A 72,089-nucleotide genomic window follows, 5' to 3' on the forward strand; every position below is an offset into this window, starting at 1 on the left:
CTGATTTATTTAAAACATATTAAGTTTTGACATATGGACAGTATTTTTATGATTTACTCCCCGCAAAGATGATTTCTGGTACTTTATAACTGTCAATTATCTTTAAACCGATATACAAAAAGATGTATTTAAAGTTTTTTAGATTCCAAGAAAATTTTTACAGCCTTATTTAATTTTTTAATTTTATTATCACTTTTAATAAACAAAGTCAATAAACGCTTAGTTTTTAAATTTTAATTAAAAAAAATCATCCCATTTATGAAAAAACTTGTGCTACATTTACTTTTAGCTTTAAGAGTTCGCAATAGCTCAAAAACAATAAACATTACACTAACTAGGTTAAGCGCACCGTCATAAGTTTATAAAAATTATAAAACTAATAATTAAAAATAATTACTTTCTTGTCTAACACAATTATAACTGCATAATGCATATTTAACAGTACGCTCAAAAAGAATATTATTAATAATATTAGGTTAGATAAACTGAATATTTAACCCGTAGTTAGCACTTTAGCAATACTCTGGTATTATAATAACAATTTATTTTTGCTATGAAATCCAATTAATAAATTAACTTTTGTTCTTGAGCTTATCAGCTACTGACCTTATTATTGATCTTTTGTTGTTACTTTGGAAGTGTTAATTCTCTCTTCGAATATGTAATTTTGTAATTTTGGTTTAAGGATATAGATTTATATAAAAATCACACTCAGTTTTACAACAAATAAAAGTTATGCACAGCTTTAAAACTTACAAAAAAGCAAAGTTTCATTTCATTAAATACCTATTAACTGTCCAAATTATTCAAATACCTTAGATAATTTAAATGATAAAATTCTTTAGTCTATCACTTTTAAGCAAGTTTTGAAATTTTATTAGGAGTACTTACTGCATCAATGAGTATAGTAACATTCCAATTGGTGATAAAGTTAAACTTGCTGTCATACTTTAATTACTCTGTATATCAAAAGATTAAAAGATGTTGAGATGACGTATTGTGAACTTACATGTTACACATAAGCTCAAACTTAATATGACATTACAATAAGTATTTTTTTCGGCAATAATTGGATAATTTAACTAAGATAAAAGTTGAAAGTTACAAAACAGTTACTGGTTTGTTTTTATACCCAAATTAAACATTTTGTTAAAAAAAACAGTGTTTATTTACAGTAAAAAAATATGAAAATTACCACAATATTTGTATATAAGAATCAACTAAAGTTAATTGAATGATTAATTCTAGCCTTAGTATGTTGTTATAATTTCTAAATTTATTTAATCGCTTTTAATTTTTAAAAGAAAATCATGTAGCCTTATCACTTAAGATGATACATAAACAAACGACACCTTTAATGACTTTCTTTTTTTGTGGTAACTACCTAAGTCCTAAATGCTGATTGAAACATAGACCTTAAGTACAAAGTAGTTTGCAACACAGTGTTTATTGCCGCAGAAAAAAATAACTTTATTAGAGTGTCAACTTTCTTTTGATGAAAAGTATAAATATAAAAAAGTAGCGCCTTTAATAAAAAAAAAATTCTACAAAATTATTGAAAAATGTGCTTTACAACATTTAAAATGCAAAAACTTAAAAGTTTACAAAACAACATAAGTTTAACACTTAATTTGTTGCTGACAAAGGCGTTTTACAATAAGTATTTTTTAGTAGCGTTTTAATATGATAAATAAGTATTTAATTTCATTTTAAATTTGTTCAATATATTTTAATTATGATTATCAAATAATAATTTAAGCTTTGTAAGATCAGTGTTACGCTTTAAATAGTTGTAATGTAAGAATAAAACCGTCAAAATATTCGAGATGTAAATTAGATCAATCAAGTTAAATTATCGATAAAACTTGAATTCTTAATGCGAAACTAAAATTCATTATCTGGAACGCATTTCAAACTAGGAAAAAAATTAAGAATAATTTTAAATAATTAAATGTTTTAGTTTGTTAAGTTTTCTACTTACTATTTAACAAAAGACAAATCAATTTTAGTGTAAATTTTTAATATATTCAAACTAATGTGAAAAAACATTCATATTATAGATAGTTTTCAGACTAAAAAATAATTCGATTTACTTCACTGTACCTTATGACAACATTGACTTATAGATTAATTTTTTTACATTTAACTAGGTTGTTAAATTAGGCATTTGTTTAATTTTTTATTAATGTTAAGCATCAGTTTTGAAGTTAATAGTTATTATTCTTACATTGATATTTAAATTTACAATGATAATCAGAATAAGTTTGTACTTTTTAATTAGTTTCAAAAAGTGGTTAATATTGTACAATATTAAACAAGTTCAGTAGAAACACAACAAAACTGTTTTGATATTTCTGTTTTATTTCTAAAAAAGTTGTGCTGTCAGCAAAAATATAATTTCATCAGTATAAATAAGCTGTTTTAGTTGTGTAAACATCAACTAGCATAAACCCCACAAGTAGCTACAAAAATACTGACATAAAAGATTATTGGCCGGAAGCATTTTATGGTAACAGAAATTTTCATCATGATTCTGACACAAAGTTACAAGTCTGTTTTGTAGCGAAACGAGTGAGTCTTAGTATTGTAAACGCTGTTTCTTGTAACAAAGCATTTTTCAAGTATTAAAACAAGTTTGTACCACCGATTACTTTTACTTGTAGTCTAGTTATGAATGGTAAATCTAGTTTAAATGAAACTGGTAAGTCTGACACAAAGTAGTGTAAACACGTCTTATAAAAAAGCCGGTTAGTTTTTAAATTTTTTCAACATACTTTTTTATGTGCCGGTATAAAATTAAGTCTAGCTCAAAAAAGTAGCATAAACATGTCTTAAAAAACAGGTTAGTTTCTAAATTTTATAAACACACTTCTCTGTGTGCCGGTATAAAATAAAATGTAGTTAAAAAATACTTTTGTTTATCAACACGCCGCCTCTCGAACAGCTAATGTGACATTTTAAACATTTAATAGAATATGTTTTTCTTTTCTTTGGCATCAAATTGTCATTATCATTCTTTCTCGTCTCTGTAATCTGTACTGTGAGTTTTTTTCTTAGATTTTTAAACAATATTTTTATGCAGCAAAATGAAAGCCATTATTATTTTTGAAGTTTTTGTGTTTAATTCGCTTTGCGTTGGTCGTTGTCAGAAGTATTGGCAAAACAAAAAGCTGTTACAAGTTGTAAATAACGGTTCAAAAGTACATGTGCGGTAAAATTTAGCGGCAAGCTGAACTTAAAAAATCTACTAAAAACGCTTTCATAAATAACTAAATATGAACTTTTGGATTACGCTATCAAAAGTATTTAAAACAATTTTGAAACGTTTCCAGTAGTTACAATTCAAACCGGGTAATGTTTTATTACCTGTATTGTAGAATAGATAATTCTATTTTAAAGTTCAGGTTTCAACACCTGCTACAAAATCAAAAAGTAAAACTTTTAAACTTAAAAATAATTGAATAGATAATGTCTAGGCATTGAAAACGTGCTTCGGTGATTAACCGCTTTCCTAAAAAAATACCGCCGGTAATAAAAATGGTTAATTGGAATACTTTAAAATTTTCAATCCAATCATGCCATCATAAAAAACCACAAAGTTTTTTTCAACGGCTTCAAACTAAATCATGGAAATTCCAAAATTTTTCAGAGGCATAAAAGGGATCGTAACAAAAACTTCCTTTTATTAGTCATTTTTATTACAGTAGGGAGCTTTCTATTTGCATCTGACACTGGTAAGTCAAAATTTTTACTCAAATTAAATATCACGTGACCAGCTGCTGTTCCTGCGCAAAAAATATTACCTTTTTCGTAAAACAATTTTTTTTTTAATGTATGTTTTCGAAACCTGTTTTTAGTCCAAACGTATCAACAAATTGAACGTTGAAAAATTGTTTGTTGAAGAGTACCTTTTTGAGCAGTTAGTTATATTTTCTACGTAGTAATATATAGCTGTTGATAAAAAATTTTAAATTTTTTGTTGTTTAACATCTACTTTTACTTAATTTTTGAAGTTAAGTTATAGATGATCAAATTCAGCTTTTTGCATGTTCTGAAACTTAAACAAGTTTTTTTTTCTAATTTGAAAAAGCAATACCAAACTTATTTCTTCTCAGTTGTGAACCAAAAACCGGTTATCTTAAACAAATTATTAAACAAAAAACTTGTTTAGATAAAAAACTAATAAGCAAATGCTATCAGACATAAACACAATTTAAATCCATTTTAATAAGGGATAATAATAGATATATGTACAACGATTTTGAATTTCAAAAAGAAATAAATCTTTTACCTGACAAGTGAATAAGCTTACAATGAATAAGCGACAATTTTATTTTCTAATAAAAAAAAAGATTTAAAAAATGCAAAACAATAATAATTTAATACGATTACCAATTCTTTAATCTTCAAAATAGTAAAAAATAAATGATTTTGTGTAAGTTGTTTTGAGATTTAAAATATTTCAATATTTTTATTTTTGTTTATAAATAATTATAACTTATCAAAATTAAAATAAACTAGGACAATTATAGAGCTAGATTCTTTGTAACCTGTAGAAATGTATTTTGAATGTTAATCATTACTTTGTGTGTACATTTTAACTTATAACATTTACTTTACCTTTAATTTGGTACTAGTTGTTAAGTAAGAAAAACTAAAAATATAATATCAATTTAGAATTACAAGTAAATGATTAATTAGAAATTAATTTTATAATAACACATAATTGAAGTTATAATAAATAAAGAAATCAGATTATAGTAACAAAGTTATAACAAATATATTTTCCTAAGATTTCGTGATTTATTATTGTCTACAGGGAAACAGACAATTTAAGTTGACACATACTCTATGTGAAAACAACAACTGTCTGACACCTTTGCTGTTGTATTTTACTTTGCTGAAAAATATTTCTGAATTTAATTTTATGCACGAAAATTTTTCATGAAACTCTTTTATTAAAATATCAGACACGTAGTTTTATCACAAAAACATTTTTATAGAGTAAAACATGAAATTATTATAGAATCATAGTTGTTTAGGAATGTAATAAAGTGTATTTTTTCTAATTTAATTTAAAAAACTTAATTCTTATAACTGTTGAAATCATAAAACATATTTACTTTACCCTCGTAAACAAAACTTATAATTTATAATATAACAAAAGAAAGTTTTTAAATATGGTTTAATTCTTTTTAAAAAGATTCGATTTTAACTGAACTATAATCATATTTAGGGGTTTATTATTATAATTATTTAATTAATAGTTTATGAAATGCAAACATTTAAGTTAGTTAAACCGGTAGCTTAAAAACTGATTCATCAAAAACAATGTTTATGTTTTTTTTTATGCAAAGGACTTAAAATCAAATTTTAAAAAGTAATTTCTAAAAATATTGAAAATTATAAATTGAAATTTTCAATATAAGCTTTTTTAAACTATGAAAAGTGAATTAAGTGGTGACATAAAAAAAAATTAAAACATTTTTTTTTTTAAATTAGTAGCTGAATACATATCAATCTTTCAAAATTCAATGAACAATAATTTTCAAGAACAGAGATCGCAAAATTATCCATTTTTATTACAACTTATAAGTTTATCTAATACTTTCCTGAATATAGCGTTGAAAGGTATCTGTGGTGTGCAACTTGACAACAGAAAGGTACTTCGTGCACCAGGTCCAAGACAAAATATGTTGAGCATTTTGTTTCAGAATATTTAATAATTACGCGCAATTGAAATATCTAATGATACTTAAAAACTGTTTTTATTTTAATCGCATTAAACATTTAATTTGCATAAAGCAGAGATATAAGATGAAATAAAAGTATGAGTCAAAACCCAATAGTCATAGCTATTATCATATTTTGAATATTAAATAGCATGTTTAGCGTGTAATTTGACATTTTAAGCCAGTTTAAATTACAACATACTAGTTTTTAATTCCGCTTAAAGCTGTTATAGATTTAAGAACACACGAAAATGTAAGTGCACTTTTAATTTAATAATGATTTTATGTTTATAATTATATAAAATATTTTATAAACGTTGCTAGTTTAAATATTTACAATAAAAAGGAAAATATAACAGCTTGCTGAAAATCTACAATAAAATTTATTTTTAAAGTTGTATACGAATTTTCTACAATCTCAATGCAAAGTTATATTTTTTTTAAATTAAACCTCGAAGAATACATTTGTTGGTTTTGTGTGTAGATCTAAGGCTTGCTAACTATTATCAAATATTTTAGTCATAAAACCAATAAAAGAATATGTTAGTTTTAGAATATGTCACTACTGTGATTAAAAAATAGTTTAACCTGAATCCGAATTTAACATTGCAACGAAATCTGTTTGGTATGCTATCTTGGAACTGATAGAATAAATTTTATTACTTAAACCAGCTATTGTTCTTGAAAGACAACTTTATAAGAAGTACCTTGGAAATAAAAAGAAGCAAACTTTCTAACTATTTTAGCAAATACAACTTGAAAAAAAGGAAAACAAGGTTGTCATGCTTTCTCGGAATAGAAATAAATATAAAAATAGGTCTTTTAAATTAGTTGTTAGTGTTAAATAACTAAGTATAAGTCTAAATTCATTCTCGTCCTCTAAATGACCTTCTGTTTCAACATAACAGTTATACTCTAACAAAAAAAGTAGATTACATACAAAAAGACATAAATGTTGTTTTCTTCGTTCCTATCAAATAATAGTTTTTTTTATTATTAGATGAAAAACTTATTCTACACGAAAAAAGTTAAAAATCAAACTATATGGTCTTGACATAGCTGTTCAATAAGCAAAGTTAATCTACTAAACATTCTCAACCCTAAATAAACGATTCATCATTTACTTGCTTCAAATATACATCTGTCTAATTCCTTCAAGGTTGTTGCTAAAATAAACAATGGTAATATTAAACATATCAACAAACAATAATTAACAGTATTAATAAATTCGCACATTACACAACGAGAAAATAACCCGTCACATATGAGTGATTTTATGCAACATGTGGGAATTAACAAGCGACTGAATAAATAAAGTTAATGTTTTAGCTGCTTTGGCAGCAAGTTGATAAACACTTACTTTTTTAGTACTTTATTTAAGTCTTTTAAATGAAAAAAGTTTTCCTATTTTGATAACATTGTAACTTAATGACACCTTTGTTGTAGAACATTTTTTTAAGTTCTATTAAAACCTAAATCTGACATGTTAAAGTAAAATGCTATAATTAACTAAAAACAGTTAAAGCATCAATAAATGCTTTACTGCTGTTTTTGTGGTTTTGCTAACAATTTCGAATAAGATTTTTCTCGACTTAAGAAGTATTTATAGCGTAATAAAAGTTTTAAATAAATCAGTTTTAATACAAGTGATCAAAAACTCATTTGGAAATGATTATCTTTTAACAAGTTCAAGACGAGCCTGAAACAAAAGTTTTTTTTTTTATTATACAATTTACGCATTATTTATCATTATTAAAATTTGATTTTCTGTCAGATTTTATTACTTGCTTTATTTAAAACTTATTAAGTTTTGACATTTAAAAAATATTTTCGTGATTTACTTTCCGCAAAGATGGTTTCTTGTACTTAATAACTGTCAATTAAATTTTATTCGGTTGTGTTTTACAGACAAAATTACGCAACTTCCAACGGAATGAAACCTTTTTTTTTATCTAAAGCTTAAGTTTTTTTAGAAACCCTAAAAAAAAATTTTAATCAATAGATTTATATAACTAAGAGATCAGTGTATTAATAAAAACATTAATAATAAAGTACACTATGACTAACGCTTTATAAAACAGAAAAAAAAATGTTTATGCTTTTTTATTTGTTTAAGCTTAAAATACCGTTACAGTAACCGATAGTTTACCGTTTTTTTTTGTATGCATAAGACGCACAAATGTTTATTAAAAGTAACTAATTATTGTCTTATATAACTGCAATGTATCGTTTTTAGTGCACAGAGGTTTTAGTTGATCTTTTCGGTGTTTGTGGTCGCAAGTATGGTTGCTATGGTGAACTTGTTGATAGTTTGTTGTCATAACAATTGAACAGCCGGTTAACTTTAATTGTTAGCTACTGTTTACAGTTGTAGATATTTAAGTTTTCTTGAATGAGTTACATTTTAAGTCATGTTTAAATATTTTTAATCTTTTTAATTTCTTTTTAATATTTATTTGTTTTTGTAAGTTTCAAGATTTTTATACAAAGGTTTCAAAAAATATATATTTATATTAAAATGAGAACCGCAAAATGCTTTTAATTTATATGAACCTCGTTTTGTGGTGCTTAATATTTTAAAACAATTCAAAGTAACTTTTTCGTGAACTTTAAATTATTTTTTGTCAACAAATTTGTTAAAAAAACTGACTGAAAATGGAGACTAAATATTAAAAAATAAATAAAACAATGTGTTATAAGTCAATTAAAAATACGCGATGGCTTAAAGTTACAACATTAAAAGTTACTTTATTGGTAACCTATTATTAAAGAATATATGGATAAATGGTATTTTTACCAATTTTAATCTATAATAAGACGACTAAACCTTTTTGTTTTAATGATTGTCAAATTGTCAAAAAAAGTTTTTAATCTTATAAACACTTTTTCCAAAACAAAAAATATTCACATTTTTATTGGCTTATAGATAAATAGCAACATTCAGACGGCATTTTACCAACTCTTAAACGGCAGTTTACTATTTAAGTGGTTTTGGGTGTGTTCAAGTTTATTAAGAGAAAGTACTTGCAAATTAATTGGCAATAAATTCCTTTCTGCATACCTTTCACTTTTGGAATTTAACATTGATTTACCAGTTTATTGCAATCGTAAAATGAATTTTTATTAAACTGACAGCTTTGCGTTGATGACTTATGAGCTTAATGAAAGTTTTAGCACATTGATTTTATCTCACTTTATTTGAAATATTTTCAAACATATAATTTGACATAAAGAGCTTGGTTACAACAAATATTTAAGAAACTTTTTTAAATAATAACATGGTTAACTAGCCTTAAAACATAATTTTCAACCGATTGTTTTTAATGTTTTCATACAACATCACCTAGTATACAATAAAATTAACTGCATGATATTTTCGAGCAACGCAAATTAGCTTCTAGTTTCACTTATAATGACTCATTTCTTAAAGTCTAGTCGTTAAAGCGGAGATAAATTTTAAAGGTGTGTTCTGTAAACAAAATCATCGTTAAATTTATCCGTTTGCTTCTGAGATTGTTTGTTTTTATTTATTAAAATTTAGCCGTAAAATTTAAAGGGTTGGTTCAAATTTAAACTTGATTTTTAAAATTTTGCGTGAATTTTTAAAATAAAATTATACTATTAAATAAATAATTTTAAAAAATAATAAAGCTTTGTTTTACAAACTGAAATTTATATTTTTGAGCCACTAAACAAAATAACTTAATGTTTTTGAAAACTAAATGATCAAATAAAACTTAAAAATTAATAAACTTGTAACTAAATTTTATGAACTTCAAAGTAAACTTATATCAATTTCTTTTTAAAGTATTGACGCGGGTTTTATGAACTTTTTTTAAAGCTTTTAAGTTGTAACTTTATCTATGCTGAAAAGCTCAAGTGCTTTTAGTAATCTATAAAGATAAGCTTTAATGTTAAATAAAATTATTAAAAAAAACACATAAAATATTTGAAGCTTGTTTGAATGAATAAACTTAAACAAAAAAAGTAAAGTAAACAGAATGGGAAGACTTAAAACATTACTACTAAAACTGTTAAACAGTAAAAAAAGTAAGCAAACAATAACAATTTTTATTAGAAGGGCAAAGTAATATATTTCAATTAAGACTGTAAGGATTTTTGTTATGACTTATCTTCTCAAAACTCTATATACAAAACATTAATAAAAAATATTTTTTAATCAAAACTAGACATTTTGATATCAAGTTAGTCCAAAAATTAGAAAACTTATAAAATTATTTATTTTAAAAAGAAAGTACAATAGATGTTTATAACTTTTGATTTCTTTTGATGTATTATCAAAGCACGTTTTTTCAATTTATATGCTGTTTTTTTTTAAGTAAAAATATTACGAGTTCACAATGAACAATAAAACCCACATAAAGTTTTTTCCTAAACTTTTCACAGAAACTTTTATCAAAAGAGTAAACAAACCATAGAATATTTTAGATAGTTTGCAATATTTTGTTTAAGCAATTGATTTTTTCGGTTTGTTATCTGTGCTTTTGATAAGAATACACTTAAGTGGATTCCTTTTAACAATTCAAACAAATTTGCTAACGGACTAATTGTCTTTTTGTTTGATTAAATGCTTTTAAAAAATTCTATCAGAAGTGTTAGAAGTATTTTGTTAAGTTACTTTAAACCTTGTTATATTTTAAATACTTTTGTTTTAAGGTATACAAATCAGTAGATGAAGTTTTAAAAAATAAACTTGTTTTAGAATTATCAATCTATGTCAACTTTTAATTTATTACCTAACTGAAACCAAAATTAGAGTATAATTATCATAATGATATTTAAAGTTATACCTCTACTTGTTTGATTCATATTCATTTTTTTAAGTATTCCAGTTTTCACTTCAAACACTGCAAAATAATAAAAAAGTACAAAAGATTTTAAAATTACGTTTATTATATATACAACTTATCATTACAATCACTCAATAAAACTGTGGAGCTTAATTTGATGTTTTGTTTTAACAAAAAGTAAAAAAAAACTTTAAACTATTTAAAAGCTTGACATTTAAAGCTTTTATAAGACAGCTTTCAAGAGTAATTTTAGTTTATTACTTGTATTTGAATGTTTTGTAAGGAAATTGTTCCTTAAGTATTAAAGTTTATGTTAAAACTTTTTGTCAACGTTATATAATTAATAACAAATTTATAACGTACTGAATTTTCAAATAGTGACGCTTATGATATAGTTTTTTGTGTTTTGTAAAGAACGTATTCTTTATGTTTTGAAACTTTATGGACTAATTTAATACGTTTTTTAAAATTTAGTTTCAACTTTATCTTATGGATACTTATAATATCAGTTTGTAATAAACTTATAACATAAAGCATTTAGATTTCACTAGTATATAGCGACGCTTATATTGTAGTGACGTAATTTTGTTGGCATGACAACTAATTGATAAATTAACTTTTGTTCTTGAGATTATCAGTCGCTGACCTTATCATTGATCTTTTGTTGTTAACTTTGGAAGTGCTAAGTCTTTCCTTGGACCGAACGGTTTAGTTTTACCACATAAGTTTATACAGGAGCTGTAAAGCTGATTACTGCTTAATCTCTAAAATTTGCTTTTGTAAAACTATAACGTAATGTGCTTTAGTTAAGTTTTTGAGTTTATAATGCTTAGTAGATAGTACTATAACAATCTGCAGTTTAAAGTGTTTATAGAAATAATTTTAAATTAAAAAAATTGATAATTTTTTGATTAAAGGTTGCTTTAAACTTTAGAACTAATAAACTCTCCACAGTTCTATTATATGTATTTTGACTATGTACTCAATTATGAAAAATTAAGAATTATGTTTCAAAATATTTTTCTTAAACGTTACTAGACAAAAAAATTCTTTGACAAGATTATTATTATTATGGAAAAGAAATCATATTAAAAGTATAAGTTTTTCTATTGGTTAATTGTTATTTTAGTCATAAAATGTGTACTTTACAGCGTAGATTTAACTTAGTTTTACATTACTAGTCTTATTACTATTCAATTCTATGTGAAAAACAAATAAATTATAACTAAAAAAATCTATTAAGGTTATTTTTAAGGAACTTTATTAAAATTAAATACTTGTAATTATCTCTTAAAACCCAAACTAAGACTTTTATTTGTCATAACTAAAACCTAGACTATACTATCTATTACATTTTAATAACCAGCTAGACTGTTATGTTTTTTACTATTTAATAACCTTAAAGTCAATAAAGTATTTGCAAAATATTAGTATCGAATACATATAAAAATAAAAATATATTTAGAAAATTATTTTTTATGTCTAGAACACTTTTTTTTTGTGCCAGACAAAGGTGTGTTTTATTTATTTTGAATAAAAAAATAACAACTGAAATTTAACCACTTTACAAAATTGACTAAAACAAAAAAACTTAATCATATTCAAGCAGCAATAATCGACTTAATAAACTAATAAAACGAAAAGAGGTAACGAAAAACAAACTATAAGGTATCTACATAAGTATAAATTAATTAAAAAGTATAGAAAAGGAATCTAAATAAAACATCTGAAAAGACTTAAAAAAAACGGATATAGTATTGTTTCCAAATGTTTTAGACTACTAAAAACTATACAATAAGATAAAAATGGGGCAGTTAGTTACAAATATTATAGCAACAATGTTTTAATTAACATAACAAAAAATTTTGACTTTTTACTTACAATATCATGTGTTTATAAATAGATTACTTTAATTTGAGTAAAATTAGGTTTACAAACCAATTAACTGTCAAAAGTAAATCGAAAGATTTTTACAAACAACGTAAAGTAAAACTTAATTAAATAACAAAAAAAAGTAGTTTATAACTAATCCATTATACGCAAATTTCTAGAAAATAACTCGATTTGTTTTGTATATTTAGTTTTTGTTGTAGAAAGTCACTAAAAACTTAGAATATAAAACGCAAAAATTAGAATCTTATTACTTTAGGCATTCAGTGTTTGCCTTAAGTTAGCAATATATAGACAAACAACTTGGAAATGAACAAAAAGTTACCCATCTTTAAAACCAATAGCTAGCATTTTTAAAGCAGACTTACTAATCAAATGTCAATTACTCTGTTAATGTCTAACCACCGACGATAACCCTTCCAACATTTTCATTTGTTCCTCCAAAAATAACAACATTCCTTACTTTCTCCAACTTTTACTCCTCACACGCAGTTGTAAGTAAGTGATAAATACTTGCTTAATGTCGGGCACGGGTCACCGAAGAAGTTGGTGTTGGCGTACAACAAACACGCGTTCCTGTGGTTGCACTGTAGGGAAACCACCTTCCACGAGAACGGCGACCTGCAGTAAGCTTTCTGTTGCCCTTGAGTGGTGGAGTTTTGTTTTGGTGGCGTCCGGCAACTGCGAGAGAAAACGTTATTTTATAAACGTTACACTAAAACATATAAAGATTTTAAAAAAGGTTGATAATAAAAATAAAATGAGAGAAAATATTATGTTTACGGTTAATGAAAACTATCTAATTGTTTCTTAGCCTTTAAAAAGTAACACTAAGACTAACATGGTAAGATTAAGAAATAATATTATGTTTAATTGTGCAAACTTTAGTGGTTGGTTGACAATAGCAGCATTATATTATTGCAGCTATTTTAAAAAAGGTTTTAAAGTTAAGTAAATAAGAATAAAAGAAAACTTTTAAAAGTAAAAAGTTTAAATTGGAATAACGATTTATACAAAAACAAAAAAAAAATGTCCGAAAACTTTAAGAGATTTTTTTAAAAATATAGATGTTAACGCAAACAAACATTAGTTGATCAGTTCTTCCAAACATGGTACTCAGTATCCTCAGGTTTTTGTTAATTGGACATCTGAGCCACTGACTTTGCCCTTCGCATATATTTACTGCTCCTAGAAAAATTTATAAGTTAAGTATTATGTCATAAAACGTATATTTTTTATTTCCATTATAACTATAAAACATAAAAGTGCATATATGGAATATTTGGAAATACGTAAAGAAGTATGTGGTTTCGTTTTATTTTTTTTATTTATAATTAGTTTTTGGTCCTCAGAGAAAACTATACTGTTGCTATCTATGAATCAGGTTTTTGATGACGTATCACATATATGTATTATGACGTCACACTAACTAGACTTCACGCACGAATACTCCACTGTCATGTACTTGCTGACGGAGTGACACGGGTCGAAGTGGAAGTCCGGGTAAGTCCCCACTTTCATCTGACATTCGTTGTTCCAGTTGCACTTTGTTCGCGCCAAAAAAGTGGCGCCAGACCAGCTGCAGTTCCCGCGCAGAAAATATGGTCGTTTTCCTAAAAAGCACCTGAAAAAGAGAGATTTTTATGTAAAATTGTGCAATTTTCATACTTTGTATGTTTCATTAGAAAAGCATGAATTTAATGAATTATTAAAAAAAAGTAGTTGTTGTTTTAATGAGTAAACTCTGAGAAGTCATAAGTTTAGTAATTGTTCTAAAAGCTAACTTTATCAAGTCATTTCAATAAACAGCTATCAAAACACTATAAAAATTAAAAGTATTAACCCCTGTTATTATATTAACCTATGAAAACATTAAAGTGTACGTATAGTAAAGAGATTAAAGAAAACATAAGTTAAAGTAGACAAAAACTTAACCTAGGTTATTGTATGCCTAAGGGAAGTTTAATTAAATATAAAGGTCTAATAATACCAATTCGATCATCAAACCACAACATTTTGTTGACTGAAACTTGGGTTTCGTTTTGTAAAAACTCGTCATTCAGCTGCAACTGAAAAACCTGCAGTTGTCAACCTAAAATCAATAAATGATAAACCAGTTTGAGATTGACGCCTGCAAGTTTTTCGTTTGCGGCTGACTGACGAACTTCGTCAAGAGCAAAACCAGGGTCTCAGTCTACCGAAAGTTTGTGGCCGCCTTATATTCCTATTAAGGTAAATTTAATTTTACTACATAGTTCCAACTTTTAACATTTTAGAATTTTTAATCGTAAACTAAACAAATACACGTGGTCACATTGTTTTTGTTTTATCCGTTTCAAGTTTGATAGATTAACGATATTTTATATTTACTTTTTCGAAAACCCTTAAAAAAAGTACATTTATAACTAAAGGTTTGAAGTAAACACATTAATTTTTATCTAGATGTCGAATTTCTACTATTAAGAAACTAAATAAAAACTTAATCGAACAAAAAGTTAATAAAATTGGTTATGTACAAAAGCAGTGAAATATTTTAAAACAAATTAAGTCTGACAACTAAATAAGCTTACGGCAAATAACCGGCAACTGTAATATTTTAAGTAAAACTTAGCTAGCAATATATATACAAAATATCTTAAAGGTTCGGCGATTTAAGATCAAAGGCTTTAGTGAGTTAATCCGAACAAAGCTGTGCAAATTGTTTACAATTTGATTTGAAACAGAAACTCTTTTGTTGCAAACTACTTATCAAACACTTCAAAGTAAACACAACAGCTAATCTTTTAAAGCTTCCTTAAACACTTAATATTAGATCCAATTTGTGTGTGCTTTGTTAAACAAAACTATCAATAGTACTGCAACAGATGTTTAAATCGTTGTTATTTCAATCACCGAAATTATTTCAGTTTTAAAAGTTTTTAAAGCACATTTGTTCTACTAATTTACTGTGAAACTTTATTTAAATTGTCCGAACAAAAACTTTGCAATGTCCTAAGATATATATATTATATATATATATATATATACATATATATACATGTATATGCCACTTTATAACTGTTTTTAGAATTTTTTACATTACATCTAAATGTTCCATTCATTTTTATTATTAACCAACTACTAAGAACCCGAAAAAGAAATATTTTGATTACTATAGTATGGTAAAAAAAAGTTTAAACCTAGTAGTTTAGTGTGCATAGAATCACCATTTAGTTTATTCATTTCCATATTTTTAATATTGAAACTTTTGAATTGTATTCATTTGTAGATACTAGAATACTTTTGTTCTAATTTTAACATTTTTAGAGTTATACAACAAACTTGTTTTCGTTTTTTCTTCCATAAAAAGCATTATTAACGAGAATACTTTCATATCTACTTGAACATTTTAATGTTAACAGTTGACCATCACAAGCTGTTCTTTTCCTCATTCCGTCTTAAAATTGTTTACAAAGTTTGTAAATTAGATAGTACTTTAATTACTGTTATACTAACATTTGTTTTTTTTTTCAATAATTTTAACAGTAAAAAAATAAACTTTAGAATTTTTTTATGAATATTTGAATAGTTATAATTAAAATTTACTTATATTTTTGTAAAGATTTAACAATAAAAAAAACATTTAATAGAGTACAAAAAGAGTGTCATACCTAAAACCAAAATATAAAAATACATTCCAAACATATAATTCAAATAAAAACTAACTGTAGTAGACGCACGTGTACAGCAATTCCAGTTGTTTCCGCATGAGCGGGCACGGGTCACATGACGTCAGATTTGAAACTTTCAGCTGGCACGACTTGCGCTCGTTGCAAATAAAAGCCGCGTTTTCGTAAGCGTCGTTCGCCCTGCACCTCCCATTGAGTGGTTTGTTTCTTGCTAGGGGCTTCCCTATAACGTAGTTTGCCCCTCCATGAGAGTTTCTTAGAAGGGGATTGTTGAGCGAGATTCTAGGGATGCTCTCGAATATGTCGTCATCGCAACTGAAAATGAGATCTATTTAGTTTAAGAAAGTTGGTTTTCAGTAAAGCTGTAAAATAAGTAAATACAGTTTTGCATAAGATTTGCTAACATAGTAAGAAACAATTTAAGTTCCTTTTTAAAATTGATTAGGTTATTAAAAAAACATAATTTAAGTAGAAATAATTATAAAATTAGTACTAAATACATTTCAAATTATATTGAATTAGCCTAACTTTAATGTAAGTACTTACTGGGACACGTTCAAAATCCACCCGCAATCAAAATCCACCCGCGATCAAAATCCACCCGATCAAAATCCACCCGATCAAAATCCATCCGATCAAAATCCACCCGAGTCAAAATCCACCCGATCAAAATCCACCCGGGTCAAAATCCACCCGATCAAAATCTACCTGGTTCAAAATCCACCCGATCAAAATCCACCCGGGTCAAAATCCACCCGATCAAAATCCATCTGAGTCAAAATCCACCCGAGTCAAAATCCACCCGTTCAAAATCAACCCGGTTCAAAATCCACCCGATCAAAATCAACCCGGTTCAAAATCCACCCGATTAAAATCAACCCGATCAAAATCAACCCGAGTCAAAATCCACCCGGTTCAAAATCCACCCGTTCAAAATCAGACCGGTTCAAAATCCACCCGATCAAAATCAACCCGGTTCAAAATCCACCCGATTAAAATCAACCCGATCAAAATCAACCCGATCAAAATCAACCCGAGTCAAAATCCACCCGGTTCAAAATCCACCCGGTTCAAAATCCACCCGATCAAAATCAACCCGAGTTCATTTTTTTTCGAAATAAGAATTAATTTCTAATAGAATTTTGTAATATTGAATAAAGTTATATGTTTAAACAACTATTGGTATAAAAAAGAGTAAGTATTTATAAAGAAAGAAATTTTAATTTATTTAATAAAATAATTAAAAAAATAAGTTAAACAATATAATTAAACAGCATTAAAAAAAAAATTCATAGTAGCTTTACAAGTAATTAAAATGTTTATAATTTATTAATGTTAGTAGTGTTGATGTTACTTTTATAAAAAGAAGTTAAAAAAAAAAAAAAAAGAATTACGCTCAGTTTCAATCCATTTAAACTTCCTTCTAATTTAATTTCCCAAAGTCAATCATAATCAAATAAAAATATTTACTAAGGATAACTCATAGTAAATTAAAATATCAAAACTATAGAAGTTTATAAATTAGAAGAATCTTTAATAACATTTATTAAGCTAAAGAAAATTACAAAAATCAAATACAAAATAATGTAAATTTATGGAAAATGTTAATTAAATGTTACAAAATGAAAATTAAAATATTAATCTAAAATTTTTGAGCTTTTTTTTTTGATGTAAAAAGTTTTGTGTTTTGTGCTTTACTTAATTTCAAAATAGTATTACATACAATACTTTATTATATAAAAAATTTCAACTAACAGTGTTTATAAAAAATAAAATAGAGATAAAGAATAATATAAAATTGCTACGTGATAATAAAATAAAAATCCCTTGTTAAATTTGGAAAAACTATCACCTATTAATTATATTTTAAACATTATTGTTTTCGACGTGGAAAAGACGTTACAAGATATTTTTGGTGTGCGACTCGATAACTTTAAGGTATGTTCGTGCAAGAGGACTTAGGACCAAATATTTTGTGCGCTTTTATTTTTCGTTTAGTAAACAATTTATTGACGTTTCTTTTATTAGTAACTTTTAAAAACAGAACATAAATTTTAATATAAAAATACGAAAACTAATTTACTAAAAATATAAATGAGGAATATGTAAGAAATCAATAACTGTTTTAAAACAATTTTATTGTTTTCTATCTAATTTTTGTTACAAATATTTTTTAGTTATTTTTTTTAATTTATACAATAATTTTAGCTGCTTTTATCGTTTATTCAAAGTGTTTAAGTTAATTGAATTTTATTTTATTAAATGTTTTTTTTATAAACCATCTATTTTTGAAAAAACTAAAAATTGTTTCGTCTAAAGTAACTGAAGTTATAAGTTATTTTTAATTAGATAACAACTTAATTTGCTAGTTTTTAACTAATAGAACAAATTAAAAAGCTAAACATTTTTCTATGAATTTTAAAGTCCTTTACATAAAACAAATATCGACTCTACAATTCATTGAGTTTGCTCAAATAGCTTGTAAATTGCAACTAAAAAAGTTAGTAGTTAGACTTGAGCTAAGGAAATTATATACTTTAGAATTGTAGTAGTAAACAAATAAGTTGAGTTTTTTAGAAATGACACTATATTTATAACAAATATTACGAAAAAAAAACTTATAACATTTTTAATTTATTATTAAAAAGTTCTATTTTTACATAGGTTCATTAAAAAAAGTATGTATTTCAGACAAGAGAGTTTAAATTCAAGTATAAGTTATTTTTATGAATTTTTGTACCAGACTGTATCAACTTAAACAATCGTATTATTAATTTTATTAATAGGTTAAGGCCAGTTTTGAAAGTGATTAATTGAGTGGTATTATAAAATTTAATCTCTTTTGGTTAACGTTTAAATTTTAAATTTAAAATTTTCTAATCTAAAACTTTTAATTTACATGCGATAAATTTTCTTGAATTAATTTCCGATAATTTAAGTTAAAAGCTATAACTGCATGTTTTTAATTAATTAGTTGTAAACGTTTTATGTTTTTTTATAAATATAAAGTTGCATAGAAATTGTAATTAAGTAAGATAAATTATTATTTACTGTTCAATATTATATTGTTAATTGATATTTTTTAATTCATAGAAATGGAAATGTTATTATTTACCACTATTTTTTTTAAATATAATCTTCATATAAAAAAAGTCCATTTGTTAAAACTTAAGAAATTTTAAGTAATTTAATTAAAAATGAAACAATATTAAAATTAAACAAAATTTTATCGTGGTTATAACGAATTTAAACGGTAAAGACAACTATTGTTATAACAAATTGTTTAGTAGACAAATTAACTTTAAAAGCGTGAAAATTTTGTCTAACAAATAAAACCGAAAATTATTAAATATTTTATTTAAAGTTAATATTAAAAAATCTTTAAATGGCAATACACTAAAGGTAACTATCTAAAGTAAATTAGTGACCTTTTCTTAACAAAGAGAACTTTTATAGATAAATATCTTGTTAAGACCTTTCACATAAAAAAAATTATATTAAAAAAAACACAAACTAAATGAATTTTAAACGTTTGCCTTTTACTTTTTTGTAATTAAAAGTAACGAAGATGCAGTTGGATTTAATCAGAGTCGGCAGACAATTGTTTATCTCGGGCAAAATTTCATGTTTCAATTTTTTCCGCGAGCCGTTGTTTTATTCAATTTTTGTTTTTAATCTGTTTTAGTCACGTTTATCTACTTAAAGGGATCAGGCCTGGCATATTTAAAATGTATATTTTTTTCTAAAGTCGAAAACTATTTTTTTTAAAAACTTGTGTCATATTATTATTTCTATCATTATTTACAAGTTGTAGATCATTAAAAACAGGTGTAGATCATTATGTACACTTTTTATAATCAATTTCTATTATTTTATTTGTATTTTCTTTTTAGCAGTTAAAAAAAATCTTTTTTTATTTAATGCACAGCATATCACGTATTTAAAATTTTAGTGATTTTGTTAAACTAGTTAGAATATAAACAAATATTAATACTTTCATTTTAAACAGTGTAAGTTTTTCTTTTAAAACCTTTAAATACCTTAATAATCTATCTAAAGTTTTTCGGGTTGCAACTTTTTGAAACAAAAAAAGTACAACAGTTACTTCAACCCAGTCACCGTGTTTTTAAAAGTTAAAAACATGTAAAATTGCCAATTAAAAAAACTTTGCAATATTATATAAGTAATTTATCCAAGTACGTAAGCTTTTGTTGTTTAAAAGGAAAAGTAAAGTCTAAACTTTAAAGAAAAACTTCTAGATTTAATATCTGTCTTTTTTCACATCTAAGGCTTAAGCATAATAAATGATTTTTAAATGATATTCAGAAACTTAAAAACAAACTATTATAATTTATTTTTCTTTTTTGAAAATTTCAATTTAAATTTTGTTTTGTTTAGTTGACCAAATTTACATGCTCGAGGGCCACATATTTACACTTCGAGGGCCGCAGTTTGCTGACCCCTAAATTAAATGGATTAATTTGTAGTATAAATGGTAGCTTTCACTTGTAATACTCAGTTTTTATAAAAATTATATCGTGTGACGTATTTGTTTAAAAATTACTTAAAAGTTCTAAATTATTAAATTTTATACCTAGAAACAGTAAATTATAATTGATTGTCGTGTAATTGTGATTTAGATAATACAAGATTATTTTTTCTGGCACATCCTTTAGTTTTCTAAAAGTTTTAACATAGTCATATTTGTATAGTAAAACTTTAATTTATTTATCCTGACGTTGTTAAACTTTTATTAGCTCTTATAGTTATACTTATATCAAAAACAACAGTTTCTTTAAAAGCTGCTTGCCGGCTGTAGCTATTCAAAACTATATTCAGTAATCAAAAAAACAAAAATATTTTTGTCAAAAATTCCTTATAATAAGCAAAAATACCAAATAACAACTCAAAATACCTCACAAAATAAGTTCAATCTGTAGTACAGTTTTTATATTCTTAAATCAATTTATAAGGGACAAAAATACAAGATTTTATAAGTGTTTTTTAAATAAAACTTGTTTAAGATTGGTAATTTAGAGTGGTGAGATTTGTTTAAATGATACTTGATTTAAAAAGAAATAAATAAACAAGGTGCTTGTTTCGATTCGGTTGGATTTTGACTTTGGTTGATTTTGTGTCGGTAGGATTTTGACTCGGGTTGATTTTGAACCGGGTGGATTTTAAACCGGGTGGATTTTGATCGGGTGGATTTTGATCGGGTGGATTTTGAAACGGGTGGATTTTGATCGGGTGGATTTTGAACCGGGTGGATTTTGATCGGGTGGATTTTGAACCGGGTGGATTTTGATCGGGTGGATTTTGATCGGGTGGATTTTGAAACGGATGGATTTAAAGTTGGGTTGATTTTGATCGGGTGGATTTTGAACCGGGTGGATTTTGATCGGGTGGATTTTGAACCGGATGGATTTTGATCGGGTGGATTTTGATGGGGTGGATTTTGAAACGGGTGGATTTAGAGTCGGGTTGATTTTGATCGGGTGGATTTTGAACCGGGTGGATTTTAATCGGGTGGATTTTAACTCGGGTGGATTTTGATCGGGTGGATTTTGATCGGGTGGATTTTGAACCGGGTTGATTTTGATCGGGTGGATTTTGACTCGGGTTGATTTTGATCGGGTAGATTTTGACTCGGGTGGATTTTGATCGGGTGGATTTTGACCCGGGTGGATTTTGATCGGGTGGATTTTGAACCGGGTGGATTTTGATCGGGTGGATTTTGAATGCGGGTGGATTTTGATCGGGTGGATTTTGAACGCGGGTGGATTTTGATAGTATACCGTACTTACTACATATGTGTAAAATAGTTAGATTACTAAGTATTAATTTACTGTTTAAACAGCTGAGGATTGGTAATGGAAACACAATTTACTGTTTTTCTTTTCGATTTAGGTTTTGCATAAAGTTTATATTTATATATGCGTATATAAATTATGCTTAAGACACTTGTTTTAAGTTCGTTATTTTCATATTTAACTTATATATATAATATACATGTATACGTGTATACAGTTTTCATAGGAATTAAGTTAAGATGTTTTTAATATTGTTATTATTAACTGTCATAGATAGTCAAGAAAAAATAAGAATTTGATATAAGCTAAATAAGTAATTGACAAAAAGTTGTTTTCTTAAGTTAAAATTTGTCTTTTAGACAAACAATTCATAGTAAGTTAGACAAGTTTCTAAATAATTCCGAGTAATGTTTTTCGAAAATTGTTTTTTTTGAGTTCATAGGTTCATTTAATCAAAAACAATCTTGTTGAAACTTCCCCAATTATGTCTGGAACAATTCAAACCCACTTTTTGCATTTAATCAGAAATAATACGTCAGAATGTGACGTGATTACATTAATTACATGTTTGTAGACGTGATATTTGCAGTAAATAATTTGATCTACAAGTTTAAAAACAAAATAAACTGAACTTTAAAAAAAAAACGTGAGTTAATTGATTTTTTATATAAAGTAAAAGAATGTACAATTTTATAAAAAAAGCACAGCTTAAAATTAAGTCAAGCCTGTATAAGTTGAGTAACTTGATAAAATATGATAAACAATGGTTTAAATTCTAATGCTTTAGAAAAAATCGTGCATTGTACATTTAAGATAACTATTTATTTCAATAACTAAAAAATTAAGAAACAAAACTTGTTCAAACTAACACGTTTTTATGTTTTCTGCCGAAAAATGTGTACCCGAGAAATATTTTGGTGTGCCTCGGACAATTAAGGTTTAAGGTATCTTCCTGACAACCTATTTTCCTCGTAAAATATCCTGCAATTATACAATGTATATTATGAGCAACCTGTATTAATGAAAATAAAAGTTTATAGATAATAATATAAATATACAAGGCATGAATTTAAAAGAAAATAAACACTTTAAGTTAAATATAAATTTATGTAATTATATTTTAATTTAACAATTATGTAGACGTTCTTACGATGATGAAATAATAAACTAATGTCATAAATACAAATATTTAACTCGCAAAAGTTTAAAACCGTTTAGAATTATTTTAAAAGCAAACAAAATAAAAATTTTTTTATGATAATGAAAACTATAAAGTTTTATGTACTTTTATGCTATTAAATACCTATAAACTCTAAGTACCGCTTATAAAATTTTAATTAAATTTACAGAGTTAATTTGAGACTGAGTAAACAATAAAAGTTTTACAAGTGTGTGTTTTTTCACATGCAATATAGTGTAATAAGCACTTGTAAATATGCTGAGTAAATTTTAAAATTACTTGCTAAAAAAGAGAAGTTGAAAACTTGTATATTTTAAACTAATAACCATACTATCTGAAATAAAGGTAGATAAAGATTTATGGTAAGTTCAAAAAACATATTTATAAATTTGATTTTACCAACACAATACAATGGTAAGTTGAAAATTACAAAAGTATCAACTATCAGTATTTTAATAATTTGATAAGTACTTTCGAAAGTTAATCAATTGTTATTTAGGTACTTTAAGTGTATTGATAAATATCATTATATTTAAAAAAAAGTTATAAACCCATAACCAGTGTATTTATTTTGTGTTAAGTACAAAATTATAAGCTTAACATGGAACTAAACATTGTTAGGCTGTCAAAATTACAACATGTATAAAATATCACTTACATTAGTTACATGTTAAACAGTGCATGTTAATCAGATTAATTTTTGAAAATTACGATTGTTGTAAGTAGGTATACTTAAATTTTAAAATTTACTTGAAAAGAATTTATCTCAGTTAAGTTATTAAAAGTTTTATCGAAACAAGTATACAAGTAGCTTACTTTAATTTTTATTATTAAACTTTAAAAAGATATTTGCTTATATATTTGTTCAGAATGTTTTTTTTTAAAAACATTAAACTTTTATTAGTTTAAATTATAAAATATGCATTTTTCTATTTTCAACAGTAATTATATAAAAACTCATTTTTAACAGAATCTGGTTAAAAACCATTAAATAGTTTGTTTTAACTTTTTAATAAGAACTTTAAAACGATCTTTCGTTTATTACAACATTTACATGTCTTATTCACGTTCTACTTACTTAGTTGTTATTATCGTTTTATTTATATTTTGTTAAACCCTTTAAAAACTTTTTAAAACAAACTAACTGATGTGTATGCACATGTACACCACGTGCAAGTACTTGGATGTTTGCGGGCAGCTGTCCCCGAAATACTGCCCTGACACCTTCAGCCGGCACTGGAACCTTCCGTGACAGTTCCTCGCAACTTTGTCCATCGCTTTGGAGGAGTGGCAGCCGCCAGGAGGCACCAAAGAGCTCCGTTTTCCGTCGGAACACCTTCATTAGAAATTAAGTTTAGAATTTTTATAGTATTTTTTTTCAATTTTCTTAATGTAAGATACTTTTTTTTATATATTAGTTGTGAATTAAATGCTTCCATTTTATCAGACCAACGGTATTTGAAAAACATTTAAATTTAAGCCTTAATAAATTACATAATAGGGGTTTACTACTTAAGTTTATTAAATTTTATAATATTTCGACTACACAAAATTTGTTCTTTTTAATAATATATTTCTTTATACTCCTGTGACAATTTTCAGTAGTTTCTTAGTATCTTATGTTGGCATAAAAAAACTTGTTGTCTTTTCTTAAGTTTTGAGACTGTTTTGTAATGGTTTACTCTTTCCATTAGAACACCTGTTATTATTGAGAAACAATAAGGTTTAAGCTTCGATATTTATCTCAGTTAAGGTTTTTTTTTTACTTTATTTCTAGGTATAACATATTTTGTTTATAAATAAAAATGTTTTATTTAGTTTTAAAGTTTATAATTTGTGTGAACACATGTGACCATTTTCAATAAATTATTTAATTTTTATGAAAATGAAATTGTACACCTGTTTTTTTATGAAAAAAAACAATTTCAACCTTGATAGTTTTCTCAATTAAGTTATCATGTGTGCATAATTTTAGTATATTTTTCAATATTTGTTTACATAAAAGTTGTCCACTTTAATTTTAGACTTTATAACTCATGAGAACGTATGTGGTAATTTGTTGTTGGTAAGACTGTACACCTGTTTTTATAATAAAAACATTAAACATCTATAGTGTAGTTAATTAAAAAGTTGTTTGGTTTTTTAACTAAATTTTAGTAAAAGTTTTATAACATTTTGTTTAACTATAGTTTGCCTTCTTAAATTTTACATATTTTATTCCATAAGAACATATGTGCCTATTTTGACTAAGTTTTGATTTTTTTTTACTTAACTAGAAGTTAATCTATCTAAAACAAAAACTATATATAAGAGAAAATATTTTTACATAGTGTTTTTGTCTACACACCTGTGATAAATAACTTTGTAGTTTTTGATTATTTTTTTTTAAATTAAAGTCATAAAGCCGTAAGTTTCTTTGTTTTCTTAGCTTATGAGATAGTTATTTAAGTATATGTTTATGTAGCTGTTCACTTTATACTTAGTTGTTTCAATTTTTAACTTTATGTACAACTCGATATATAAAGTTCCTTATGTCCATTTACAAAGTCTTAAAAACAAATATTAAACTTTTTTTGTTCTATAAAATAACAGTTTACAATGTCTTTGTTTTGTAATATAAAGTAAATATTGGAAATAATGTATGTGCTCATTTTCTAAAGCTTTGAAGTTTCATTGAACCAAATTATCGAAAATAGATTTGAACATGAAAGCAGTTTTGAGTAACAACAACATAAAGACATTCAAACTTAAAAGTAATTTAATGTGAATGTTACAAAGCTTCCGATAACTTTTTACACAACAAGGAAACATTAATGCTATGCCTTTTTAGAGCTGAAAACGATGCAAGCATAAAAATATAAAGTAAACATTGGAATTTTTATTAACTTTTTTTTAAATTAAGTGAATAAAATTTTGAAAAATAGATTTAAACTTGAAAGTGATTCAGAATAATGGCTAAGTAAAACCGCTTTTGTAAACTTGAAAGTAACTTTTAACGTGAATAAAATAAAAGCATCCGAAAATCACACTACAAGGAATTCTGATTGTTACGCTTTCTTAAAACTGAAAAAAGCAAAATTTCACCACTTTAACCAGCTGCTGTTGTTGAAAGACAGTTTATAAATGTGAATTAATTTGTGACCGCCATTTGACCTTATGTTGTATTCTCGTGCGAAACTTATTTACAGCACAAAAGACACAATGCAATTTTTCTTGCTCTATTTTTCTTTATGCTTAAGAATTGCTCGTAAAAAGGCAGCGTTTTGTACAAAGACCACCCACATTTTGTATTATTTTTCACAGGTACAAAAATTGTTATTAGCGTCTATTTAAGGTGCTTGACATTATTTAACAAGCGGAAATCTTCTTAAAAAGAGCTTACAAATTTTTCATGACATTTTACAATTTAAATCTTTTCGAAACCAGTTTAAGGTGACTTATAACTTGGTATCTGATGTTGATTATTTAATTACAGCATGTTTATGAAACAAATAAGCCTATATATAAATTTAATATATCTTTTTTTTTTTTTTGAAAACCTTTTAAAGTTTTTTCATTTCTTACCTCTACATTACTTAAAATAATTTTAGAATTGATGCAAAATTTATCAAATTTACGTATTTAAAAGTCACAAGATGTTAAAAAACACACACACTTCAAAAACAACACAATGTGCCATCGTTAGTCAATGTACAATGCTTAGCTATCTTATTGGATTAAAGTTTCATGATTTGCATCAAAAATAAGTATTTATCAGATAAAAATAATCTTTATGATGTTAATGCGTATGATGTTCAGATAAGGTCTTTTACACCTATTATGAAGAAAAAAGATTAGATATGTAAATAAACATTTTTGTCAAGAACTTTTTAACTTAATTATTAAAATTTTTGTTTAAACTGAATTAACTAAAATTTTGTTGCAAGTACAATTATTTTTAGCAATAAAAAGTTAAAAAAATGTATATTTTCAATGAACATTTGTAAGATGAAAAATTAATACTTAATGCAAGTAAAACTGTACAATAAACAAACTATTTGTTCAAGATTAAGATGTTATGCTTAAAAAACAAACAGCTATATCTGATAAAACTAATCTTTATGATTTCAATATACATAATATTTCGATAAAGACTTTCACACTCATTAAATCACGTTAGAAATTTTAGAAGTAAATAAAAATCTGTTTAAAACTTTTAAACTAAATTATTAAAAAAAACATTATTTACAAAAATACTTTTATCTTTACCAAAGTTATGTTTTTTTAATGTAACCTAAAGTATGAAAAGAATTCTCATGGAATTGAAACGTACAAAACAAAGTAAACAAACAACTTGTTTAAGATTAAAGTTTAATTCTTACAAATACAAACAATTGTTCATCTGATAAAGCTAATCTCTACGTATTTATTATAATTGATTTTTAGACAAGGAAGTTCACACCTACTATATCACATTTAAGGCATCAAAACAAATAAGAGTTTTATTATCAAAAGACTTTGAATTATTTGATCGGATACTACTTACTATATAGTATACTTAAACTGAGCTAACTAACGTTTTGTTTTAAGCCCAAGTATATTTTCTATCATTGCATAATTTCTGAAATACTACTTTAAGAGTAATTACTTGTGAAATGATAAACGCTTAATTAGAAAACAAAACATTTTTTTAGTTATATCCTTAAGTAAAAGACGTTTATATTGAACTAATATAAATTTAAAGCTCAAGTAAATTTTTTCAATAGCAAAGTTTTAAGTAATGTTTAAAGTGATAATTAATAAAAAAATATTTTCTGTGTGTAAAAGTCAAACAAACTTGTTAGGGTTTCTCCTTCCGTAGAACACGTTTGAGATGAACAATCTTGAAAATCTGTGGTCGTGACATCTCAACCTCATGACGTCATTGTCGCACGTCGTCTTGCTGAAAAATACGCCTCCTAGTGATAAGTGTTAGTTTAATTAGTTATGTTATTTCAGAGAAGTACTTATGTGCATATATCTATTTATATATAGTAAACATTAAGATTAGATAATTTGCTGATATAACATATTGTTTGTAATCCTCAGATGTAGCTCGAACTGTGCTTAACATTAAGATAAAAGTTACACAAAAAACATGTTTACTGTTTGTTTGAAACATATGTACTGTTATACTTTATTGTATACAAGTTAAATGACCAAACTAAAACTAAATTCACAACTTATAACTATCTAATCAATTTTACTTGGAAGTGTTAATATAGCTTAAACTACATACATTTGTGGTTTTATAGAGCTTTAAAAGCTAGCTTGTGTGAAAGTCGTTCATTTATTTAATTATTTTACAAATCATCAAGATATTTTTGTTTGTTTAATATTTAAAACAAAATACTTGTAGTAGGTATGCTCACAAATGAAGCTTTTATTTTTGTTTCAAAACTTTAAAATTGTTTATTTAAAGATTTTTGTAGAACTTAAATAGTTGTATTTTAATAACAGTTAAAGTTTCGGTAAAATATATTTACTACATTAAATTTAGATTGTCACAGATATCATCTTTAGAACTTTATATTATAAAAAGTTCGATATTGTCTAAGAATAACATGTTATTTATGATAAACTCGTTCCTTGCAAAACAATTTTTAGATAGAAATATGATAAGTATGTGTATTTCACGCTCGAATCAAGCAAAATAAGTTTTATCACCAATAAACAATATTCAGCAAGCCAACTTACAAATTCGCACATTACACAATGAGAAAGTAATTCGTCACGCATGAGTGACTTCATGTATACACGTGGGAATTAACAAGCAATTGAATAAACAAAATCGATTTTTAAGCCGTTTTGGCAGCAAATGTTTAAAACTTCACTTTTTAAGTGCTTCACTGTGGTCTTTTTTGTGGGGAAAAGAAAAACTTGGGAATAGCAAAAAACTAATAAAATATTTTAAATTTTTCAATAAATGTAATTTCTTAAAAGTGTCATAAAATTATTTTAAAGTGATTAGCACGTTTCAAAAATCTAGACAAGCTTTTATGGAATTACTACAAGTTTAATTCGCAACTTTTAAAACTGCGTTCCAATGGGTGCTAATTTTGACGCGCTGTCATCCTTAATACGTTAGTTTATTAAAAGTTCGGAAGTTTTGACACACAGACAATAAACTATATTTGCTTCGCCGCAAATGACGGCCGCAAAAAATTGTTGGGTGTACTATATGATTGTCGGCCGCATTTCAAGACCGCAACACAGTTTTTAAAACGGAAGATACATAGAGTCGTAAAACAGTAAAATTATTTTTTAATATATCATTTTTAATACCGGCGGTATAGGATTATTGGAAAGTGATTAACGCTTGGACACATTTAGATAACACGTTTTGGCAAGCTAATTTTAAAATTTACATTTAAATTTGTTGTTGAATTTTAGTTATGCATCATTAATCTAAAAGGGTGTTGATTTTCTGCTTGCTAAAGTTTTAATGACTTGGTGAAAAACTAAACTCAAAGTATTACAAAGCATTCTTTTGGTAATTTTTGACTTCTGTGGCAAACAATAATTGAGAAGATTAAAAGTATTAAACAAGCCTAAACCTAAATATCAAGTATACTGTTTTTAAAGTTAAATACATCAACTAATAATCCATAAAATATTGTACTCACGTTTTTGATTGCTTTTTTTAATTGAAGTGTACAGTAACTTGACCCAAAGACAAACTTCTTTTATATTTTAGCCTATCTATTGCATTTTATGAATTTTATTTTGCAAATTTCAACAATAATGGCCGATAATGATAATTTTAAGCAAGATAAATAATAGTTAAAAATTTATGCTTAATGTATAAACTTTGAAAAGTATACAAAGCATAGACCATGTTTGTTCAAAAACAAGTTATGTTCAAATAAACTTAACTACCTTAAAAACAACAAAGACTAAGATAGTGAAGTACCACAATAAAGGGACCGGCAAACACAATGCAGACAATACAAATTCTTTGTTGTGTTTTTCCTTTACTATCCGGTTATTGAAGAACCGATTTAGTAAACAATAATTTGTCCACTTTGCGAGATTTTTATTGAAGTACAAATATGAGTGCCGGTATCTGACAAAAGAATGCTTGTAAAACATGGCATATTATTTGCCTTTCATCAGAGGACAAATGTTTTACTCAAACTAATAATTTGTGCTTGTTTTTGGGTTTTATGGTTCAATTATGCAATTTTTATGATAATTCTGTGGTGGTTTTGTTGTCATAACAACGAAGTAGCCAATATTTCATTGTCAGATTTTGATATTTGTATTGGTTAACTTTTTTTTCCTTCTTTTTTTGCAATAAAATCTGCTTTGATCACTGTTCATTTATTTTGCTTTTTTTACAAAACGATATCAAAAGCTTCAGCTTACTGCGTTGCTTAGTAGAAGTTTAACAATATTTATAAAACGTTATAAAACTATTTCAACAATTTTTTACGTTAATAGGTGAAAATTTAATGTTCTCATAACAAGTATAAATAAAAGCCGTATATCTAAATATTTACTATATATCACAAAAAACTATTTTAGGGTACTAAAAAAACACATAGCGTTAAAAGGTGTGTACCCATAATTATAAAATTTTAAGTAAAATATGACGTCACAAAATTTTTAATCAAAACTTTTTTTCTGGACGTAGATATACTAAAAAAGTTTAAAATATCTAAACCATTAAAAAGACATTGAAGAAAAACGAAAGAAACTAAAAAAGTGTTTATTTATGTATTAACAAACAGGTTGTTGAATGACGGCCTTCTACAGTGGCACTAAAATATTTCAAAACAAACAAATCGAAAATTAACGTTTAATGTGGTAAATGGGTGTGTTTTATACTAAACAGTATAAATAGGAAATTTTGTGGATAATTATTTTCAATCAGAAACAAAATATGTCATGATGGAATGTAATCAAATTTTTACTTGTTGTAGTGAGATAACTCTATTTCATAATAATTGAAGTTGTATAATTTTGACAAGTTGGTTGTTTCTTATTCTGGTAAATGATAGCTTATATGGCTTAAATACCTTAAGTGTATTTGCACAAAGAAAATTTTTATTAGAAACTATTAATTTTATAAGTAAATTACGTTCGTGCTTGCATTTTTTTTAATTTAATTTTGTTTTTATTTTACTTGTATAATTATTTTTATTGTGTTATTGTTGCATTTGTGTTTCATTTGTTGCAAAACTTTCCTAGAAATTTACTTTGTTTTAAATAGAAACATGTTGAATTATAACCCTATTTGTACAACTAGTTGTTGTATGTAATCTTTTTAGTATATTGATGATCTGTGGCAAGGAAACTTCCATAGTGAAACTTTTAAAATTAATATTTTATAATTAAGTTCAAATTATGTATTTATACACTCTAATAACTTATTTTTACAATTGTCTTTCGCTGAAGTACACATTCTGAACACAGCAGCTACTGAATAGAAAGTTTGTAGTTAAGCATTACTAGTTTAAATAGTATTTATCTATTTTGTACTTATCCAATAAGTTTTACTTAATTGGCCATTAAGCATTTTGGAATCTTTTTGTCAATTTAGCAAACTCATTTAATTTAATCAGTTGTAATAAGAATATAATTAGTGTTGATTAGTGTTCATTAGTAGCATCTTATAGTAGTATATATAGCTTTGTCTATATACACAAACTCTTTTTTTTTCTTTTAACTTTTGTTAAAATGTTTAAACAGTTTTCTATGTTTAACAGTTTAGCTTAAATTATCAAGTTCTTCAAATAAGTTCGAACATAAAGCAGTACACTAAAGTATTAAAAAAATTTTTCCCTTTAAAATAAAACTTTTGTATAGGGTACTAAAAATAAATTTAACATCAATAGATGCATCTTAGAATAAAATTAAGTAAGTGTAAAAATGACGTCACATAAATGTTTAATCAAAACATCCTTTCATAAACTAAAAACAATAAGAAATATTTCTTAGAGTTTAAAATATCATTACTATTAAAAGCACATTAAAAAAAAAGACCAATGAAGTGTTCTCTGTGTATAACAAATGTTGTTTTATAGAATTACGTCGTACTACTGTGGAAAACAAATAAACAATTAGTAAAATTTGTGTTGTATGCTAATTGATATAAAAAAGAAACTTTGTTGATAATTAGTTTTAGTTGAAAACTAATTGTATCTGGAGTGTGATTTATTTTTAATTTGATGTAATGGATTAAGCGGCTTTAATAAAAATTTAATTTGTAACATTTTGACAATTTGGTTGTTTCTTTTTGTTAAGAACTAAAAAATTATGCTTACAAAAATCTAGGTAAGATGACTTATTATTATGTCTAGTAAATTTAATAATATAGTATAATGATTATAAGATAGTAAACACTGTATTACCAGTTAATTTATGTTAACTTTTGTTAAACCATTTCAATAGTTTTATCATGATTTTACCTATGAATAACAAGTTCTCAAAATAAACTTGAACAACAGGCCGTATAAAAAAATATTCATATGATGTCACTAAAAAGTAATATATAGGGTACTAAAATTAAACTCGTCATTATAAAAGCATGCCTCAACTAAGGAAAAATAGTAAGCACAAAAAAACGTCACAAAAAGTTTATGATCAAAACTTTTTTTTTAACGTAAAAGTGTTATGAAACAGTGCAAAGTTGTACAAATTGGAACTTTAAAAAAACATAGTAGTGTTAGTTGTGTATTAATAAACAAATTGTTCCATGAATGACGGCCTACAGTGGCATTAAAATACTTCAAAACGAAAAAAATTCAACATTGGACGTTTAATGTGGTCAATGGGTGTGTTTTACACTAAATAGTATAAATAGGAAACTTTAAGGATAATTAGTTCTAATTGGAAAGAAATTATATCACATTGGAATGTGGTTAAATTTTGGCATTTTGCTGTAGGATAAATAGTATTAATTTGGCAAATTCGTTTTTATTCGACGAAATAAGTAACTATTTGAAGTGCGTAATTGTCTTAAGTATTTTATCACATCAATTTTGGTTTTTGCATTAAGCACAGCTTCAAATTTAAACTAGCTTAAAAGAGAACTCAGATAGTTGAAAAAGAAACCATTTCTTTATTTTTTATTTGTGTCTTGTATTCAAATTATAAACAAGAGTAATTATATGCAACCATGTTTTAATTTCAGTTGTAACAACCTGTGGTTTAAACTGAACAAGAATTTTGATTTTATTAAAATGATTCAAGACATGAAAACTGTTTGAAACGTGTTTTAAGATATCAAAAAGTTATGTAAAAAGAACAACAAATAATTAATTAATTTTGTTATCAGTTTAAAAACATGTTGTGTAATTAGCCTTGAAGTTATTATTTACCATGTTTTCAGTCTTATCTTTTTCATGCAATATTATTGCAATAGTTTTTCACATGACTACAAAATCATATCACAGGTTGAAATTTGTTTATATGTATATATAACTAATATGTTTATAATATATATATATATATATATATATAAAATAAGGTTAATGTTCAAACTTAAACACCTTCTACTGAGCTCACTTGAAGGGCTTTTAAATAATTTATTGAAATGGCGATTTAAAAATTCTGGTACATATGTTTCATAAAGCTTTAATTTTTCATAAAGCTTTAATCATCAGCCAGTTAAATTCAAAATAAAAAACCTTATGAAAATTAAAGCTTTATGAAACATATGTACCAGAATTTTTAAAATCGCCATTTCAATAAATTATATATACATATATATATATATATACATAACAAAAACTAAAACAACTCACCTCTCGAGTTGGTCAAAGTGAGCCTGGCTATCAAAACGAAGGCAAACAGAAAGGTGTGTTCCATAAACATCATTATCATAAAATCTAACTGTTGACTTCTGTGTGAAAATAAAGTTTATTTTTGCAAATGCCTTTTCTAAGTGCACTTTTAGAAAAATCAGGTTGGTTTTCAAACTGAAGTGTAAACAGAAAAGGGTTTTATAACTTAAAAAATGGTTTCCGATTTAAATTGTTATTCATAAATATAAACTCTTAACTTATTTGCTTAACGTTTTTACTAAAACAAAACGTTAAACTACTGTTATGCTAATAAACACAATAATAAACTTTAATACTTTCTCATAAATAAATATATTTTATTTAAATTTAAAAAAATATTCAAAAAGTGTGTTTTTTTTATATAAGTGAACCTGCTATACTTTTATAAAACCCAGCTGCCAAGTCAGCTACCACTAGGTTAATCCCCGAACCAAAAACAAACCGACAACTTGTTTATTACGTCACAAGCTTTACTACGACTTGTGAAAATCGCTCATGCGGGACTGAACTGCCGGTTTTTACCGAGCTGTTACGTCACAGTCGTCAACCGAAGTTCGATTAGTGCCTGAGGTGATTGTAACGTCGTCTGATGATGAAGAGTAATGCAAATTTCAAAATTTATTTACTGCGGTTAATGCTTGATTGTTGTAACATTTTATTTTTTTTTAGTTTAAGCTGCTTAAACTGAGCGAACAAACATGAGCTCTATTTTATTTATATATAAAAAGAAACTTATTTCAAAAACATTCTTAAAATCAACTACAAAGTTAGTATAAAACAAACACCTTAAGCCTTGTTTAAACGCCAATAAACATCACAGTACATTTTATCAATTAAACAAAGCCAGAGTTTTGTTTAAAGTGAAGAAAATCTTCATATTAAAATATAGTGAAACTTTTTATTCTTTATTGCAAAGCTTTTACTCCCACTTGAACGCAAACTAAATAATATTAAACTTAGTACGTATTTGTTAATAACTTAAACTTAATTTAGTTTACAAATAATTAAACAATAAAAAAACTTCAAACTAGCACATACATTCACATTACAACAAAATTAAAGTCAATTTGTTGACGTTTTTACACAGTAATCCTATCTAATATCAAAGTTTATCTAAAACAAAATTTCATTTATAACGCAACTGAAAGATTTTGAAGTAATCTGACAACAAAATTAGGTTTCAACTGAAACCAAGAAGCTAAAATAAGTACGTAAGAAGTACGTAAAGATACTAGATTTACTTTTTTTCTGTTCAAAACTTTTTCTCTTTCTCTCTCGGCTGTTACGTCTAAAGCTCTCTCGAAATTAATCGAAACTAAAGTTGAACTTTACACTTGATTACTTTGTGAGTAAAAAAATTGATGATTTGCTTTTAAATTCGGAAGCATTCAGTGCAAGTGTTTATTTTGTAAATAAAAAAAGTTTAATGGAATTGCGTAAGTTTTAATTACTTTTTGAGTTGACAAATACAGTTTCTTTTGTTAAACTTAAAGTTTATTACCTGCTGTTTAAATAATTCCTTTTGAATAACATTTAAAAAAAATTAAACTTATTTTTTTTTTTACACTTTAATTAACTATTATAAGTATATTCATTTAAACAGAAAATTTAAAACTACATTAACTCAACAAAAACTGACAAAAAATATAATTTAGAATCTTATGTACAATCTCTTGGAAGAAAATATTTAAAAAAAATTTTTAAATAGCCTATAAAGTATAAATCATAGCACTACTTAAAATGAAACAACCAATTGTAATTTAACAATGTTGTAGATACATTATCAGTACCACGTACAATAATGACTACACACTTGTTTTATTAGATAATACTATGAAACACTGTAGCGAACAGCTTATAATTTATAGAATGTTTTAATACTTTTAAAACATGAAAAAGTAAATATTTTCAAGCATGAAATTTTTAAAGTATTTTTACAAAGTTTTACTTTAATCTGGTCAAAAGCATTGATTTGTTTAGTCGACTAAAAACTAAATTTGTTTTAATAAGATTAACTATTCTAATTATTAAAACCCAAATCATAATCAAGTCTCCCAGACAGTTGCCTCTTTAAAATAATCAATTCAAACTTTCTTACAGCTTAAAATTACTGTCAAAATTGAGATTTCAGACAAAAGTATTTACAAAATAATTGTGTCTGGTATCTCATATTTGACAGTAGTTTTTAAAGTGAGCTAACTTGGGTTGATAGAATTATTACTTTTTTCAACCTAAACATTGTGACAACAGCTTAGAACGTCTGGTTTTTGTTTAATCCAAACAATTTTCAAAAAGAAGTTTTAATAAAACCTAAATAAATAAATTTAAATTTATAATAACTTAAAAAGCTTATAGGTACTTAAACTTTTTAAAACTTGTTTTTGATAATCTGTTATAAAAACATACAGCTTAATACAAGTACTAAACTAAAAAAAATAAAAAAATCACTACCTAATCAGCTTAAAATGAACACAAACAAAAATTTTAAGTTTTTTTAGACTTTTTTTAAAGTTGAATCAAAAGAAATATATCTTTTAAATCAATTTATAATTTTTAGAAGGAAACAAAAATCATAGCATTCAAGGAAACTAAGTATTTATAAGCTTTACAAAAGGGTTCAAAGTATAATATTTAAGTTACGTTTGAAAAATAACCTAACTATTTTGTATGACTAGTCTATTTGAACTTAGATTAAATCTAATTACTTTAAACCCAAAATAAACACACTAATTGTTGACTTCCGAATTGTATAACAATAAACAAACTTCACTATAAAGGTAAAAGACTAAAGAATTTCTAAATGCCAAGACAATTATTGGCATGTTTACAACTTTTGAAAAATTTATCATTACCCTAAACATCTAGCAAAACATTATCAATTCAATTGAATTACACACAATTTGTTCGGTTTGTAAACACTTTTATCCTTTAATGAGTAAAAACAAATAGCAAAATGCATTTAGTTTGTGCATCAAATTTTCGTTTAAAATGTTTATCAAAAAGTAAATAAACCTTGTTTAATGTTTGCAGTTCACCAATTTATTTATTTAAGCAAATAAATCTGTTTAGTGTGGCTTTTACCTTTTAAACTTAGTTAAGCATGTTCTAAAAGTTAAGCAAACAAGCTTTACAAATAATTTAATTTATTTTATAAAAAAGCTTTTATAAGCAGAATATAAAGAATTTACATGTTAGTTTTTTTAGTTTATACTGTTGTAAATGGAACCTAGATTTACAGTGTGTTTTAAGTTTTTTAATGAACTCTTAACACTACTTTTAAATAAAAACTTAGAATATAACTGTTTATAAAGTTAGTAATTTGTTTTTTTTTAGTTTACTTTTTAAATTATGTAATTGTTTAAATAATAGTCAATATGAGTTTAAACTTGTTGATGAAAAATTTTAATGAATAACAGCTTCTATATTAAAAATGAACCTCAAACTAATCTGCTTAACTTTATATTACTTTAATAATATACTTCAAAGCTGCTGATTAAATTTTTAGAAACTTCATTCAACATTTTTAAATGATAACACATATGCCTTTATTTGACATACCAAAGCTCAACTTAAAAAACATACACTTTTCTCAACTGTTTGTAAATATAAAAAAAAACCTCACTGCTTTTTCCAAGTTCACATATTTGGCGGTATTCGGTCATACTTTTCTTAATACCGTAAAATTGAATGGATTGAAATTTCCACCGGCGGCTAGCAACGCGAATAGTATTGTGACGTCATTAATTTTGGCATGACAACCGTTTTGCAAATTAGATTATCTTATCAGCCTCTGTTTTTCCATTGATCTATTGTTAGTCAAACTGGAAGTCATAAGTCTTTTTATGTATTATTCTAGTTTTTCTGAGTTTAATTTTTCCCATCGTGTGCTTTATTTGAATTAATTAATAACTACACTCCTAACAAAAACAAATAATTTGAACTTAAGTATTTTGACTTATAAAGCTGTACAGTGTACCAAGGGCGTCGCGTGGGGTGGAACGCTAGAGCTGCAGCTCCACCTAAAAAATTGAAAATTTATTTTATTTTTTTTCTGGTTTTAGAGTTAAGCCTTTAAACACAAGCTTTAAGTGGACCCCTGCTTCAGCTGTAAAACACCAAACTACGTCAAAGTAACTTTATTTTAAAGCTGAGGAATTGAGCTCTTAAATTATATTTAAAAAAATTATTACCCAAAAAAATAAGGAAGTTATGTTATCATAAATTTGTACAAAAAATGCAGTCAAATGTGTACATGAACGTCGTTAACTTCCCTGCTAAATTAGTTTTTTTTTTCAACTTTTTATGTTTGATGTTCAAAATGTTCGTAAAATTGAAGCTGCAAGCTTAATCTGTGTCAGCTGCATCTTAAATGTTTACAATTTTTCTATTCAAAAATTGTTATAAAGTTAAATTCTGGATCTGCATGAACTTTCATCACCGTGTGAATTAAATAATGACCGTTGTTTAAGATTTACTGCCACGCGAGAACAATAAGACAAGTTAAACTCGATCAGAAGAAACTGGAGGAGGAAATACTCAAGCAGAGACAACTCGAGCAAGGGCAACTCGAGCAGGAACAACTCGAGCAAGAAAAACTCGAGCAGGAACAACTCGAGCAGGGGTAACATCATTTTTTAAGTTACTTGCATGTTTTTTTTTGTTTTTTATTACTAGTTAGACAAATCATAAAATTAAGTTAGTTAACTTATCATTTTGGAAATACAGAAACTTACATGGACATAAATGAAATAAAAGTAGCTATAGTTGTTAAGAAAGGGTGATATAATACATAGGTATGAGATATGTGTTTTTTTTTAATATTTTTTTTATCATTTAATCAAACAAATATATTTAACTGTTTTTTTGCCGAAAAATTTGCTATTTTTCTTTATTACCTTTATGATTTAAACTTAAATGTTTTCAAACTAGGGAATTTTTTAATTTGACAATGTCAATCTGCAGCACCCCCTAATAAAAAGACCACGCGACGCCACTGGTTCCCACCCTATCAAATCCGAGAACCGCTTGCCAACCAAGAGTAATTGTTAGGGGTAATAGTGAAAGTTTAAAAATATTTAAAAAAAAGGCTTAGAAACAGAAGTAAATAAAGAAACATAATACAATTTTAGGTAGCAGCTTTACGCGGGTGGGATTTGATTTAATGGGAAAATATCGCGGGTAAAAATTGTAAGTATACCTAAACAAAACGCATATTAAAGAAATTAATAAAACTTTAACAAACAACACAGCTTTAAGATTTGTTCTATTCTTTTTTTTTGAGAACTAATCTTAATATCTTAACATACTCAAAATTCTTTGAATTAGAAAACGCTTAATCACAATCAATACCCAAAAAAAAAACTAAAAGGTGTTTTTTAAGCCTAATTAAACATCATATTTTTAATTAAGTTGGCAAAAAACATCCACTGTTCAAACTGCAATGTATTATATATACTAAAATTTAATTTGATAGACTACCCAGTACCCATTTATATGATTAAGTTAAAGAAGTTTATAACACTATAGTTGTCACTCAATCAAATATCATCAAACTAAGTATCATTAAAGTTGTCAACTAAGTAAAACACAAGTATTTATTACATAACAATTAAAAATCCCTAAATATTAAATTTTCTAATAGATATAATAGAAGTCAATCATCAATCAAAATTTGTAACCTCAAAGTACACTGTGCAAGCTATTAAACACAAAACACCCAAATTTGTTATAACCACATTAGTATTGTTATAACCACATTAGTATTGGTATAACCACATTAGTAGTAAATTTATTACTAGTTGCAAATTTGTTTTGGATAACTGAAATAAAGATTTAGAGTTGTAATTTGTCTTACTACGAAAGTATTCACATTAAACAACTATCTTTAAAAATATTGAATCTTTTTTTTATTTGTTATAAAAATGTTTAAAATAACTATGTGCTTTTGTATGCAGATTCGCTTTGCTCCTTTAAAGTTAATAAATGTGATTTTTATAAATAAAATAATTTTTTTAAGATAATCTTACTAATAGCCTTTTTTAGTAAAATACCTAAGTTATGCATTGTTAGATTTTATTACTTTGGCTTATTAATACTTTAAAGTAGAATGGGCAACGTAAATAGTTAACGGGCCGGATCCATAAAAAAAGTCCTCTGCGGGCTGAAGCATTTCGATTTAGTGATCTACCGGATTCAGCTGGATTCGTTTTATAGATCCGGATCCTAATTTGAAAATATTATCCTGATCCGGCTAAATACTAGTTCTAGACAAAGATCCGGATCCGAATGGAAGCTAATTTGAAAAAGATTTGGATCAGGCTGGGTGCTAATTAATCGGGTATTTCAGAATTTTGAATTAATTTATTAATTACCAAGGTTTCAAGTATGAAATTTTGTGTTAATATTTATAAAGTATTGATTACTCTATATTTATTATAACTCTGGACCGAATTAATACTAGTTAGTATTATAGAAACAATAACTTACTTACTTAAAAATACTAGAGCCTAATATTTCAAGCTAAAAAACTAAAAAGTGTTTACTATTCGAAAATATATAATTTTAGCAATCCTTGGCTGGAATTATCATTAACAGTATTATTCAGAAATTAACTAACATCACAAAATTAAACTACTACCTTTTAATTTAAACAAACTAATAAAGATTCATTACATGTTTTTGCACGTATAAAAATAAAACAAAACGACAAATAATTCTGATATAATAAATAGTTTTACCATAAGTAGCGAAAATAAATAACATAAAAAGATCTCGATGAAACACTCAAGATTAATCATATATTACAGTTGTTTAAATCTAGTTGCATGACGGTTTAAGAAAATCTGCAAGTGAACTGAAATACCGATTAGGTTTGAGATTAGCTTATCCTTGTTAATGTTAATGGTCGGAAATGTTTGTTTTCAAATGTATAACGTCTCGATCAAAACAACTAGTTTCATGGTCATATTTTGAAGTTGACAAACTTTGCCTCGTTCAATAATACATAAAAATTTATCTAAAAATCTACTAAAAGCTATGAAAATTATATGTTTGATTTAAATTTTCATATAAACATATTTAAAAAACAGTTAAACCTAGATAAAAAACTAAATTGGCTTAAAAGTCTAGTACTTTTACTTTCAAAATATTAGATAGTAATGTTCAACTTATGAAACTTAACTAAGTTCTGTACTCTATAAATAATATTATCAAACAATTAATCTAAATTACTTTTATAAAAATACTGGCATTAAATAACGAAATAATAAAATAAAAAAGAGAATAATTTATAATTAAACATGATACCATATTAATTTAATAGACTTTTAGATTAAGATCATTTTCACTAATTAACTAACGAAAAACTAACATATAAAGCTGTCATATTATATTTTAAATGTAAAGTTTAAAGAGTTTAGCAAAAATAATTACACTAAAAAGAAGTCAATGAGACATTTGTGGATCATCAAAGTTTTTTAATAAGTTGTTTAAAATCTGGAAGTATATTAGAAGTAGATATTCTCAGTTATAACTGCAAACTGGTATCAGTAAAATTTGAACGCAGCTAAATTTTGTTTATATACAAGGTTAAGAAAGTTTTTTCGTAAACAAATGTAGACCCAAACAAAACAAGTAACTTCATTTCCATCTTTTTAAAACTAACAAACTTTGATTTGTTAAGTACGGCATAAAATCTGTCAAACTTTTAAGGTTTCAATTTTTATAGTGTACTGTCATACTGAAGTTTAGCAGTTCTAACTGTATATTACTAGGTGCGTTTTCGATGTCAAACGTCAACTATGATAACACAATATTAAATTCTTCTATTAGTTGTTGAAAGTCTGCAAAACGACGACCAAACTCATTATCAAGTTAAACTATTGTCATCAATTGGTCATCACTAAACTTCACCATATAATTACCAAAATGTCATTAATAAAAAAATCAATAGCGGAATAGAGTGAAAATTGTAGTCTCAACTTAAAATATTTTACTAAAAATTAATGTTGAGCAGTTTGACTTAAAATAATTGTCAATGTTGAAAAAGATTTTTAAATTTTATAAATAAGTATAAAAACAACTCACTAAACATTTGGGAACGACAGCAATTGTTAACACTTCCATTTTTATGAAAGTCATTGTGGTAGGTAAGATCATCAAGTTAGTTAAGCAAACATTTGTTTTGAGATAATTTCAGAAAGGATTACTTCAACTGACTCAAAACAGAAAAATATACTTCAACAAAAGAGTGTTTTTATCACCAGAAAAATAAAAAGCCAATTTTACAAACGTTTTCAGGGTCAAAGTCTAAAATTTATATTTTATTAAAACAATTCTTAAAAGGCTTTGTACATTTTTTTTTTATATTTAGATTGGTTGGCCGGATTTCATATAAATTTTGAAATGCTTACCAGGCCGGATCATATACTCGCGGGCCGGATTCCATTTAAACTTAAAAAAGGTTTGGGGACCAGTCATTTTCACTTCGCGGGCCGGATCCGGCCCGCGGGCCGTACGTTGCCCACCCCTACTTTAAAGTCTATATAAGTCATTACCTATTAACTTTAAAAAGTTAATATTCCACTGTTTAATATCTAAATTCTGTGTAAAAATAAAATTTTGAAAATAAACATCCAATTTTTGAGAAGTTTCTAGTAACAACTAAATAACAAATTATGCTGCTTTGATTAAGCCTGAATTTTTCTATAAACTAGGTTTTTCAACAAGTCTATTCATCAATTGATATAAAAACCTTATTTTCAACTCTTACAGAAATCTATAAGCAATGGCAGTTATTTTTTTAATACAAAATATTTTAATAAATGTCTAATGTTATATAAAGCCTTGGTCAACTTATAACTAACATTCATAAGATATCCGTGCAAAAAAAAAATGCTATCTGGTAGTAAAGTGAGTTAGTCTCTCATGGTATACAAACAGGTGTTTGTCTGATAATGAATATTTATGAAGTGGCTAAGTTGTTGCTACTTCAATAAGAACCAGTGAAAAAAAACAAATAATATATTGTATTATGTGTACTCTGCGTCTTGTTATTATTCTTGAAGAATGTTTACACATCTTTTACAAATATTTTTTCCAGCCTAGAAATATTTACTTTAGTGGCTTCAGAAGCACGTTTTATACTAATTTTGAAAAGGCAAAGCATAAAACTAGATATATACAAGGTCTAGCTAAAATTTTTGATAAACTTGTTAAATGCAATGGTCCCTGAACAAATGATAAATAATATGAAAAACTTACTTCTTAAGCATCATTAATTAGAAAATAATAATACAAAAAGTAACTTGTGCTCTAAAAACACTCTGTAAATTGTTTTTATACGTTAACAAACTTTTAATACATGTTGGAATATTTTGATAGCAATATGATTTTAAAACATATACTTAATCTAACAAATCAAGTATGAGTTTTACGAAAACGTGATCAAAAGTCTTTCAACAAAGATCTCATTTAGTTGCATTGTTATCAAAAGTCAACACAATTTCTTCTTTTTTATTTTAAAAACTGCAATAAATCACTTAAGAAGTGTATTTCTATTGTTTTGCTGCTAAAACGGCTTAAAAATCGATTTTGTTTATTCAGTCTCTTTTAAACTCCCACATGTATTCGTGAAGTCACTCATGCGAGACGAATTATTTTCTCATTGTGTAATGTGCGAATTTGTAAACTATTGATTGTCGTTTGTTTATTGTGTCTGATACTGGCATTGTGTTTGTTGATTTCCTACAGCTTGTACTTGACAGCCAGTACTTTTTTGATGCAATTAAGTACCGACTTACGGCTTCAATACTTGTATACTGTAAGGGTTTATATTAAATATTAGTGTAAATAAGTTTCAAACAACAAAAACTTTTTTCTAAATAATGAACAAACGAGTTTATTAAAATTAAAGTGTTTTTAATAAGATATTTCAAGCAAACCAGTTTTAGTATATTTTGCTTAATATAGTTTTTTAATAGTATTCTATTATTAAAAGTTTAGGTGATTTTATGACATATTTTATGAGTAAAATTTAAAGTAGTTTAAAAAGTTTTATAAATGTGTTTAGGTAAGCTTAAAGACTTTCACGCTATTAAAGTTTTATTTTGATTTCAATCTATAACTTACTTTAAAAAACTTAAGCAGTTATGTGTATTTGTTATGCATATATACAAAGTTTAAAAATGTTTTAACTACTTTTTTTTATTCTAAATATAAAAGTTTTTCTGGTATGAAAGAAGACTATGAAAAACTTGTTATTAGCAATAAAATATATGTTTGTTTTGATATATCTAGTGAACAATTCTTAATATTCGTTTTTAAGTTTATGCTGTTGCTTAGCGAATAGGTAGATAAAAATTTAAAGTTCTATATTTTAATTCATAATTGCTTCAAGTTATTAGACTAAAAGCGTTATATATATCGTTAATGTTTATGTTTTACACATTTATATGAAAATATTTGATACAAAATCGATTTAAAACGTTTTAGTTCGTTAAAATACTCTTTTAGAAGTAAGCTAACACTAATGAACGGAAAAAAAAACTTAAATTGTTCCTAGTTTTGAAAACGTACTAAACTAACTGTTTTTAAATACAGTTGTATAGTTGTTCAACATTTGCTCAAAACAATTTTTAGATGTGTCCTCTTTAAAAATTAATTTTAGGCTCGGAAACTACAGTAAGTCACGTGCAAATTATGTGGCGCGAAAATGATGCAATTGGAATGCTAAAAGAAATTTTTTGTTGCCAATAAATTTCTTGCACCCGAAATTTGTTACTAAAACATTAATAAATATGTTTTTATTTTTTACAATAGTTTGTATTTGTATAATGTAAAAATAAAAATGAAAGATACTTTTAAAAGTCTACTTTTACTAAATACTACAAAAATTCCAAATTAATTTTTTTTGTTACCGGCGGTAAGAAGCTTATAGTAAAGCGTTTAGGCGTAAAGCACGTTTGCCAAGCCTAGACATTACCTTTCAAGTTATTTTTAATTTTCAATTTGTTTTATGTTACAACCACAGGTGTTAAAATTTTATCTTATGTCAGATATTTTAACTACTGAAAAAGTTTAAAACTTTCAAAAATTTTTGATGGCGTAACTCAATCAGTTGTTAAATGTTTAGTTGTAAATGGAAGTTTTCAAACCGTTTCATATGTTTAAAAAAATTTGTACTTGTATTTTCAAACCGTAAATTACGTTGTATAAAATCTTGTTTGGCAAGTATTTTTCAAATGGCCAAGGCAAAGCAAATTAAATACAAAAGATCTCATTTTAAAGGCATTTAAAGCCACTGAAACTACTTACTGAACTTGTATAGTAAAAAAAACTTCATCTAAAACTAATAAAAAATGTTATAAAACAACTTTCACTAAACACAATTTGAAAATATTTAGTATATCAAATTAATTTGCAGCACTTTAAACCTAAACATATTTTTTTCTCAATTTGTTTCCCAAACACTTTTTTATGATTATTTAGTAGTCCTACTAGTCGTCCGCTTATGTCAAACATCGGTCGTTTACTAAATAGTTACCCTTGTACTTTTCGCCACACTACTAAATATTGCTCTCTGAAAGCCAAAATCGCCCCGCTTTAGACATAATCTACAAGTAAGTATCGCTTTTTGTTCTAAGAAGTAAATGTTGGAAGCAAACTAAACTTTAGTCGCTTTTTATTTTGTTTACACCCTGTGCAACATCACAAAAATAAAATGTCTCATAAGTTTTACAAAACCCCCGCTTTGTTTGAAGACATTGTTTACAATACTCTGTGTCAGAATCTTTGCATTAGTAGCCGGTAATTTGGAAGTTTTGTTGTCATAACAACTAAGCAACCATCGTAATTGTTTACTTTTCTGTAGCTACTTATAGATTTAATTATGTGTTTTTGTTAGCTTTTCTGTAGGTTTAAGCGTGAGTTTATGTTTACAAATAAATTTGAAAACAAGATTAAAAATTATTGAAATAAGGTTTGCTTTTACTACTGCAACTGAAAAATAAAGCTCTAAAAACATTATGTGAACTGTATTTGTCGTACATCTAAAAAATACGCTGTACGATCTACAATACTTTTGATTGCAATTTTTTCAAATGTTGATATAATAATAAGCAATTTAAACTTAAACTTTTTCATCGTAAAATAGTTAAAATTAAAAACCATACAATTTAAGGTACTAAAAAGTGGAAAGCACAATAAATGCATGGTCTTCACCCTAATTAATAAGAGTCATAGATTTAGATCATAACATTATAGAGTCTTGTGAAAGCAAATAAATCTTATTTAACCTAAAACTTGACAAACTACCTATTAGAACGCTACAAATATTAAAATAAACCAAAGACATTCAATTTGCAGAAACAATGCTAGGACTAGCAAAAGTTAATTCGCATTGACTTTAATCAAATTCATTAAACTAACTTTTGTGTTTTATGTTTAATAGTACGTGTTGTGGTTAGAAATATAGTTAGAAAATCCTAGTTGTTTATATAATTCTGAATATTCTAAATGTTATTTTGTATGCGTTTTGATGTTTTTTAATAGTTTATTTGTATTATTTGTATTTGTACTAATTTTATTTGTTTTGTATTCCGCCTTAAAACTGAAGATTTATTGAGCTGACAATAATAAATATATTTTAATGAATTAACTAAATAACAACTTCAATATTTAAACTCTTTGTTTATAGCTTAATTTTTTTAAATATGAAACTAATAATATATAGCTTAAAGTATGATAATCCTGGTTACAACCAATCGTTCAAATTGAAAATGTTATTTAAAATCAAGCTAACTTGTTTTGAAATAACGTTACATCATAACTTTTTTAAAAATATCTTTCAAACACGTTCAAAGCAAAATCTGTAACTTTGAAGTTTTTGAATGTATTTTTCATTATCATCTAAAGTTTCAAACAGTTTTGAGGCACTTGTTATAGAAAATTTAACACTTTTTTAAGGTGGTTTGTAATGTTGCCACTTTAAAAAAAAATAAATTTTTGCAATAACTAATATTCAATGTTTTAATATTTTCCAGATAAAGAGCACACTGGGAAATACTAGGTTTATTTAAATCAAATAATCAAAAATAGATTACCCTTTAATAGAAGTTTTTTTGAAATGACTGCTCTAAGTAAAAGTTTTTCCGAGAAAATATTCTTACACAAAATTACAAAGAAACACGTAAATTATTTTTTTGTATTTAAGTTAAGTGTTTCTATGATAAACCTTTAAAAAATTATTTAAAAACATCTGAAAAAAAAATATAATAAAAATTTTAAGTTTGTAAAGTAATAGAAAACGAAAACTTTAACTTTTTATTTCATACTTTTGCTGTACAGACTAACTAAAGAATGACATCAAAATAAACTCAACGACTTATCACAATGTTACTTAACCACTTACTGCCAGCGAACTATTTGAGCAATAAATGACGGTGATCGTTTTTTAATAAACTTTTACCATCGGCATCCAAAATAATAAAATAAAGAATTTTATCTATTCAAAACAGTTATATTCTTTAATTGTTTAAATAATTTCGATAGTGAATTTCAATTAAATAATTCTTAAACTTTTATTTTATTTCAAAAAGTTTTTTTAAGTTCAACTGATTGTATAATTAAAAGTTAGAAACGGTAAATATATCCTTAAACAAATGTGAGAAATTTTATTTTTCGAAAAAAGTCTTAGCACTATAAAATAGAGCAATAAAAGATCAAACAATAAGGTCAGTGAGTGATAAGCTAAAGAACAAAAGTTATTTTTTTAATTTTTTGTCATGCCAAAAATAAAACGTTATTTCAATACCAGAGCGTTGCTAAGGTGCTAACTACCGGTAGACATTTCAATTTATTCAAATTACAGGGTTTTAATAAAAATATGGTTAGTGCATTAAATTAATAAACATGCATTATGAAGTTATAATTGTTTAACTTTTAAAACTTTTTTTTACTCTTTTAGTTCATAAGATCAAAATGTACATACATAATTTAAATAAATTTTACTTACTATTATAAAAAGACTAAACATAAAGTTTTTATGCTGTGAGAGAAAGCTATGAAAAACTTAATATTAGCTCCAAAGTATGTATAAATGTTTCTTTATATATATTAAAAGATAGTTAATGTTCGTTTTTTAGTTTTTACTGTTGCCTAGCGAATATATGTATAAAGCTTTAAAGTTGTATACTGTAATAAATTTTCAAAGCAATAAACTACAAACATTAAATAAGTACATACATATCGAAATAACTATTCTAAACAAGTTTTGAAAACAATTTTGTGTGTCTTTGTTTGCAAACTTTATAAGATTAGGATAAAAAGTTTAATTAGTAGTCAATATGATGGATTTATAATTGTTTTTCAACACAAAGAGCTGGTGATAATCTTAAGAGTAAAAGTTGTTGGAATATTGCTTCTTTGGTATTTAAAAAAAACTTTATTTGAAGTATAATAAAATATAAAAACTACTTGAATTATTTTAATAAAATTTCTAATACGGGTTACATGACAATTTAAATTCGGACAACTCAAATTCCGTCAATTCGAATTCTTAAAAAAATATTTAAAAGACTATATCTCGTTAAGTAATATAATTTTGACAAAAACAAAAAATATGTATGCAGATCTTATTAATATCTACAAGCCACTTTTTTTCATATTTTCAAAATCGAAAATACTTTTAAAGATATTCTAAAATTACTAAAAACTACTATGTTCTTTACTTTATTTAACCTATATCTCAAAAAATATTTAATGTTTTGCGAAAAGAAAAAAGTGGCTTGTAGATATTAATACAACCTACATATATATTTTTTATATTTGACAAATATACATTACTTTTTTATTTGTTACTGTTTCTTTTTTTTTTAAAGAATTTGAATTGTCGGAGTTTGAATAGCCGTGCACCCCTAATACGTGGTTTCCGAATTTCGAAATCATGTTAGAACAATTTTTATTTTCGTTATTAGGGATACTTAACTTATTTTTAGAAGGTAAGATCAAACTACTTTATCAATGAATTATGTATTTAGTTTTGGTTAGTTTATTTTATTCAAAATTGTTTTTTTCAAGAATAAAAGTTAAATCTTATGAGAAAAACAAAAATGTGACTAATGACTAGACTTTTATAATTTTTATCGAAACAGTCGATTTTCAACGTTTTCTAAAATGTTTTCTATAATGAAAACAGGCAGATTTCTTATTTGTGGGATGCTAAAAATTTTTTCTGTATTTAAGTTAAAGTACTTTTAAGATACAATAATAAGCTGTTAGAGGAAAATGATAATGAAAGGTTTTTTATTTTTAAACCTACTTCCGAACTGTTAACAACTTTTGACGCTAAAATAACTGTAAAATAGTTTTTTTAATGTTACTTTTACAAGTATTTCGATTTTTTTCCGTAAACTTTTAGTATTAATTGTTTAAAATTTTACTCCAAACGGGTTATTATAAAATTTAAAAACACGAAAAAGCTTTCATACTCTTTCTGCGAAATTTAAAAGTCTTTAACTTGAAATTTTTTAGACCATATTAACATAAGTATTAAACTTCAATAAGATTTTTAGTACAATTTTCTCAATCTAGTTTTAAATTCTAAAGCAGCGTTACAAATATTAAATATAACTATGTTGCAATTTTAACAGGCTTATGATGTCAAGTACCCTATTAAACATGCAATTTAGTATTTAAAATATGATAATTGCAATGATTACAGGGTTATGAATTATTTTAGTTTTACAAATTTAAGTGAAACTAAAATTTAAGATTTTATAAGTGTTTTCAGATAATTCTTTAAAACGGAAATTAAAGTACTTATGACACGATTTATAAATTTTAATTAAAATTTGTGGGATATATTCCGAAACTTTTTCAAACATATATAAAAGAAGAAGTTGTAGAAAATATGTTCTCGCAACAACTGTAAACTTACTGTTTTGAAAAGTAAGCTGCTAGTTTAGTTTAAGTTTCACAAAACATAAGTTGTAGAAAAATTAATCAAAATGTTGTTATGCTTTTATTTCACTCAATACATATTGTCTTTTCAATAATTTTAAATAAAAAGATGTTTTATCGCATTAAACTGTTAATCTTTGCAAGATTTTTTTTTGGTTAAAAACTAAATAATTTATTAGTTATAGTAAGCTTATTTACTTTTCAGAGTAAAATATTAAAAGGTTTTTATTAGCTATAGTTATATCGTTTTTAAATCGTTTTAAAAAATAAAAATAAAAACTAATAAAAGCTTAGATTACTTGCTTAGCTTAAATAAGTTTTTAGTCTACAATTATACTTGAGTTTAAACAGCCAAGTGCTTGCTAATTCAAAAGGATATAAATAAAGTATGAAACAAGCTTTGTTTTACGAAAATTTAGTTAGTTCTGATGTTTCAATATTTTAAACATTGCTAACAGTCTAAGAAGTCTTATTTGGTTTTATTTAATCAAAAACAAAAAAATATATAAATGCTTTCAGAAATTAAATAACAAAACATAATTTCAAATGTTGCAAAAACGTGAAGTTCCACAACAGATCTTAGTGCTTATATCAGCAAAATTCTATATTTTCTGCGCGGGAACTGCAGCTGATCACATATTTACAATTTCAATTCAACATGACGACTTTTGAACCGTAAATTACGTATTGATGGATTTGCCGGCGTTCGTGCCAACGACCAACGCAAAGCGACCAACACAAATACTTGAACGGAATTTAAACATTTTTTAATCATATCAAAAAGTTTTGCTGTGTAACAAAATTGCTTATAAAAAGAAATGTATGTAAAATGTATTAAGAAACGAGGATAATGAAAATGCAACAATAAAAGAAATGGAACAAAACTTTAAGACAGACCTTTAGTAGTGAAATTAGTAGTAGTCTATTTAGCTGTTATAAGAAATCTGATTATTAAAAAGACAATTTCTCGCTTATCGTAAAAACTATAATCTGTGCAGGTATCAAAAAAGTATGTTTTAGAACTTTTTCAAGTCACTCTTTTTGTTAAAAGACAGTGTTTACAGTATTATGTAACAAATTTTAGGTATGAATAACCAATGATATTGACCTGTTGTCATAACAACCGAGTAAACCTGATTTTGTTAGCTTCTCTGTAGATACGTATAGGTTGAATAATCTGTAACTGTAAAATTTACTAAAACTACTTGTAGATTTATGCATGAGTTGATGTTTATTTTACTAAAATAGCTTTTTATAATAGCTTTAGTTTAAACTAACTGTGTTATTCAATGTTTTAGAGAAAAAAAAAACTATTATTGTAGTACTCTTAAAACAAGATTGTTATAACAGTACCAAAAACTATGTAAACAAATATTAAATGCTTAATTTTAACCCTAGTTAAAGAGTAAAAGGGAATGTGTTTCTAAGATGTTCAAAGAAATAATGAAATAGTCTTTTAATTAAAAAAAAAAATTTAGTTTGGATTTTAATAAATATATAAGTTTGACTAGAAGAGTCTTTTAAATTAAAATATTATTTTCAAATTTAGCAGCTTTATATTCAACTAAAAACTAAAAAAAAATCGTGTTTATTCGCATATTATGAATTAATTTTCAAAAAAAACAAGCGTTTATTCCACACTGGTAGTTATCTCATTGCTAACTTGCCTTTCGATTAGGTGTGTTTTGCATGAGATAATACGCACAAAAAACTCTGAAATTGAAAAGTTGTAACTAGAAATAAATTTCTCGAAAATATATGAATAATCATAATATGTTTTAAATGATTGAAACATTGATTTGTTGTATATGTACTGCCAAATAAAATTGAAGTTTTATTGACGACCTCACTAATATTTTATATTAATTCATATGAAACAGCTTCATCAATTTGACGTTTATTGTACGGTTTAAATTTTAGATTATGTCACAACATAAAACTTGTGTTGCGAAGTTTAATAAATATTAATCATAGTTTTAACATTTTGCACGAATTAAAGGTGTTTTACACTTTACATCAAAATGCTGCCAAACTACTTTACATTGAAATATTTTAAGAAAATATTTTTCAATAACACGTAAATGCTAGTTGTATAACTATGAAGTTTTTTATTATATTTTAAAGTTCTTTTGTATTGTCTTAATAAAATTCAAACACTTTCGAGGGAGTTATTTCATAAAAACAACTATTTTTAAAAAGTTTTCACTTATTTTTATAACATCAACAGTGTTGCAACTTCAATGAAGCTACATGTTTTGAACTATAGTCTGGGAAACTCTGGGTTTTTAAAAACTTCAAAATAAGAAGTAAGCTGATCCCTTAAAGAAAATTTTTGTGGAAAGGCTGCTGTTAGTAAAAGTTCGTAAAAAATAATATCTCAGTTGAGTACAAATAGAAACACGAAACTTTTTTCAATAACTAAAATTTTCCTGCGATGAACGAGTAAATAGTCTGTTAAAAAATCTGCATAAAACATGATTGAAAATTGTAGCTTTCTTTTAGATTAAAATTTTAAATTCATATATATTATTCTAATTCAAGTATGATAGCAAAATAACTCTAAAACTTATCACATTGTCACTTATCCTGTCAGCAAACAATTTAAGCAAACTGATGACGGTGATAATTATTTAATGAATTTTTACCACCTGTAATAAGAATAATAAACTAAAAATATTAATCATTTTTAAAACCTTATGGTCTTTAATTGTTTAAATTGTTTCGATTGTGTTTAACTATGAAATAATTCTTTTAAATTTTCATATTCTAAAGACTGCATTTAAGTTTTTACCGATTATTTAGAGCGTTCAATTTACAGTTGATCTGGATATGTATGAGTGAATAAAAGTAAGAAATTAAAAATTTCAAAGAAAGTCTCAACATTTAAAATCTAAACACTAAAGGATTAAATGATAAGCTCGAGAACAGAAGTTTATTTGTTAATTGGCTTTGTCTTACGAATAGGAAGTCCAGGCTTCTGCTCTGCAGACTTTTGCCGATATTTTTGTTAATTGGCTAAAGTGTTGGAAAGATGAGGTCGTAGTATTATCAACGTTGCTATTGCCCTAAATAAAAGTAAAATTTTTTTAATTATTAATGTAGATAGTATTTAGGAAAGTATTTTTATTGCCGACAGTTATATATTTAACATACTTTTATTTTCAGTGCAAGCTTAGAAAAATACTTATATAAAATATATGTATTTTAAACTTGAAATCTTAACAGGTTAAAACTGTTTTTATTTCCTAATATTGTAAATAAAATTTATGGCATTGATAACTAAATTGTTTTATTGTTAACCAAAAAAGTAAAAGATAGCAGTAACAATATCAGTCAACACAATGACTGATTAATTTCGTATTTAAATTGTTAAATTTTTTGTTTTAAACTTTGTATTCGAAATAGTTCAAATATTTTTACTTTTAGTAAATACTTGTAACAAATAATTTGCGCATAGTTAATAAACACACTTGTCAAAAGAACTATTGGTTTAAAAATTAGAAAGTTAAAAAAATTTTCCTTTAATCGAAAAATGGTTGTTGATAATGTTGCTAAACAATAATTTTTTGGGAACCAATTAGTGTAAGTTATCTTTAAAAGCAAAGATAATTATCTGAAACAAAATATTTGTTACCGTGTTTTAAATTGAATAAGCTATTAAGAGAACAAACTAATTTGTCTAAATTTTGATAAATTGGTAAATGATAATTCCTAACATAAAACATGTGTATTTTAATTGTTGTTTATAAAACGGTTGCACATTTTTAAATGTTATTAAAATGCTTAAAAAGATTCTTAAAAATGTTATTTTTTCATTGTGATATCTGATTTCTGAGTAAAATTTTACTTATTTACATATTTCTATTGTAATTAATTTAAAAACAAATTTATAGAAAGTATAAATACGTTACATATGTCTAGACTGTTTTTTGTTTAAATAATACTTCTTTTGTATAGTAGGCTGTATAATGTTACATTTATCGGAAATATTAGTTAAAAATGTTTTCTTAGGATTATGAAAGAATTAATGTTACTGCTAAACAATAGACGTATTTAGCGAACTAGTCAATTTTTAACAAACAATACGGTTTGAAGTTTGGACTTACTTTTATATTTTGAATTTTAAAATATAAACTTTTTAAAACCAATTTTTTTATAGAGTTTTGTTCAAGTAATTTGAAATAAATTAGAAACACTTTTTTGATTTTGGTTAATACTGATGATTTAGTTTTTACTGTTAATAAAAATATTTTTGTTACATTTTATTAAAAAAGCATTGATTTTTTTCAAAGATAGAAATTTTGTACAGAAATTATGAAAGACAAAAATACTTTTTTTCTACCAGTTCGTAAATTTTGAAATAGTTTAATTTACTATAGGAAAAATAAGAATTTAAATATATAACTCAAGTAGGAAAATATACTTTCTTTACTTTAAGTTCAAGTTAACAAAATCAACAGAACTAAAACTTAGTAAAAACAAACACATTAAGTTGTCATGGTTGCGTTTAAATTGAGTAAAACAAACTTACTTATTTTATATGACCACTTGAAAACAAAACTTTTCAAAATAAACGTAGATACAAGTAAACAGCTAAGTCAAATTATGATGTTTAAATTTTATGGAACACTCCTTTTCGTCAGTATTCGTTTTAAACAATATACTTTAGTTATCCAGTTTTATAGGTGAGCCAATTTAATTGTAATTTTTCATAAAATTGCAGTAAAAATACATCATGCTATACTACAACATCATAACTATATTTAAAAAATAAATTTTATCAAAGTCAATTGATAAAATAAAAGTTTGAAAAGTGTGTTTCAAGGCTTATTAAACGTTTCTTTATCAGCCTTTAATTTGTAGAAGCTAACACTTTTTAATAAAAGTGTTGTAAGAAACAATGAATTATCAACTTGAGTGCTTTAAAAATATTTAAATAACTACTCATACATATGGTTTAAAGGATTTTAAGTATATTTAAGTTGACATTCCGTCAACGATGATCAAAGGAAAGTATTAATAAAGTTGTCAACTAAATATAACTTCAGTTTTAATAGCGGAAATAGTTATAACGAATTGCAATTAAATACATTCCTGAGACTAAAATATATAAAAATTTATTATCAATTAGTTCTACTTTATTTAATCTAAAATTAATAATCTTTTTAATAAATATAAATGTTACTAATTATAGCCTTTACACTTAACATAATTCAAGTGTCAAAAAAAGAACGCGTTTTTAATATTATCATTGTCCTTTTTTTGATTGGTAAAGAGTTTAGAAAACCAACTTTTAAAAATTTTATAAAACATACTAATAAATTTATGAAACTAATGTAAAGTTAGAAAGCTAATAAAAGTTGTAATCCATTGTCTAAAAAACTCGAAAAATTAAATATTGAACAACTTTAATTCTAATAAAATCAGACAAGTACTGTAATTTTAAAATTATAGCTAATGGTTTTAAACTTATTAGCTAATACATGACTTTGTAACATGTCTTTGTTGTAGTAATAAAACTTATTTCATCATAAATTTCTCTTAGCTGCAATGTTATCATAGAAATTATATATTTTTTTTTGAGTCGAAACATTGCAGGAAAAACACTTATGAATCGAAGTTTTAAAGATTTGTTGACAAAGTGGCTTAAAAGATCGATTTTGTTAATTCAGTCGCTTGTATATTCCCATGCATGAAATTAATCATGTGTGACGAATTATTTTCTCGTTGTGTAATGTGCAAACTTGTTAGTACTGCTTAAAGAATTTTTATGGTCTTAGCGTTGTGTTTGGTTGTTTATTTAGCAGTGAACATGATGGAATTAATATGTATTTTTGAATCAATTAACAATTTATATATCAAGATTGCATAATAATATAATTAATATTGCAATTTTCCGAGCTTAATTCGAACATTTGAAGTTGTTGTTCTATGTAACTATTTTAATTGTTTAAGTTTTAACTGAAAATGTATTAAATAAAAAGTACTAACAATATAGCTACGTTCTGTTTTGTATTATAAATTAATTAAAAATACATTACAACTATTTTAATGCAATTAAACTATTTCTTATTATTAACAGTTTTTACTTAATGAAGTTTTGAAAGAATTTAATTGTATTGATTCTCTTTTTAATGGTAGAGATCTTTGTTTATTGTTTTTTAAAAACATCAAAATGTATCTAAACTTTAATTCCTGTTAGTATTAGTATTAACAAAAAATTATTTTCAATAGTACTTAAACAAGTAATATTTAAAACATAAGTGCTTAAAGCATATGTAAATCATACTTTAAACTTAAATACTAATTAAGTTAAGCAAACATAAACTATTTTTTCTTAAAGTTTGTATCTTTACACCTTTAAAATCAGTTTTTTTCTGCTAAATATTCGACTTATATAAAGTATTGCTTTAAATCTCAGATTGAAAAAATATCTATAAAAATTCCTATATACTCTATTTTGTTTGTTTTAAAATTTTAAGAACTACAGTAATTTAATTATTTAATACTTATAATTTATGAGTTTGTTGTATTTTATTTGAACTAAGTGGTGAAAAAAACCTTCTATGTGCGTGTTAACTTCATGAGGTCAAAAGGCGGTCACGAAGTAGTTTTAAACTTATAATTTGTCTGTCAGCACAACAGCTGGTTACAATATAAAACATTTGTATAGTTTTTAAAATAACTTATACTTGATAAATAATGTTTTTAAAAACAAAGTTTTTTGTTTACCTAGTGAATTATTTTTATCAATGTGTTTGAAAATCATGTTCGGCTATAATTTATTTAACATTTCTGTAATATTCTTTAATTTTTAGCTAAAATTAACAGATGTTAACTAACTTTTTATTTGATTTAGTTATGTATTTAGAATAAGTAAGATATTTTCATCATATAAAAAGCTGTGAATTTAAAGGCATAAAAAGTTTAAAGATTTCGACTTTCTAGCATTTTTATTAAGTAAAAATTAATATCTTAAAAGCTGTATAAAACAAAACTGATACTAAAGAACGTTATAAAACTTAAAACAGTTTAAAGCTCAAAAAAAGTATCAAAAAAATCATTTAAAATAAAATTCAAATTTATAAACCTCAAGAAGATCAAATTGACCATAGGTGGTCAGCCAACATAGTTAACATTGTTTTTCATAAAATGTTCTTGTACACTAAGTAAGCTATGTAACTTTAAACACAATGAAAGCATAAACTTTACTATGTGAGCTATTGCATGAGAAACAGTATAAGGTCAACTGGCGGTCACGAATAAATTCCGATTTATAAATTATCTTTCAACACTAACAGCTGGTTAAACTGTTGGCATTTATTGTTATTCTGAAAAATTATGACATCCTCACTTTTTTGTTACAGAGGTATTCAGATTTGTTTTTTATAAAAAGAAATTCTTTTAAGTTAGAATGATATACATGAATTTTATATGCTTTTATATTTAGTCCAGTTTCTAAATAGTTGACAATCATTTGGGTCAAGATAGAAATAACAAGTGTATTTTTATTAGTTTGATTTTTCTAGCCTTAGATTTGTTTTGAAAACGATTACAGAAGAATATAATGGATTCTAGGCAAAAATAAAACTGTTGTAAGTTTTAAATTAATTATAAATAAGCTCTAACACAAGTTTTTTAAAGCTTATAAAACTAACAAAAAAGAGTTTTGTTTTTAATGCCATAAATTTTTATACTTTAAAAATATATTAATACCATGTAAAAATGCTTATAAATTTTCAATTTAAAGTGTTACTCATCCTTGTTAATTCAATCTATAACAGCTTCTAACGGAGTTTAAATTAATTTGTGGCAATTTTAACATTATAACAATGTTAAATTTCAAATTAAATGTGCTGTTACATATTAAAATACCACAATTGAAATGACCACAGGATTATGACTCACACTTTTATTTGATACTTATTGATATTCTGTGCAGTTTAAGTGTTAAATGCGATTAAAGTTTGAGATCTATCATTGTGTTTTTAAAAATATTTTAGATAGTTTAACTTAAAAACTATGCTATTTATTTTAATTACTTGTTGTTCTAGTGAATGATATAATTTATTAAACTACGCAGTTCGAGCCATTTTAAAGATACTTCTAACTCTAAACTTTCTCAACGGTTTACTTAAATTTTTATACTTCTATTTAACTTTAAAGTATATTTAAATGAATTTAAAAATAATTACTTGATTTCAGTAAAAGTTTTTTTGTAAAATATTATTGAGATATTTGTTTCTCGGAATACTGTACCAAAAGCATCTGATTTTTACACCAATAACACTGAAATACTATGTTGTTTTTTGTTAAAATAATTGTATTTTAAATAGTTTAGAATTTAAGCTAGATTATGATTGGAATCGATTAATTTATCATTATCAATACCGGCGGTAAAATTTATTTTTTGAAAAGTATCAAATCTCAAAGCACATTTACAAATCCTAGACATTATCCTTTGAACTGATTCTATAATATTTTTTTCCTTCTTCTTCATAATATAACAACGCAGGTGGTGATACTTAACCCTTTCTTAAATTTTAACTACTGGAAGCGTTTTGACGATCTTAACCAATCAGTCGCGTAATAGTTTATTTGATATACAAGTTTAAAAAACTATCATATGTATAACTTGCCGCAACAGCTTTGAATTGTCAATTACGTTTTGTTTAAGCTTCTTGTTTTGCCAATATTTTTGGTAAAGACAAACTCATAGCGAATTCAGCAAGAATACTTCAAAAGGAGTTTAAAGATGGTTTTAACACAATAAACTACTTTTTTTCTAAAAAAAGCAACACAAGTAGTTTATTAAAACTAACCGAGAAAATAATAAGATAAAAGATAATGACAATGTAGTATTGATAGAAAAATGCCAATATTTTAGACAGAAATTAAAATGCATGTAAGTAATTTGAAATTTTTACGCTTATTACTTCGAAACTAAAATCTGTGCTGGTATCAAAAAACGTTTGTTAGTAAAATTTGACAAAAAAATCACGTTTTTTCATTATAAGAAAGTATTTTGATTCTTAGCATAGTAGTCGGCTTTGTTTTAAACATACTTACTGCTTGAGTCAAATTTTAAGGTATAAAAGTCGGTGGTTTAGAAATTATGTTGTCATAACAACGGAACACCTAATAATCTGTTTTTGTTAGCTTCTTTGTAGCCACTTAAATATTTATGCATGAGTTAATGTTTACATAACTAAAAGACCATTTTTCACGACTTAACTTTCCATTACTTCAACTTGAAAAATTTTTGCTGAGTACAGATTATAAAAAAAATTATTTTTATAACAGTTTAGTGGTTTTTCCATTGAAAACTTAAATACTTGCAGAAATTACAAAAAAATCTCTATCGATGCTGATAAGTAGCGTTAACTGAATTTTTTTATTAAAATTACTGCAATTTTGAACGATTTTAAAAAACTCTTCAACTGTTTAACGTACATGATTCAACACTAAGGTTTTTTTTTAAGTTTTATGAGTTGTTTTTCGTGAAAGTTTATTCGGTGTGATCTAATTGTGCTTTTTTATTATTTAAATACTTGACTGAAAATAATCTTATTTTAAAGCTGTATTTAACGTTAAGGGAGAGGTAATCGTATTAAACTGTTGTATATAAAATTTAGTGAGTTTTTGTTTTCATTAATAAAAACTAAATTACAGTTTAGTTATAGTAAGCTAATTTACTTGTGGTTTTAAAGTACTATTTTCTCTTAATGTACCAACAGATAACCTTACATATTATATAATTATTTTAAATCAGTTAAAAAAATTTTTAAGTCTGATACACGTTATTTGCTGTTATTTTTTTTAGTATAAAACTTCATTTTAGACCATACGGATTTAATAAAAAAAAAAAATCTCATTATCAACTAAATAGTTTTTTTTACCAAAAAAGTATAGCTTTGATCAAAATATGTTTTTAAAAGTATTAAATACTATTTTTTTTTTAATTTAACCTAAAAGATATAGTTAACTCTTTATAAAAGCATGTAACTCTAAAACAAGTTTTACTATTTAGGTCTTAAATCACTTTTGATGAAACCTTTCTCTAAAAAAGTTCATATTTTCTTCGCGGGAACTGCATTTGGTCACGTGATATTTGTTTGGCGCCAAAAAAGTGAAACTGGAGATACGAATATCAAATGAGAACGTCATCAAACTTGCGCCCGAATTTTATTAGAAAAACATTGATAGGTGTTAAGTACTTTATATAATATCATGATTGAATTGAAAATATTAAAATTTTATTACTGGCGGTAAAATAATAGCGATTTACCCCTTAAACAGGTTTAAAAAGTAGACATTACCTATTCATCTATTTTTAAACCATGTTTTCTATCATTTTTGCTATATATTAACAGATGTTTAAATCTAATCCTGTCTCCGTTTTTAACTACTGGAAGCATTTCAAAAATGTAAGACTTTTGGTGACCAAACTCAATCATCGTTAAACGTTAAAACATTTAAATAAAATAGAAGTTAATAAAGCTTTTTATATGTTCAACAAGTCGCAAAAGTTTATCAAGCAAGCAGTTTTATACCGTTATTTGCGTTGTATAAAAGCTTCTTGTTTTGCCAACATTCTCACTAAAGACCAGCGCAAAACATAAAATCTTTGATATTAAAAAAATCTTTCGACATTATCAACAATTTTGTTTTAATAAATTACAAAAAATGCATTTAATATAAACGCTCACTAAGTATGAAATTTATTAGAATAAAGATAATAACAATATAATACTAAAACAAACGTGACTAACAACTTTAGATAGACAAAAAATGTGTTTTATGCTTCACTGTTTGTTTGAAAAATAAACTTACTAAACAGAAAGTTATTTTAATTTTAGGATAAATCTATACTAGTATATTTTGACTTGACAAATTTTACCAAAAATGTCATCAATTATTTTTTGTTACATGACAGTGCTTTTGTACTTTGTGTCAGAATCTAGGCATAAGTGGACAGTTATTTAGAATTTTTGTTGTCATAACAACCATGAGGCCAATAATATGTTTGTGTTAGCATCTCTGTAGCTACTTATAAATTTATGCATGAGTTAATGTTTACACAACTTAAATAGTTTTTTTAAGACTGAAATTCAACAATTTTTTATAAAAAAAGTTTATTCTTGTTTTATATAATTGTGTTTTACCATGCTAAATTATCTGGAAAAAAAACTCAATTTGTTTTTATTTATCTTAAACATGTATTGTAAATAAAAATATTCATATCTAAAAAACAACTGAAAATTTAAATACTAACTACTTTAAGATTAAACAAATATAATAATTACGTGAACAAACGCAATATTTTAACCGTAGCTATCAAAAATATTTCGATGATTAAGAAGGCTATCACTTCATAAATACACTTAGAATAGTTGAAGGGCTATTTTAACATTTTAGAATAGAAAATAGGTTTTACTGCTCGATATTGATTTAAATTACATCAAAATAGCGTGTGTATTTTCATGTAAAAAATAGTTTGACCTATAAGAACAGTAATTACCCAATCAAAATGTTTTTTTATTTTGGGTGTGTTTAATACTTAATAGTATGCAGATGAGGTTGATAAGTTTTAATTGGCAATTTTTTTTTTAATCTTTCTGCTTTTCGAAATGTGTTTTGATTTATTGGGTAACTGATTTATCATAATAGTTCTATCGTAAAAACGAGGTTATGATATGATTGAATTAAAATTTTAATAATACTCCTTTTAATTGGTTTAATACTTAATAGCGCCTTCTATATATTTACACATAATGTTAATTTTTAACTTTACAGCTAATTGAAACATAAAACTAATAAAATTTACACTTGATTAAAAACTTATAATTACAAAATAATATCAATATTTTTTATCAATCATAATTACGACTTGTTGCTTAAACGTAAAATGTTAAAATATACTTATCCATCATAAACAAGGTCACACAAAATTTTCACAAACAATCTTTTGTTATCAATACATAAAACGTTGTCCTTGTAAAATTAAATTATAAAAAGTTTAAATTTTTGTTACAATGGACTTTTCATTATGATCTTAAGTTCACAACAGGTTTTATGGAGTTGTTAAGGAAAAAATAGTTTGTTAAAGGTGCCTTATTTTTATAACACTCGAGGAAAACTATAGGTCAAAAGTTTAAATAACAGTTTTACAAGCTTTCTACGTAGAACATTTTAGACTATTTTAACTTGTCTATTAATAACATAAAAAGGAAGTCGTAAACTAAGTTTTTAAACAAAATATCTTAGTTTACGTGGGTAAATGTACGTACTTATTTTAAAAATTTCAATTTGTTTAAACTTTCTTGTACTAACGGTTAAGTAATTGCTTGTAAAAAAAATTGCGTAAAACGTAATTAATATCTAATTTTATAGTATGTGTCGCAATTAAAAATACTAAAGTATTTTATCTTGAAATTGATTATTTTTTAATTTAGACTTTTTATAGTTTAAAAACTGTTTAAAGTGTCACACTTATTGGAATGTTATTAAATCGATTTTTACTGACAGAAAATAGTTCAAGTAATGACTTATTGTTCTTTAATGAGTTTTCATCGCTGGCACTAGAAACAACTAATTAAAGAACTAATTGTTTTTTTATCGGCTATGTTCTTTGAAAGATATTGATAGGTAATATGTAAAAAGAAAATTTATAACATTTTTTTACATATTACTTATCAATATCATTCAAAGAACATAGCCGATAAAAATACGATTAGTTCTTTAATTTATTGTTTGTAGTGCCAGTGATGAAAACTTAATTTGATATTTTCTAAAGAAAGTACTATTATAAAAATTCTTCTAGTACGAAAGCTGCATTTATGTTTTACTATATATCTAATAAGCAACTAGTAAAGTGTTCGATTTGCAATTAAACTTATAAATATTATTAAAAATACTAAAAGGCTTGCTACCTGCCGAGATCGGATATGCATAATTGTGCATAGAGAATTAAGATTAATGATAATAATAAGTTTAAAGCACAGTGATGCAATAAATAAACGAAAAAACATTGAATAAAAACACAAAACAAATAAAAATAAATTATATATAAAATTACGCATAGCCTTAAATTACGTAACTAACCACCAGAAAAATTTTAATTCATTCAAATTTGTAATGTTAAGAAAAAAATCTTTTAAGCATAAAACTAGACAAGCAAATTGGTTAAAATAAAGTTGTCTTAGTTTTTTTTACTAAAATTATTTAAAACTATTCAATTCTATATAGGTGTATGTAAACACTCTATGTATTAGTCTAAAACAAGTTATAAAAATAGTTATTATGTAAAATATTTAACAAATTTTTTAACTTTTAGTGTATCAATAGAAATGTTTGTCATTTGCAAACTTGTTTGACTTTACTAGAAATTACATGAAAAGTTTTTTTATTAAAGCAATGATAATTATTTAATTACAAAACTCTAGTTTGCGTGTAGCAAATTGAATAAGCTGCAAACAGAACAAACAAATTTATTTGCTCTTTTTGATAAATTTTCAACTTAAAGTTTCGAAGACTGAATAAATGGATACAGTGATTTATTTTATAACTGTAAGAAAGTTTTTTGTAGCGTTAAGAGTGTATGGGATTGAAAACGTATTGACTTTTTTTTTAGAGAAAAAAAAAATTAAAAACGCTTGTAAAATCCATGTAAACGTTAAAACTAGATACTCATAAATACTTTCAAGTTTTTTAAAGGTGTCTAGACAATTTCCAAATATATTTTTTCCTTGAAGAAGGTTGTATATTGTTATATTGTTATACATATCGGAAATATTAGAACATAATAATTTCATAGAACTAAGAAGTTACACTCATGTTAAACAATAGACATATTTACCAGATTAAATATACTTAAACAAACAATGTATCTTTGAAGTTTGAATTTTGTTTTGTATTTTAAAACTGTAACTATCTTTGAAAGCTGTTTTTTCTATAATTTATTTCATAAACTTCAAAATTAAAGAAAAATAAGAATCTGTTTTTTGTTAAAATTAAATGTTTGTTAACGTAATAATCTCTTTGTTCACGAATAACTTGAAATAGTTATCAAACTTGCCAAGTGAATAAGGCATGAACTTTTTTCTTACGTCATCAAAGTAAAATACCTTGTGACGTAATAATCAACGTTAGTGTGTTTTTGTTTTAGCTTAAACCCTTTTTTAGTTTTATTTTACTCAAAGCTTAAAAATAGCCAAATATTAATAACACCATAGAAAAAATGAAAAAACATTCGCTATATGCTTCTAAAATAAATTTTAACTTTATGATAAAGATGTCAATCATATACAGCTTTCTTTTTATTAGTGCTTTTTCTGGTGACAAGACTTTACTTGACCAGTGATTTTAATTAAAAATAGTTATAACCATGCTTTAATAACACTTTACAACTTTTAAAAATATTTCATCAAATAGGTGAAACTAAAAAAATGTGTTAAAAAAAGTTTTTCAATGCTTTCACTTTCACGTTTTAAACTTTAAGCTGTAAAAGTTGTAAATTAACACAGATCATTATCAAATACAGGTTTTAAATTATTTAAATCACCATCAATAAAAGTAATTTAGTTTAGGGCTTTAAAAAGATTGAAGTTGTCATTCACTCAAATATCATCAAAATAAAATTTCAATTAAGTTGTCAGTTTAAAAAAATGTCTATTTTCAAATCGGAAATAACTGTAATAATTTGAAATTAAATACTTTCTTTACGAGACCAAGGGATAAAAAGTACTAATTATCAGCAACAAATTGAAACCTCTTACTACACTGTGCAAACTATTAAACATAAAACACACCCATTAACCACATTGGTAGTTAATTTATAATTAGTTGGGAATTTGGTTTTATTGCAACAAAAATATTAATCTGTCTATTAACTTACTATCTAGTCGAGCCATCCATCTTAATTTTATTTTAAATAAATAATCTTATTTTCGATTTTTTAACACTTAAAAATAATTTATATTAGTAGATTTACTTCATTTTTTTTGAATAACAAAAGTTATACTTGAAAACATACAACCTTTTACATCTTAATATTACTGATAAAAGATTTTCTGTACTCAGCTTAAGCCATGAATTTTTAGACATTTTTACTTTTGTTCAACTTTTTAGATAATTTTCAAAATAAGAGTTTATTATTTAGTATTTTACTGTAATAATCATAACAACATTTTCTGATAAAGTTTTTTTAATTTGAAAAGTATATATTGAATGAAAAGTATTTAAAGTATATAATAAAAATATGCTGTTAAAATAAATTAAAAGTTCTTCTATTAGTCCTCAAATAACGATTTTGCATTCATTTTAAAAATCTTTAAAAGCTGTCGAGATAGAATAAATGTATTTTAAATTTAAACTTTATGCTTTGAAATATTTAAAAAATACTTTTTTTTAATATTTACACGCTTAGATGATACTTTGTCAATTTGAAAACAAAGTTTATTTTAAAACAAACTCCACAATGTTTTTCAACCTGCAATAAAATGAAAAATAAGGATTGTAATATTTTGCAAAAAGGTTTTTTTCTACTATTGAAATTTGTAATTTTTTCAGTTAAAATTTATTTGACTGCAGAGTAGAAGTTACAAAAACTAGTTACTTATTGTCAGATTTTTTCTTTTAATGTTTGACTTTTTTATTACGTTCCTCTTAGTAACTTTTTCTTAATTGAGTTATTAGAGTTTTGTTCTTTTATAGACTTAAAAAATCACTTCTGCTCAGATTTTCAAATAAAATCTTTAGAAAATAATCTTTGTATAATTTGTAACTATAATTTTGTCGTACTAAAAAAATTGCAAATTTAGTATAAAAATAAAACTAAAGAAGCTTGTAAGCAATTATACTGTTTTAGCATTAATTAATTCCTACACATATTTGAGTTTTTAAATGACATCTAGATTTCATTTTATATTAAATGTAATATCACATGTCAATGTTGTAATAAAACGTAATAAAATGTTTTCCCTCGCAAATGTCAATTAGGTTTTGTTTACTACCATTATATCCGACATTATTAAATTCATTTTGAATTATAATTTTAAGGTTAGTGTATAGATTATACTCTACTTAGCATTAACTTTTATACTTGACCTTTCTTTAAATATATAATAAAAGTGTTAATCATTTTTGATCAGTAAACATTGTTTTTTTTTTTAATAAACTTCGTAAGGTTTTTGTAATATTTTTCTTTATCGTATGCGTTTTTATGTAACTTTAAGTTTTGTTTGTTACATTTAAAATCTACATATTGTTTTAAAGTTCAAAAATAAAAGTAAGAGTGCATATTTTAAACACGTTCTTTTTAAGGTGTGGTTAAAGTTCTCTAAAGTAGTAGTGAAATGTATAATAATTATATTGTATGATTATGAAACATGTTTTGAAAAACTTTAAATTATATAATCAAATATTTTAGGTATAATAAGGTTTTATGAGCTTAAATATTTGTTTTTTGATCTTTCAAAACATCTAGAAACCCTTCGTATGAAGGTGACACTTTAACTTTGAATCAATTCAAATAAATAATGTTCCCTCAAAGTTTCAAATTCGGTTTATGAATCGATCATAAAATTATATTTTGCTGCGAAATCCTTAAAAACGTAGGTGGTCTTTTCACAGGACCAAAAATGATTCTTTAAAACGATTAAAAATTATACTTTTTCCAACACAAAACTTTACTACAGCGCCTTTTTTTATCTTTATACTGCATTAAAGAATGCAGCTTAAGATCGATTTGTGGTCACACATTTTTACAACTTTTTATCAATCTTTCTGCGTCAACAGCTGCATAAAGCGTTAAAGTTTTACTTTTTTTTGTTTTCAAGAAATCTTACCATCAGACTTAATATTTTTTTTAGAGTTTTAGAAAAATACAATATTAAAATTAAGTTTATTTATGAAAAAAAGAATTTAAATTTTGTTAGCCTCGTACTTTGAAAACTATTGATATAAATATAGTGAAGCTTACAATCACAAATTTCACTTGTATTTTTATTGTAACATTTTATAAAGTAACCATCTGATTCAGTATGAAATTCGATTGTAAACTAAACATTGTAAACTAAAAATTAACTTTTTTCTATTATATTAATCTTCTATATGTAATTGTTTATTGAACTTAATGTATTATATCTTTACAAAAAAAAAGTGTCTATACTTGAAAAATTTATTATTACTACCAGTTTTGCTTTTTAAACATTATTACGTTTAGCTAAAACTGTATCAAATAAGTTTCTAAGCTACATACATACTGAACTAAAAACTATTAAATTTAGCTATAATTTAAAGATTAAAGGATTGGTAATCGCATAAAACTTTTGTTTGATATTTGGTTAGTCTTGGTTTTTATTAGAACCTATAATTACAGGTTAAAGCAACCTTATTTACTTGTCAGATTAGAGTATTATTTTTTTAAATGTATATCACTTACTAATATCCACTTTCTAATACGATTTAAAGTATTCCATAAGTGTGATACATACTTTTTTAAGCGTACAACTACTTCCTTACAACATGCTTTGCTAAAGAAACTTTTAGTTTTTTATGTTGTTTAAAACTTTACGGTTTTTATTTAGTAATATGATGAAAAAAAGTAGTAGACAAAATATTTTATTTGGTATGAAAATAGTTTATAATAGTCTGAAAATAACTTGTTTTGGTAGACATAAAATTCCTTTACTTCAATAAAGCTAGAGAAAAGCTGTTAAGTTTAAGAAGTACTCAGTATTAACAGTTTAAAAAATTATCTCTTGAATTAACTACTTGTATTCTTTTCTAGACATTTTCAATATTTTGACTCGAAATAACATTTCCGATGCTTTTACGTAAAAAGTCCATATTTTCTGCGCTGTAACTGAAGTTAGTCACGTGCCAACTTTTTGGCGCGAAAAAAGTAAAATTGGAAGATAAAAGTGCCAAGTCAAAACCGAAACTTTGTTAAAAGAACACTGAAAATCGAAGTGGTTTTTAATGGAATGTTTGATTTAAAATTTTATACAATTAAACCTATAAAGTGATTAGGTTCAGTTATTTTATCGTTTTAATTACAAAAATTTAAAAAAATCTACAGGAAATCGGTTTATCCCTAAAGCACGTCTTTACAGCTTAGACAATATTTATCAATCCATTTAAAAACCTACCTTTATTTTTTTCTTAATTTTATAACAATATATGCAGTAAACTTACAAATGGCTCAAACTTTAAATGCTTGATTAGTTTTATAGTTTTGAAGAGTTTTGACAACCTGAATCAATCACTATTATAATGTTTTATTTATGTAAAAATTTCGAAAATTTCATGTGTTCAACTTGCAGTAGCAATTTAGATTTTTTACACCAACCATTTTTCTTTATTATAAGACAGTGTTACAATAATTTGAGTCAGATTTTATCAATAATTTGTGTCAGAATTTTATCAATAATTTGTGTCAAACTAAACTGTTGTATATATCTTTTGAGTTATTTTTTTAATAACCGAAATTGCAGGTTAGTTATGGTTAGTTACTTACTTGTCAATACAATGTATACTTGCTATAATTTGATAGCAACAGATTATCTCACTTATTATCCTCCTTTCAAATCGGTTTAAAAAGCTTAAGTCTGATATACGTTGTTTGTTATAAACAAACTTTTTAGTATGGAACTTCATTTTTGTTTTCACGGGCTTTAGTTAACTTTGTAATGATAATTTAAAAACTTTTTTTTTCATATTTAAAAAAAATATTTTGAATTTAAGCAACTGCCATCAACTGGAAATAAGGTAAAGAGTGTTTTTTTTTAGTTGAAAAATTATTTAAAGTTAAAGTTTTTTATAAACAGCTTTAAAACTTAACAAAAAAAAAGTTAACTGATTATAAAAACATGCAGTTCAAAAAAAAATATTTTTTTGTTCTGAAATCATTTTGCTGATACTTTCTAGAAAAAAAGCGCGGGATTTGCAGCGCCTTTTATTTAGCGCAAAGACTAAAATAAGAAATTCCAGGTAAGAAACTTTCGCGCCAAAAAGTTTGCACTTGAAATTTGTTAGAGAATTCTTATAATGCCTGGTTAATTTGAAATATTTCAAATGTTTACTACCGCCGGTTAAAAAAGTACAAAATGCGGTTTATCGCTAAAGCAGGTTTAAAAAGCGTAGACATTACCTGTTTATCTATTTTTAAAACAATTCGTTTTTTTTTCTATATACTCACAGATGTTCAACTTTAATCATGTCTTCGTTGAAAACTACTCGAAACATTTCAAAACATCAAAGACTTTTGATGGCTCAACCCAATCAGTGGTAAAACGTTTGATTATATATGAAAAGTTACAAAGCACTTTTTTTTTATTTTCCATTTGAAGCAAAATTTTGACACAAGTAATTTTAACCTTCAATTTCAGTTCGTTTTGTTTAAATTTTCTTTTAAGATCAACGCAAAGTGAATTAAACATATATACTTTAAAAGAATCTAATAACACTTTGGGCGTACTCAATAGTTTTGTATTTAGATTTAACAATAAAAATGAATATAAAAAACACTCACTAAGTATAAAAACGATAAAATATCAAGATAATGACAAAATAAATATCAAACAAATGCCTAACAAGTGTAGAAAAACATCAAATGTTTCTATGTCTAGCTTTTTGAAAATTAGAGCTTTGTTAGTAAACAAAATATTCTGTTAATTTAAGCTTAAACCTAAACCTTTATACTTTAACTTGACAAATTACCCGAAAAACATTGAAAAATTGTTTTTTTGAACTACGATCTGTTTTTGTTACAAGACAGAGTTTAAAATACTTTGTGTCTGAATCTAGATATAAGAAACCGGAAATTTAGAAGTTTTGTTGTCATAACAACCTTGCGGCCAATAATCTGCTTGTGTTAGCATTTCTGTAGTTTTCTTATATAGTGATGCATGAGTTAATATTTACATAATCAAAATACCTTCTTTTTAACACTGAAAGTTAAATGAGTTATTATAAAAACATTTTATTGTTGTTTTTATAAGTATTTTATTACTTGGCTTTATTCATTAAAAAACAAACTCAACTCGTTTCTGTTTATCTTAAACATTTAATGTCAATAAAAACATTCACATCTGAAAACATCTGTAAACTTATTACGAACCAATTGAAGATTAAACAAATGAAATAAAAACTTGAAAAAACGCAATATTTTAACCGTAGCTTACAAAAGTATTTCGATGATTAAGAAGTCTATTACTTCATAAACACATTTTTAAAATAGTTAACTATTTTAACATTTAAGGATAGAAAACAGATTTTAACTGCTCTGTACTCATTTAAATAACATCAAAATAGCGTGTGTATTTTCATGTAAAAAATTAATTTGACCAACTAACAACAGCAATTTCATCAAATCAAAAACTTATTTCATTATGGATGTGTTTAATATAGTATGCAGATGAGATTGATAAGTTTTAATTGGCAAATTTTTTTTTAAATCTTTCTGCTTTTCGAAATGCGTTTTAATTTATTGGATAACTGATTTATCATAATTTTTCCATCATAAAAACGAGTTTATGACATGATTAAATTAAACTTTTTTTATAATACTCTCCTTAATTGGTTAATACTTAATAACACCTTTAAGATTTTGACACATAACGTTAAATTCTAACTTTATAAATGATAAAACATAAAACTAATGTTAATGTAAAGTTAGTTAAAAACTTATAATTTTAAAACAGTGTCAATCAGTGGCGTAGCGTGGTATTTTGGTCAAGGGATGCGCAAATCTATTTCTTAAAAAATCCCTTAAATTAAAACTTTTGTAATTAGCTATAAAAAGATCTTTTTATAAGTAATATAATTGAAATAAATTCATTAAGTAAAATAAGTTCGAAGTAACTGTTTTTAAAAATGCTTATATATTACAAAATTAAACAACTAAAAAAAAGTATACATTTTATTAGAATTACTTATACTTGCACAAATGTAAACTTACTAAATAAATTTTTTTTTTACTACTTACAACAAACTTTATATCTTTAAAAATAAAAATATTCAATAAACCGAAAGTATCTGTTTTATTTACGAAAAAAAATATCAATCTCTTTAGTATACAATACAACAGTGATAGCAACACCTCATTGCACATAATTTTAATAAAGTTACACAGAAGTTAAAATAAACCACGTTTATAACTGTTATTACAGTTTATTACAAGTTTGTAAAATAGTTAAAAGTATATTTTTTAAATTTAATGATTCGATTGTATTTGTTTAAAATAAAAATCACAAACAAAGTTTATTTCTCATAGACCGACACGCTTTTTCTTGTATGTTTACAAAAATAAAGACCAGAAAATTAGCAGTAGTCTTAAGATTTACTGTAGCATGAAAAAAATTGTAAAATTGTTTAATTTTCCTTTAAGCTCGACGTATATTTGTAAACTTTTTGTAGAAAAATCTGCTATGAGGTTATACTACAGCGGTGCACTAATTAGTTGAGTACTTTTTAAGTCTAAATTCTTATGAAGTTAATGAACTTATAAAATTTTTCCTTATGGAGTTTTTCATCAACATCGGTGCGCACTTTCGTTTGCGCACCGAAACAGTATATTGGGTAATTTTCCTAACTAGTCACTAATTGGTATTCAAAATTTCGTTTAACTTTTTGAATACTTGATAAACATAGTTGAAAAAAGGCAAATTAAGCAGAAAAAATAAACAATAAAGGATAAAGATATTACATTCTTTGTTTTTACTTCTTTTCTTTTTTTGGGTGGCACATATGCGCCAGTGTCCCTCCCCACGCTACGCCCCTGGTATCAATAATTTTTTTTAATCATAATTACGACTTTTTGCTTCAGCGTAAAACTTTATGAAATATTTATTTAGCATAAACAACGTCACATTTAGAAATTTCACAAATAAATGTTTTCTTAGCAATGAATATAACGTTGTTTTTATAAAATTAATATACTAAAAGTAAAACACTTGATTACAAGGGACTTTTTATTAATATCTTAAGATCTTAACAGGTTTTATGAAGTTTTATGAAGTTAAAAAATAGTTTGTTAAAGGTACCTTATTTTTATAACACTTGAGGAAAGTTTCATGCCTCATTAACTATATATCAAAAGTTTTAACAATAGTTTTCCAAGCTTTCTACATAAAAAATTTTAGTCTATTTTAATTTAGCTAATAACAACATAAAAAGGAAAGTCGTAAATTAAGTTTTTAAATAAAATATATTAGTTTACCTGGGTAC

At 25.2% G+C, this 72,089-nt stretch overlaps 1 protein-coding gene across 3 annotated transcripts; it reads right to left on the reverse strand.

The window, feature by feature from the left end:
* Window positions 1–12,607: 12,607 nt before the first annotated feature.
* Window positions 12,608–33,951, reverse strand: LOC145834835 (D-galactoside-specific lectin-like). 3 transcript variants are annotated; one of them, XM_082942347.1, is made up of 6 exons: window positions 16,648–17,052; window positions 16,139–16,416; window positions 15,755–15,869; window positions 13,864–14,057; window positions 13,519–13,621; window positions 12,608–13,114 (listed from the first exon to the last, which is right to left on the reverse strand). In XM_082942347.1, the coding sequence occupies exons 2-6, from the start codon at window positions 16,179–16,181 to the stop codon at window positions 12,916–12,918; spliced, it is 654 nt and encodes a 217-aa protein (XP_082798473.1). In that variant the 5' UTR covers window positions 16,182–16,416; window positions 16,648–17,052; the 3' UTR covers window positions 12,608–12,915. The 3 variants fall into 3 exon arrangements, with proteins under 3 accessions (XP_082798473.1, XP_082798475.1, XP_082798474.1); XM_082942349.1 differs by lacking the exons at window positions 12,608–13,114; window positions 13,519–13,621; window positions 13,864–14,057; window positions 15,755–15,869; window positions 16,648–17,052 and adding exons at window positions 22,786–22,895; window positions 24,240–24,430; window positions 27,911–28,031; window positions 33,864–33,951 and having other exon boundaries at window positions 16,230–16,416; XM_082942348.1 differs by lacking the exons at window positions 12,608–13,114; window positions 13,519–13,621; window positions 13,864–14,057; ... (1 more) ...; window positions 16,139–16,416; window positions 16,648–17,052 and adding exons at window positions 22,753–22,895; window positions 24,240–24,430; window positions 27,911–28,031; window positions 33,864–33,951.
* Between the last annotated feature and the right edge of the window lie 38,138 nt (window positions 33,952–72,089).

The sequence above is a fragment of the Thalia democratica genome, chromosome 4 (genome assembly GCF_965202585.1).
Source record: "Thalia democratica chromosome 4, ktThaDemo2.hap1.1, whole genome shotgun sequence".
In the NCBI taxonomy this organism is placed as follows: domain Eukaryota; kingdom Metazoa; phylum Chordata; class Thaliacea; order Salpida; family Salpidae; genus Thalia; species Thalia democratica.

What these genes read in the sequence shown, in the direction of transcription:
- LOC145834835 (XM_082942347.1), bottom strand. Translation starts at nt 16,181, where the DNA reads ATGCGGAAACAACTGGAATTGCTGTACACGTGCGTCTACTACA. An exon ending in GTACACGTGCGTCTACTACA is followed by an intron (nt 15,870 to 16,138) that starts GTTAGTTTTTAT and finishes AACAATTTTAAG; the next exon opens with ACGGAATGAGGAAAAGAACA. An exon ending in GGAAGAACTGATCAACTAAT is followed by an intron (nt 13,115 to 13,518) that starts GTTTGTTTGCGT and finishes TTTCTCTCGCAG; the next exon opens with TTGCCGGACGCCACCAAAAC.